The 72,089-nt window shown below is 39.8% G+C and overlaps 1 protein-coding gene across 1 annotated transcript; it reads right to left on the bottom strand.

Moving 5' to 3' along the window:
* Positions 1-13,378: 13,378 nt before the first annotated feature.
* On the bottom strand, positions 13,379-22,515 carry LOC147642493 (pleiotropic drug resistance protein TUR2-like). The gene is made up of 24 exons (XM_086807020.1): positions 21,524-22,515; positions 21,281-21,401; positions 21,048-21,136; positions 20,685-20,769; positions 20,294-20,453; positions 20,122-20,198; positions 19,898-19,951; positions 19,712-19,802; positions 19,320-19,621; positions 18,652-18,933; positions 18,246-18,562; positions 17,924-18,084; positions 17,725-17,828; positions 17,434-17,599; positions 17,153-17,284; positions 16,877-17,046; positions 16,459-16,791; positions 16,087-16,377; positions 15,677-15,760; positions 15,459-15,592; positions 15,141-15,368; positions 14,726-14,897; positions 14,229-14,483; positions 13,379-14,035 (listed from the first exon to the last, which is right to left on the bottom strand). The coding sequence occupies exons 1-24, from the start codon at positions 21,931-21,933 to the stop codon at positions 13,772-13,774; spliced, it is 4,482 nt and encodes a 1,493-aa protein (XP_086663146.1). The 5' UTR covers positions 21,934-22,515; the 3' UTR covers positions 13,379-13,771.
* Positions 22,516-72,089: the final 49,574 nt, after the last annotated feature.

The raw sequence follows: 72,089 nt of genomic DNA, 5'->3' as shown, positions 1-72,089 counted from the left end.
ATATTCTAAGGAATATTCCCTATACCTTTTCGGGCCGGCTAATGCTTGTACCAACTACGACTCCTTCTACCATCTAAGCTAGGGTTTCGACTAAAAATATGTGCACCAATGGCTTCTTCTCATAATGGGGGCTGTACAAATATGTACCATACATCAATGTGAGATACATGCTGAGAGAGGGCATTGAACATATATTAATAGCTTGGTGTGGGTAGATTTTTCTATAAATCTTGCTCTCTCCAAGTCGGAGCATGTCCATTCAATGGGTATTTAAAAACTCCATTGCCTATAGATTTTTGAGTTTTAAAAACACCCCTTTTATAACACTTTTTACAATAAAAGTATCTCTTATGTACAAAATTTTGTACCATTTTAATTAAAAATCCCCTTATGGATGTAAATTTTTTGTAACTCCATAGGAGAAAAAAATCCCTTCTATTGAACTCACGTGCTATCTTACATATTTTTGGGTGACCCCCCCAAGTTGTGGAGTTAGCCTTTGTACTTATAGTAGAGTTTCTACATGTCGATGATGACACTATGGTTTGTACTCTACATATAGAGCACTTGTGGATTGCAATGCAAGAGAGAAATTTGTAGTTTAACATTTCGTAGGACTTTGTTCATGTGCCTACTATGCAATACATGTATCTCATGTTAGAAGATGGACGAGAAGAGGTGAGTGAAAGAGTGGATTGTGCTCATTTTATATTTTAAGTGAACCACCATGAATTCCCTAATGTAGTTACATGTGTGTGCATGTAGGTGTCTGTTTTGGTCATCAACATCTTTACACACCCCCATCACACTACTTCTAGTCAACCGAAGTATGACAGACGAGGTGGTGGTGAGCTAGTTGTTGATCAAGTAAGTTTCGAGGTGGTTAATGATGTCTTCATATAGAACCTAAACCATGACGAGAGGGAACCCACCCATACATGTTGGATGCAGACGGGAATCCCATTCAATATATTGGAATCCCATTCAATATATTGCTGAGCGTAGTGAGGCTTTTGCAAGGTAAGACTAGAGCTTTGTTCATGGCATTCACTTCATTGAAATTCATTTCAAGCAGTGTAATCATTATATATTCATTGAATTTTATATTGTTGTTTGTTTATATGTATAGAGATATATTAATGAAAGAACCATGTGTGACAAGTGGTTATACTCAGGACGTTTAGGGGATACATTTCTAGATTGCTTTGCCGAAATAGTGATTATTGCTAGAGCATGCAAGGGACTACATTGCGTTGCATTGTTGAGATAATGATGTTAACATGACTAGGATGAGCAAATGTGCACTAGAGCATAAGTAAAAAGAATGGAAAGTGAATGGTTGTAAAGGGGTCCAATAGCATTCTTTGAGAATAGAAGAGTCCAATAGGAGGAAGCTAATGTCCAAGTGGCACCAATGATTATAAAGGGGATTGATGTATGAAGCCTATATTAAGAGGCTTGTGCTAATGGAAGTTATAACATTTTCCTTTTCTTTTTCTTTGGTCCACATCTAGTTGACTAGTGGGTGGTCCTTTTCCTATCTTCAATCTAACTTATCAACAATGAATGGCACACATCCCTTTCCACCATAGCCATAGAGCTTGCACTTTTCTTTACATGGTATCAGAGCCCAATCCATTGCACTTTTCACATCAATTCCATCGCATCTCTCTCAGCTGAGCGACCTTAATTCTTGCTATTGCGTGTCGAGCTGCTCTGCATAGCTAAGGCAAACCCTATCTCTTCCTCAACTTCCAGCTGTGCTGCTACCATGTGTCGAGTTCTTCAACTTCTGTTGCTATTGGCCGTGTGTCGAATGTTGCTGCTGGTGGCTCTCGAATGTTGTTGTTGCCGCTAGTCGTGTGTCGAGTTCTTGCTACTGCTGCAACACTCGACTCTACTAACATTTGACTCTACCTACAGCAGCTACCGTGCATGGTGATAGGCTTAATCAAGAGCCTCCCAAGGGCCAAGTTAGTGGTGCGTGAGATCAATTAGTTGTTATCTTCAAAAAGTTCTTTTCTTCTCTTATTTTAGTAACTTCTGCCTTACATTACCTCGTTAATCATTACCTCGTTAATCCCTCCTTTAAATTCAAGAGTTGAGTTAATTTTAAAAAAAACTACCTTTGCTAAACTCCTTTCTCATCGTGAGCTATGGCACCTACTATTGAGGTCGATAAGTTCAACGGCTTCGGATTCCACACTTGGTAATCCTAGCTTATGTATTTACTTATGAGAAAAAATCTATGGGGTATAGTCAAAGGGTGACAAACCGAGGAAAATCTGGGAGAACTCTGGGTTGAGAGAAATGAGAAAGCCTCAGGCACCATAGCTTCGGCATTAGGGGATGAAGTAATACATAACATTATGGGTATTACTAATGCTAAGGAGGCATGGGAGGAACTAGAGATGATTTTTGGCACTAAATCTAAGCACTCTAAGGTTAAGTTGCTTATATAATTATATAATCTCAAGCTTAAAATATGATAAGTCACATAAATAAGTACAAGAGTATTAATCAGCAACTTACTTCCATAGATAAAAAGCTTGAAGAAGATGAATCCAAAGCCATTCTCCTAGCCAGTTGTGACATTGAAGGGTATAGTTACCTTGTGGAATATCTATTAAACATGGACAACCTATTAATGCATGACATAGAGGCTTCTCTTCTTGACAAAGAAGCCAAACTAAAGAATGTAGGTGAAGCTTCTACATCAATATTGAGCAGGCCTTCTATTTAAGAGGAGGTAGAACATTGACATCACAAGGGCAAGGAAGAGGACAAGCACCATCCAGAAGCACTTGTGACTTTTGTGGCATGCAAGGCCACACAGAGAAGTTTTGTCGCAACAAGGAAAAGCCCAAATGGTCATGATTGATGAATCCAATTGTTGGTGTGCAAATTATTTGAAAGTTTAATCCAATGGTGTAATTGATGTACGGCACGGCATGTTATTTTATAGCCTATGATCTATAAGACTTATGAGTCTATCTTGTAATCCTTTTCTTTGTAAGAATCCTACACTCAAAAGTGACACCACAGTGCGAAAGGCCTAAGTGGGCACTAAGGGGGGGATTTTCACCTCTCAGGTATGGTAATGACCATGCACGCATCAAGGGGGGGTGTTGAGATAATGATGTTAGCATGCCTAGGATGAGAAAATGTGCACTAGAGCATAAGTAAAAAGAATGGAAATTGAATGGTTGTAAAGGGGGTCCAATAGCATTCTTTGAGAATAGAAGAGTCTAATAGGAGGAAGCTAATGTCCAAGTGGCACCAATGATTTGTAAAGGGGATTGATATATTAAGAGGCTTGTGTTAATGGAAGTTATATTATTTTCCTTTTCTTTTTCTTTGGTCCACATCTTGTTGACTAGTGCGTGGTCCTTTTTCTATCTTCAATCTAGCTTATTAACAATGAATGGCACATATCCCTTTTCACCATAGCTATAGAGCTTGCATTTTTCTTTACATGCATCAGTGTGGAGTGGGACGAAGTGTGCTTTAGTTCTTATATACAACCTCTTTTGCATATTCCCAATGATTTAGGGAAACATTATTTCAAGGGAGACATCAGTGATTATGTCAACAAGAGTAGCAGAGGGATGTGGGGACCTCATCTCCACACGCTCACCACCACATTCCTCCACCCATACCATTACCCCCATGAGCCCAGCAAGGTTGAGTGCTTTGTCATGGACATTCGGGGTTCCATTAGAGGCCCATTTTGACTTGTTATGCCTCATATGTCCCCCAAGGTTCCTCATATGATGCCCTCATCACATGGGCACAACGTCCTGAACAAGCGAGGTCGCTATTCCCACCTGCACCATTTGGTAGAGCTCCCCATATGCAACCACCTTGCTTCCATTATCAGAGCTGGCACCCTCTTTAATGTAATCCATCTCTTGTAATGACAAAAAATGTTGATTTTCACATTATTTTGATGCAATTTTGTACACTTATCTTAGTGCTATAACATTGTAGTTGTAGTTGCTATGGCATTTTAGATAATAGAGAGAGATGAAGCAAGATGGAGAGAGATGGAGAGGGGGAGAGAGAGAGAGAGAAAGTTTGAGTGAGAGGGAGATTGTGTTGTCTTTGTATGTCGTAAGTCATCCGCATAGACATTCAATATTTTTATATGCTTTCAAAAGTTATTTTTATATTATATATTTGAAACCTAAAAATAGAATAGAGTTTGTCATTAACCACCACTCTTATTCAAGGGATACATCCCACCCCACCCACCCCTTATTTCTTTATATTGTCATAGGTTGGGCATACACTCTATTTTCATGGATTCATCCACCAATCCCTCTAATAATACGACGTTTACAAAAACAAGTATCTCAATTAAAGCTCTTGCATCTTTCATATACACCTCAAAGAGAAAAAGAACCAAGATTGGATTCCCTTTTGGAGGCATGGAAAACAATTTCATAAGTGTGGGAGCTCTACAAGAAGCTCACAATAGAGAAGGTGGTAGAACTTACAGGTAAGAGCATGTTAGAGGTGAAAGCAGCAACAACCATTGGGGTGTGGAGAGCCTTTGGCATCATTGAAGAGGCAAAAGAGGCTCCTCTTTGAGGAGAATTTTCCACCTTCATTGCAAATTTGGGATAGTCAGAGTAGTCAAAGATGATAGTTGAGACCCAATAGTATTATAAGGTCCTACATGCTTTCATGTATTACTGCTTGTGTTCAACATCTCGTAGGTGTTTATCATAATATGCTAGAGTCTTGTAATTTTGGTTTAGAATATAATGGAAGTTTCATCTTTCTATGGTGTGTTTGTAAAAAAGTAGTAATGAAATTATAGTAAATTGAGTGGAGAGAGAGAGAGAAAGATGATAGTAGCTGAGTCCCCAATAGTATTAGAAGGTCTCAAATGCTTTCTCGTATTATTGCTTGAGCTCAACATCTCGTAGGTGTTGGTCATAATATGTAAAAGTCTTATAATTTTCTTTGGAATATATAGGAAGTTTCATCTTTGTATGATGTCTTTTCAAAAAAGCATGCTATGAAATTGTAGTAAATTGAGAGAAGAGAGGAAGAGAGAGAGAAACCGCTCGCCTTAAAACCAAAAAGTGCTTGCTAAAAAATGCTTGCCAAAAAAATACACCCATCGTCCGGTAGATGAGTTTTTTATAGACCACCTCTTGAACCTCCCCGTCCTCCCTATTCCCATTGTCCCCATTGTTACAGAATCCACCTCTATTAAAATCACCATAGTTGAGAACCCCCCCATCCCTAACCCTATCATTCCCCCTCATCCCAAACCTATCAAGATGGTGGTTGGGTCTAATATGGTGGTTCCCTTGCATCAAGGCTTAGAAATAATTCCCATCATTAAAGCCACACGTGAGGAACCACCTAGAGCAACATGGATTGTACTTCCCATAGTCCCAACAAGCGGAGCTGGTGCACACGGCATCTTTCAAGGCTTGGCTCCCATTCATAACCTAGGGAATATCGAGGAGACAAGCTAGCACTAGCTCAAGATGTAGGTCAAAGAGTGAATATGAAAGTGGGCAAACACAAAGTACCTGGAATGTTCGAGGAAGAGCACGAAGCTCAGAGCAAGGAAGAGGGCAAGGAAAGAACGTAAGAGATTACAAGCGGGAACACACCAAGTAGAGCAAGAAGCGGTCTGCCAAGAAGAGTAGCAAGAAGAAGAAGGTCCCCCAATGGAGGAAGAGGGTAAACGGAAGGAGGAGGAGGATGCCAGGGAAACCCTACACCAAAGAAGAATGAAGTTTCCGAATGATCGTACCCCATGGGCTAATCAGCTAAGGCCACCTCCACCACTAATCATTCCACCAAGGCGGAGAAGGTGAAGCTAGCCTGGGGTTAAAGAACTCTAGGAGATACAAAAAAATAAAAAAAGGTATAGATTTATTAATGTTGAAGGCATCCTTCACAAGAGTAGTAAAAGAGGTCATAGACAAGGTAGGCTTGGAAGACCACAAAGTTTAAACAAATTCTATAATGGCTCTTCAGGAGGCCTCTTAAGAGATTTTGGTAGGGCTATTTGAGGACTCTATCTTGTGCCACATCCATGCCAAGTGGGTCACTCTAATGCCCAACGATCTATAGTTAGCTAAGCGGCTTTGCGCGCCAATAGGTCTTTGAATCCTAGTACCACCAAGTCTTTCTAGTTGTAATGTAGACATGGCCTGCTTTGTAATCACTTTTTTTAATAGAAGAATGAATATTCTAGTTTTAATATCTTTTTGAATCCTATCTTGTACTTATCATTTTCTTGAATGTCCATCAGGCTTGTGTGTTTCATAAAATACCATCACATAAAGCATTCATTTTTTAATATTAAGGTATTTAAGACATATACAGGTTGTAGACAATCATCATGGAATGCCAGATGCACTCACTAGGCTCGAGAGAACCACACAATATTTTTTGATGAAAAAAAGGCCAACTTAGTCCATTTTGAGCCCAATAAGCACCAGGGAGGGTTGCAGGGGCCATATTATACAGCTAGGAGTCGCATCATACTGGCCTAGCTCTTGGTTGCATAATCTGGCCCCGGAAACCCTCCCTAGTGCTCCAAGTCAAACAATCAGAAGTTGTGCCATACTGGCCTGGCTCATGGTTGCATAATCTAGCCCTTGTAACCCTCCATGGTGCTTATTGGGCTCAGAATGAACCAAACTAGCCTTTGTTTCATAAGAAATTATTGGGTACATCATGTGCTGTGTCGTCTAGTACTCCATGGGCCTGAAAATGTGCAGACGTTAGGGATGTATACATGGCATGACATACGTAAGGGATATGTTTTGATATTGGGCTTGGAAATGTGCAAAAATTAGGGATGTATACACGGCATACGTAAGGGATATGTTGTGACATTGTAAGGGATGTGTGCATGGCACAATATATGTAATGATTACCTTCTGACATATGTAAGAGATGTGTTCTCACATACGTAAGGGATATGTTCTAACATTGTAAGGGATTTGTACATGGCACGACATACGTAATGATTACTTTCAAACATATATAAGAGATGTGTTCTCACATTACGTAAGGGATATGTTCTGACATTGTAAGGGATGTGTACATGTAGTAACGATTACCTTTTGACATATGTAAGGATGTGTTTTGATGTAGTTTACCACATCATTTAAAGTTCACACATTCAAAATTACTCAATTTTCACACAAAAATACAGATTTGAGAAAGAAACTCATATTAAAATAAGATATCAAAGTTGTACATGCCTAGTGGTCAACTTGATTTACAAAATTTTTTGGCCTTCCAACAATAAGGCTTTAATCCTACTTGTGTGGCTAGGCCCCTGCAATGTGTTCCAAGGGAGAATGTTTGCTATTACATGTGGGTCTCAGTTCCTAACAAACAAAGTGAAAGCACACAACAGAAGGCTCCTTGGGTAGCTACAAAAACAAAACAGAGCCATGCTCCTAAGTGCTAACAATGCCTTGTCAACATTCTTGGTGATGCCTTCTTCGCATAGACTTTTGTGCTGAGCAATTTGCACTCCAAAATCTCTTTTGTTACATGGCTTTTGTAGTGGAAGTGGACCACTCGTAGCACCAAAGGTGAGAGGTTGCCTAGGTAGTGTCCAATCACAAAATCTCTTCCAAACTTTCCTTGGGCTCCTCTTTCCTCCATGCAAAGGAGTCGATAGGCAATGACACCTACAACAATGAGTTTGTGAGTTTGTGTTCCCACATCTAACATTGTAGTAGAAGAAAAGCTACGTAAAGAAATTTACCACTAAGTCGTCATCTTTTTCAATGACTTGCATCTTGCTGATGTCGATGCTTTCCAAGACATATTGGGGCCTAGAGGAGAAGCAGGCACCTATTTGCTGGTCATCACTAGTTAGTCTTATATTCTTGTCAAGCTCTTATGTAGACACCTGATTGTAAAAAGGCTATGATTCTTTGATCGTGACCAAAGTCGAAGCAACTATCTCCTCAATAGAATGACTGGCACCATATGATAGGCTTTGTGAAGTCACTATCACTATAGCAATGTTGAATTGACCTGCTCTGTTGGCAAGGATTGAAATAGCTTCATCCTACTTGAGGCCCATGGCCTTTTGAATATCATCCAAAAATAAAAACGTCTACCCATCCACAATGATAGGGCTCAAGAGTCTGACATTAAGCTTAGGGAGGAGATCAATAATCTTCTCCTCCTCTAGCACACAATTCTCCTCAATTGGTTTGTCAACGTTTCCCTCACGTGCTTGGGCCCTCTCAGCTCTGCAAGATCCAAGGGATCTTGGATTTCTGGTATCTTAGCATCTTGAACTAGCTGTGTTGTCGGCGATCACTTGTTTTCTACTTTCCCTTTGAGAATGCTGACCCTCCCTTTGCTTCAGATTCATGCAAGAATAAAAGATAATTTTCATGTACCCATGAAAAAACGCTTGTTCCCACATTTCCAATCCTAAGGTTCACCACTTCATCTATGGTGGAGTGTTCGATATTCTACAGCAGAAAATTGCTCACAAAATTATTTTGCAGGCGCTTGCGAATGCCTTGTCATCCATGAAAAGAAAGTTTATGTAGTTTACAGGAACCCACTGCCTATTAGTATCCTTCAGTGTTATCTATAGGCTTTGGCCTCCATGTACTCTATGATCTTGTGGAATGAATTAGTGTGCAACATTAGAGTTTTTTATATGTCAATTTTTCCACAAAAGATTGGTAGGAGCTCATCAAGCCCTACCTTTTCAAGGAACTCTAATAAGCTAGGGTTAATAGCTTCCATTGCCAAAGAATCTTGCATGCTAGAGAGTGGGCTAGGAGAAGAGTTTCCAAAACTTGAAAGACTTATAATGAAACTACTATAAAGGCTTATAATGAAACTACTATAAAGATGATGCCTTATATAGGCATTTAATGTGGTCAACTTTATGAAAGTGATAACTTTGACTTATTGTTTACAACTTTAATTTAACAAAAAAGTTTACATACGTTAAACTCATGTATTTTTAAGTGTACCGTACATAGAACCTAGTTAATCGAAAAACTTTAAGCCCACATAATTGAACAAAACTTTACGCTCACAAATAAACCAATTTTACATGGACAAACATAAGAATCTTATAATTTTATGCGAATAAATTTAAAATGCGCACAAAAGAGGCACATAATTTTATGTAAAGAAAAATGATATAAATTCATTGCAGGAGATCTTGTACGTCCTTATGCATTCTTGATTGAGATAACACGGGGAGGATGTAAGTCAATGCAAGCTACCAATTTCTTTACCTTGCACTGTATCTCCCTGCCATCCACCACAAAAGTGAAGATACCATCTAGCCCAAAATGCAAAACCAGGTACTCTCTCATGTTTCACAAGTTTCAATCATCATTTACTATAATGTGGTGCATGTCATTTTCATGCACCATTATTGGAAGCTTAACTTCTTGCCTAGCAGAATCTTAGAGATCCCACTCATTCTTAATACTCTTCCACCGTCTGTATGGGAACACCATTGTGAGATTTTGCTTGTCTATGGGAAAACTCACAATGGTCTTCTCCTTGACCACTAAACGTCCCCTTGATGTTTAACCACCTTTGTGTCCCCACCTTTGAAAGCAACATGTCAAGTGCCTCGGTGGCACTCTCCTTGCAAACATACATAGTGGGTGTTCTATGCACTCCACACTTAAGGAAAACGAGATAAAAACATGAACTGGCATGAACCAAGCCAAGTTGGATCTATGTGAGCCATATGTGCACTTTTTGGAGGCATGGATGTTGACATGCAACCTTCATCAAAAGCTTTCAATGGTATTCTTGGCTAGTTAGGGATGGAACAGAGAGAGGTTCAAGTCTCCCATAGCCATGTTCAGATGATGGGACAATGTAGGAGGCATTGTAGAAGAAAACCCCATCACCCAACAAGTGTAGATATCTGCATTCTCTCATGTATATAAGATCTCCCATAGCCATGTCAAAAGCTTTCAATGGTGAGGTTGTTAGGGAGAGGCCATTCTTGGCTATTTAGGAATGGAAGAGAGAGAGGTTCAAGTCTTCCATAGCCATGTTGAGATAATGTGAAAATGTAGGAGGCATTGTAGAAGAAAACCCCATCACAAGTGTATATGCTTTCTCTTCTACATATAAGATCTCTCCAAGGTCTGCTTGAAGTGCTTTGAAAGACCCTATCAAGCATTCTAGGGGCTGCCACTCAACACAGTTTGAGGGAAAAATATATGCAGCATACATACAAAAGCCAACACAAAAAACATCAAAACAACCAATAATAACTCAAGGAAGCATGCAATCAACCAACAAGTTTGTACTTACAATTTTCTCCAAATTTTATACATTGTATTGGCTCCAACTTTAGTGTAGTGATGGTGGATAGACAAGTTGAACTTTCACCAGATGTTTGCCATCCTTATTGATTTGAAAATCAAGGATTCTACCTTTTTAATTGTGGTGGGTAGGGATGAGATAAATCTTCTTGGAATCTTATGAAGCCCTTTCATAGAGACAGTTGGATGGTAACCCACATAAGCATGCTGTTTAGATTACAAATCCGTTGTCCATCTTTGTCATGCACATTGCTTGAGCTCATGGACTCAATGATGGCTTTTAGCCTTCTTCTACTGGGAGGAACCATTATACAAGCTCCTATGACAATGTATGGGTGCTGCAAATCTAGAAGGGGTAGATAAAGGGTGCTATAGAGCCTAGGATGTGATACAAAAGATTGAACTAGAATTTAGATGCGGTGGAAGGTGAGAAAGAGAGGTGGAAGATGGTAGGTTAGCAGAGGAAGAGCTTAGATAGGCGAGAAATGGAGAAAAGGAGAGAGTGGGCATGGGCTATCACAAGCAGGCACTTGTGGGAAAGGGAGGAGTTGGAGAGAATAGAGGTGTGTTGTTGTGAGATGATCACTTGAGAATGGGAGGAGCTTGAGAATGTGAGATGATCACTTGAGAATGGGAGGAGCTTGAGAGAAAAGTGGTCATGTTATGACAAAAACATATGTGAGTTGGGGAGGAGCTGGATAGTGGAGCCTAGGAGAGGTGGAGAGGAGCTTGGGAGGCTGAGGGGGAGGGAGAGAAGGAGAGGTAGGGAGGATAGCTGTGGGAGGATGTATAAGGAAAGAGGGAGGGAGGTGCTGAAAGGGAGGGAACATGGAGGGAGGAGAGAGGGAGGTGTTGAAAGGGAGGGAGGAGGGAGGAGGGAGGGATGGAGGGAGGAGGTTCTCAAAGGAGGAAAAGTGAGCTATGCATATGCAAAAAAGGAAAAGTGAGATATACAAGAAAGGAGAATTTTCAAATTTGGAAAGTGATATGTGTAATAATGACACTTTAAAATTCATATTTAGTTGCTTTCAAAAGTGACATCCTAGTGTTAAAAAGTGACAATAGTAGCTTTCAAAAGTGACATTTTAGCTTTTAAAAGTGACATTTTATAGGAACCAAATCTTCTACCACATCTTTTTAAGGTAAGGGACCACCCAACATTTTTCCCAAGTTAGCATCCTCCCATTGAACCCTTTACTAATCCTTTTTTTAATCATGTGTGCTCTTAAAGGGCCCCTAGAATATCTCAACCTTCTCCTAATGAGGATCTTGAAACCTAGAATAAATCTATAAACAATGCTTAAGAAGAATGTTTAAGAAGTATGTCGAGCAAATATATGAATAACAAGGAAAAGAAAATCATTTCAAAGTTGTATGTTGAGCCTGTTCCATTGAGCATGCCACCTCTCTTGGCCTAGATGTGGGAGATGTATGAACTAGAGATGGCCTAGATATGTAAAGGGGAAATAGGAATACTACTGTAAACATAGGAAGTACACCCATGTAACTATAATGTGGATGTCTCCTCGGCTATAGCAAGCAATATCGCCCCTACTTCTTAAAGTGGAGGTAGCGGGTTTCGAATTTACTCTAGTGGAATTTAGTACCAGCTCTTGCAAGGGCATGGATTATGAAAAAGAAGAAACCCATCGGGCAAAGATAAAGTCCATCAATATCAGGAGTGTTTGATAATCAAAGAACGCCAAAGCGACATTAGCTCCTTTTTCTTGATAGAGAGAAAGGAAGCATATGAGATAGTTAAGAAAAGCCAAAGGGGCATTGGCTTCTGGTCCTTGATAGAGAAAAAGAAACCATATAAGTTACCATTAAGTGCTAGCCCACAGTTGGTAAGGGTTTTTTGGATATGCAAAGGGGAATTAGGAATACTACTATAAGCATAGTAAGTACACCCATGTAAACTATAATGTGGATGTCTCCTCGGCTATAGCCAGCAATATCGCCCTACTTCTTAAAGTTGAGGTAGTGGGTTCGAATTTACTCTAGTGGCATGTAATTTTAGTAGCAACGCTTGCAAGGGCATGGATTATGAAAAAGAAGAAACCCATTGCGCAAAGATAAAGCCCATCAATATCAGGAGTGTTTGATAATCAAAGAACGCCAAAGCGACATTAGCTCCTTTTTCTTGATAGAGAGAAAGGAAGCATATAAGATAGTTAAGAAAAGCCAAAGGGACATTGGCTTCTGCTCCTTGATATAGAAAAAGAAACCATATAAGTTACCATTGAGTGCTAGCCCATAGTTGGTAAGGGTTTTTGGTATATTAGCATAACAAAGAGGTTGCATGTTTAAACCTTGTTGGTAGCATTGTGTAGAAGCAAATATATACATGGTGGTGTGTGTATCTTGTAAATGACATATAAATGGCAGTTGTGTGTGTTTCATTGAGTATTTTGACTTCCCAAGAAAGAAAAAGTTGCAAAAATGTACATATAGACAGGATTTACACAAAGAACTTAAATTGTTATTTTATATGGTTATTGATACATGCATGCATTTAGAAAACCATGAGGACATTTGATGACTCATCATAACTCTTTGGATGCTTTTTTTTTTCCCTTAGAAAAAAAATCAAAATTAGTATAGCAAGTGTCTTCCACATGTTATTTTTTCAATGCTTTTTAATTCTAGAATTTTTAAGTGCAACTTTTTAACAAAGGGCACGCTTGAGGGAGTCAGAAGTTCTGTCGGATAAGGTTCATTTCAGGAAAGCAGAAGAAGTGCACAAGAATGAATGGTAATGTTGAACCCTTATAGCATACATAGGTCACGGTTTTATGAAATCGATTAGGAAGTAAGTAAGTAGTAACATGTGAGCCTGCTGCATTTGAATATGGCTTGCTTTTCTGATTGTGTTTTTCTCATTGAAACTTCGGTGCTTGCATTGATTTGCATATGAAAAGCCTTATGCATGAAGCTTTATGGAACCCCTGTTTTCAAGAAATCGGTTTCTGAGTGTGTACACGTGTGTGTGCACGCATGCCCGTACATATATGTGTAGGGTTTTTTTTTTCTTTTTTGCTTCTTGGAGTATATTTGAACAACACAGAGTCATGTATAGGTTTGGTGTTGCCTTAGCCACACAGCTTGTATACAGAAAAATATCAATATATTATGCCATACACCATGAGTTCACCTCTAAGCAGCTTAAGATGCATAAAAGGACTTCATGGGTGTGGATCTAAGTTTATGTGAAATGAATGGTTTTTGATAGAGGCATACTCTAGGCCTCTTGTATTTGGAAGTCTATGAGTTTCTTCACCAAAGATTGGCAAAAAAATTTGTCGGTTCATCAACCACTGGAAGCACAGGACAAATAGAAATGGAGGGGTATATTTCCACTAAGCCATCACACGTCTTTGAGCAATTGTAGCTCAAAAATCACTCTCTAAGTTGCCGTTTTTCTGCTGGCTTGATGTGTGTCCACCTCATCGCCTTTGGAAGTTTAAATACTTGATGCAGAAGGCAAACACAAACGCGAAGAGGATCACGAATGCCACATTCATTCCTGCTACTAGACCCAAATAGTCGTGGCGGAATCCATAGTGATCACTAATGTATTGGCTTACCACCTGTGTAGTATCCTGGATCGGGGTGGTGTCATCGTCTCCCAGTTGGGAGGTGATGAGTCCATAAAGTGTCCATGCAACGGGCGTGGCCCAGTAGTACCATTTCCACCAGATTGGGATAGCCTGCAAGAGCAAAGCGACTCTTAAAAGTCAGGAATGCAACAAAGTCGTCAACAAAGTCAATAGGGTGCCCTGCCGCGACAGTGTGCACGCATGCACACACACACATGCAAGCCACAGCACTCTTTCACTCAATAAATAATGTTGCATATTAAGGCTACCAAATAAAGAGCAATTACAGATCTCCAAGCCTTACCGTGTGAGTGATAATAAATCCTGAGAAGAGGTTCCAAAGTGCATAGAAAGCTGATGAAATGATGGCAGCAACATGATGGCTTGGAGTCACCGCAACACACATCATGCCATAGTATGTGAAGTAGAGAAAGCAGCAGAACATGAAGTATGTGAACCATAAGAACTTGGATGCCGTCCAGGTGAAGTCCATCATGGAATATACCATCGCGGCATACAAGATGGTCTGAATTATGGTGTAAGGTATCTCGATGACGGCCTGTTCAAAAAAGGAGTATACCGACCTCATTTTAGGTTTTGTGGAGGCAAATGCATGCTGCATATATCGATGGGAATTGAAAAGGGTCTTTACAGACATAATGTCCACCCATGAAAAGGGAGAGATCTCACCCAGCCGCCCCTCGTGGGTGGGGGATTTCCCCTTCCAACCCCTGCCCACCAACAGATGGGAAGGGATCTGTCTGTAAAGACTAGGTAAGTCATGTTAGGTGTGCTTTATACCTGGGCTAGAGCATAAGGTAGTGGTGAGTACATCCCTGCTGCCTTTTCACGGTAGAATACGGTCCGCTCAATTCCGACAACCGGTTGGACTGAAGATGAGTTGCTCACTCCGAGGAATAACGTGGCGGCATACATACCTCCCATTATGTTGGTAAGATCCTGGACCGTTCCCCTACATGATATTGAACAGTAAGTTTCATGTTGACAGTTAGGTTTGCTTCACAACAACCGGACGTCAGCACATCTATGTCATCTATGATGAATTCGGACAAAAACAATGGGCTGAGCCCTTGTCTAGCTCTAGGGCAGGGAGTTGAGGCCTCCCAATCATGGTAGGCTCGGACAGTGAAACCTTTTGTGAAAGGTGTTGTGATTACTGCTGACTATCAACCAAATCAGAGATAAATCATCTTACTTTTTTGGTCCAACCTTCCAGTAGATGGTCCCAAACATGATCGCCGTGATTGCGGTGAAGAAGATCCTTACAACATTGTATAGGGGATTGCGCCAGTACGATCTGTGTTGCTTCCATAGACAAGCTAAGCATTGCATTGCAAAGTTCTGGGCGTACAGGGTTGGGAAGTGAAGCTCTTGAGAGCCTGGGGCGGGCGTGCTCAACTCCTTGATGAGTATTTTGTTCCGCCTGAGGAAGAGCATCACATACATACAAACATTGCTTAGAATGTGATTAGCAGACTCTTTTGGTAGCAGAGGTAAGAGTTGTGAAACTTACTGATAAACAGCGGAGTTGCGGAAAATCTCTGCAAAGTCAACACTAAGTCGTGTCTCGGCAGCATGGGAGCTGACCTCCAACATCCATGTGGCCGGATTATAGCCTTCTTTAATTGGTGGTACACCTGGAATACTCTGGACATACGCAAGCACGGTAGACAGTCTCAGATATTAGCAGATACATGAAATCAGAACTTTTGGTTGCAGGTTGAACTCTACCTCAAAGTACTCTACAAGCTTGCGAGATTCGCGTCCGAGAGGGCCGCAATAGATGACTTGGCCACCCCGTTTCATGAGAAGTAACTGGAGAGAACAAGCACAGTATTATATGTTGAAAAACATGCTGGGGGTCAACTTTGCTCTGAGTAATGATGAGTGATGAATGCGGCATTAAGGGGCTTTACAGACATAACCCCTGCCTGTGAAAAGCGAGACATCTCACCCACTTCATTGAGTGGGGGTGGAACATCTCCTGGATATGATGGATGGTGTTTTTCTTTTTGTTTTCTTTCTTTGAGAGAGGGGAAGGGGGTGGGGGGTGCGTGGATTGGGTAGGTGTTGGGTATAGATGTCTGTAAAGAGCCTAAGTTGCATAAAAGGCCAAGGCTTTTCCTTGTGCAGATGCTTACCTCATCAAAAGCTTCAAATATATCAATGCTAGGCTGATGAATGGTACAGACAACTGTTCTCCCCGTGTCCACAGTGTTTCGAACCGTTCGCATCACGATGGCCGCAGCACGGGCATCTAATCCAGAAGTGGGTTCGTCCATGAATATGATGGATGGATTGGCAACTAGCTCAACTGCAATTGTCAACCTCTTTCGTTGTTCTGTCGATAGGCCACTCACACCAGGAAGACCAACCAGGGCACCCTTTATGGACGAGAGCTCGACAAGATCCATCACCTGATCCACGAATTGCTGAAGCAGAAAGGCACAAGTCTTAAAACTGCATGCGTTGTGTTAGGTATCTCAAATTGAGCATCCAAGGTGACCCCTTACCATCCTGGTCTGTGAGTCCACCTCCTTGGGCAATCGAAGCCAAGCCGAGTAGATCAATGACTCATGAATGGTGACGTTAGGTGAGTGGATATCGTTTTGCTCGCAGTACCCTGAAATCCGAGTGAAGGTTTCCTGATTTTTGGGGTAGCCAGATACACTTATGTTGCCCTCGATGTAGCCACCGGTTTTTCTCCCAGCCAATACATCCATGAGGGTAGTCTTTCCGGCACCACTCACACCCACTAAAGCCGTAAGCACACCGGGCTTAAATGCCCCACTTACATCCTGCAACAGCCTCAGTCTATCTTCTACAACTCCACGTTGCTTCATTTCCTGTAGCACATGAGAAACTTTCCTCAAAAACATGCCGTGAATCAGATGTGCAATAAGTACGATTGCACACGGTATCACAACTTACAGCTGGCATGTCAACATAGTAGCTGATGGTGTCAAAAGTAAGTGCTAGTGGTTGGAACGGTAGGATCATCCCTCTCTTCAGAGCTGCTCCATCAGCAGCACCAAGTCGATCAGAGCCTGCATCTGATGACATGCTTGAGCGCCTTGACCGCCTAACTTGAAGGTCTATGCCTGTGACACATTATTGCATGTGGAGAGCAGAGTCATAAGTTTACCCCACTAGCAAGGTAAGACATCATGTGGAAATGTGGCTCTTGCCAAGCATTGTAGACCATACCTTCCCTTCTGGATGCTCTTCTGGATGCAGTTGAAAGCATTATGGAAGATGGCCTTGTACTTTCACCAGTTTGACCAGCATTCTTTTCTTCAAGCGCTTCCTGAGAGAGATTTGCTTGTGGCTTGCCAAGAGCTACATAACATGCACGTCAAAGCTTAGTCTACATCATCAACTAAACCACCAAGTCTCTATACATTGCAGGCCCAAAATCTGGTCAGATAAGAGGCAACATCTAATGCAATCTCTCTCTCTCTCTCTGCCTCTCAGGGTAGTAAACTTACGACGTAGGTAGGTCAATGCAACAGTGTATAAGAAATTGAAGAGCAAGATATATCCACAGAGTGCTCCAACGCCAATCCAATACCAATTGGAGGTAGTAAACAGTCCTCGTGAGGCCAAGACAGCTTTTCCAAGGGTGTTCGCATCAACGCCAGGATCATTGTAAGGCTGAAGGCATTATCCCCCAACAAACACACACGCACACAGAGTCTTATTAGAAGGAAATCAAATAATAGACTTGGTAATCTTAACTGTACACATCTGTGGTTGTCTTGAAACATTGATTTGCATACCTTATCCCAGCGGTGTCCTAGGAACTCATTGACAGATAAAGCATTTTGTCCGTACATCAGAGGTGATATCCAAAATCCCCAAATCCACCAGGACGGTATGCTTTCTGAAAAATGTTACCAAATCATATCAATCCTCTGGCAGCAGCTATGTATCTGGAGGGGTATGTAACGTGATGCATGTATTGGTGGGATGACTTACGTCTAGAGATAATAAAACCACTGCACACAAAGACAGCCACTAGCGCAAAAGTACCGAAAGTGTTAGACACCACCATGTTCCTGCCCACTGAAGCAATGAAACGGAAAAGCCCCATTGCCATTTGATGAACGAGTAGGAGTACCAAAAAGTGCTTGAAAAACCTGCAATGCCATGCATGATTCATTGAAGGCATTAGAACATCAAATAATGGATAAGGCAAGAAGTAACGACAAAGGTATCAAAGGCTAATGTCACAAACTGCATGTGTGCATGCGTGTATGTAAGTGCGCGTAAGTGTAACGACCAGAACAAGCAAATGCACCTTTCAGCTTCAGGTGAAAAGCCAATCACATAGTATGTGAGGGCTGTCCATATGAATGACTGCAAAATAGATATTGGTATGGTCATCAACCAAGTTGGCAGAGCGTATGCCCAAGCTGGGTATAAAAGCATGTCTCTTTGTTTGTAGAAGATGGGCAGCCGGGAGATTGTCATGGAGATTTCAGGCATTCCATTGAACATAGAGCTCACAAGGGCAAAAAATAGTGCACCCAAATACAAGTTGCCATCTGAGACAGTCTTGTGATGCAACGTCGTTCGGAAAAACAAAGTCATGGTAATAATGGCCATGATAGAAATCTGCATTTTAACAATCACTATATGTTAGGGCGTGTAACTTGTTTACAGGTTACAAGGCATGTAAACAGAATTTGGAGTTGAGCTGTGACCTGCACAGTGCCGAAGATGTATACAAAGGCATTGCGTTTCATTAGAAGCCATTCCCTTGAAAAGCAGGCCACTAATAGTTCACGTTGAGTCAGGCCATGCTTTTGAGTTACTAGCGATGCAGGATGGCTCTTTGACTTGTCGTATGGGACGGCAAGGTCTTCTGCAACTCTCTGGCCTACGTGATAGGAATTAAATGCTTCTGCAAACTCATTCACTGGTACATAGTGGTACGGTTCACTCTTGATTGCCCAGTATTGCTCCTGATCTTTTCTAGAAGTAACCTGTTCCAAAAGGAGACCAGGGGTTTCACTATTAAAACACCACCCTATATATCACCTGCACTGAAAGGCTCCTCCTGGGGTGCTCAATAGCACCACTTGCAGTGCTAAGTGGTGCAAACTAGCACTGTAGTCAGTGCTTATTAGTGCTGGTAAGCCCTTACAGTGCTAGTTATTGCTACTTAGCATTGCAAACGGTGCTAACTACCACTGCTAGCGGTAGTGAATTGCAGTGTCGTATAAATATTTGACCCCTTACCTGGGAAACTTGGTGCACTAAATTGATCCTTTTTTCTTTATAAACTTACAAATTCTTTCTAAAAACACTTTTGAAAAGCCATTATGTATATCTGGATCTTGTTGGTCAAAAAGCTCTGAAAAAGCTGTACCTCCTGAAGAAAGTCGGCCACGCTTTTCCTCTCCGGACACTTGAATCCCATCTGCTCGAAGAAATCCATAACCAATTCTCGTGGTCCTTGATAGACAATCTGTCCTTCAGATAGCAGGATGAGATCATCAAAGAGCTCAAATGTTTCAGGTGCAGGCTGGAGGAGAGCAACCACCATAGTCCCATCCATCACTTGTACACTCTGCCTTAAGCACTTCACAATCTGGTACGTGGTCGAACTATCGAGACCAGTCGAGATTTCATCCATGAAAAGGGCTTGACAAGGACCCACTAGCATCTCTCCTGTAAATGTATCAATCTCTAGCCATTCAGGAAACAGTTGAGATTACCAAAAGGAGTTTCACCAAAAAGATGATTTGCCTACTGTCATACCAGTTGTGACACGCTTTCTTTGCCCCCCAGAAACGCCTCTCCGCATCTCATCACCAACTAAGGTGTCAGCACAAACATCAAGACCTAAAATCTGCATGAAATGTTGTGATGAGTACACTCAAGAGGCTACTAGCCATAAACGAAGCTTGAATAAATTCACATCAAAAACATATCGCCAAAGCCTACCTTCAGTACATAGTCTGTCACAAGGCTTGTCTCTCCACCTTCTACTGATGTTGCCTGGTATCAAGACAAGACATGGAATGCGTGGGTGCCTTATACTACTGCAATAGGTATATGCACTGTACAATCTCTAGCTTGAATGACAAGTACGACTGAAAACATAATAGTGAGCAGTGATGGCAAACTAGATGGAGGATGACAAAGAGCACATTACTATCATAGAGTACCTTCATAAAGGCATCGATGTCGGGATCCGGTTTTATACCAGCTGCCTTTTCCCTTCTCGACAACTCGGTGAGCATGTCTACGAAAAGCATAACCATTAGGATAGGCAAATTGCAATCTCGAATTTTCCAGCACAATGCTGGTGTATGATTTAAAGGGCCAAGCTGCACGAACCATATCTTGTTCCCACACCCTGGCATCTGCCGGAGAAGTCCAAAGTTTCGCGAACAGTCATCGAACCGATTTGCAAATCATGTTGACTGATGTAAGCTGATGTTCTTTGTGGGACAAATTCATTGAGCTCATGGCCATTGTAGGTAACACGACCTGAAACCTGGATCAAAAGGGCAAGTCAAGGATTGATAAAGCATATAAATTTAATGCTCAGCTACAAACATCACACATACAAACATTCATATATACATATATCCATGCATGCATGTGCGAGTACATTCTTATGTACATATTGTTGTACACACACGACACACACAAAAAAAGTGTAGCCTATAAAATGCATAGGATGTCAAAGTTATGAAGTGATTTGAGCTTGTATGTGTTCTCTCACCCTCAGAGCAGAATCAAGTTTTCCAGCCAAGGCCAAGAGCAAAGTCGTTCTTCCAGATGATGGGGGTCCCAGTAGAAGTGTCATCCTGTGCAGAGTATAGTCCACAATTTGAGCACAGAATTGTGGCAAGCATTGAGGAAAAGAAAGCTCAATGAATTCATACAATCATGTGTTAGGAGGCCCGGAAAGAAACCCTGAGCATTTCTTCCACTCAATCCTAGTATGAGAAAGGATGCACTGGCATTCAATGTGGCTCAATTTCTTCAGTCAATCACATTGAAGATGTTGAAGAATGTGTTGGCAATATATGCTTAGGAAATTTGGCAAGACATAAGTGTGTGTGTGTGTGTGAAGAGTACAAACCTTGATGGCTTGACGATACCACTGACGTCATGGAGGATGGTGAGGTTGCGTTTCTTTGAGGGCACAAGATGGAGACGGCTGAATATATCCTGTCAAAGGACAATCAATCAAATAAAAATTTGACTTAGCGCATTATAAAAATGGTAGGTTTCTGTAGGTAAATTCGAGTAGTTCTAAGCATGTGATGATCTTTTGTAAAAGAGAGGCTTCGGTACTTGTAGAAAGATACCAACCTGGACAGCGTTGAAGGTGAAGTTGTAGAGCGTGGGCAGCGCCCTGCTCCCCACATACACATCCGCGTTCACGTCGAGGTGCTCGAATCTCAATTCGATCTTGGGCAGGTCGATGCCCACCCTGCATGCATTATTATTATCATGATCAGAGGCTGTCTGTCTGTCTGTCTGTCTGTCTCTCTCTCTCACGCACACACACCCCCATGCATCGTATTCTTACAGCTGATATTGCGTATCACTTACTTGTCGATGCGATCGCGGAGCTTGCGAAGGAGACGCTCGTTGTCTTCGGCGGCGACCTGGAGGATTTTTTCCATTAGCTGCTGGCGGTCGTGGAGGCCGAGGCGCGTGACGTCCACCTCCTCCTGGATGATCCCGCCGTCCTCCGCCACGCTGCGCAGGATGGCCTTGCGCACCCGGTCGTATGTGGGCAGCTTCTCGATGGCCGCCCAATGCAGCGCCTCCTCGTCGTCCGCCCGTCCGCCATCGCCCACCGAAGACCCCCGTGAGAACACGTCCTCCCGCGTGCTCGCCGATCCCGCAAACATCCCGTCGCCCCCTCTCCCAGAAACCAGCCCGTTGCTCACACTCCTCAGTCCATTGCTCAAACTCCTCCTCAAACTATATTCCCCCTTCGACGAAGATGAAGCCATTGATGATTAACCCTCCACCCCCTGATCACCAATTAACTATTTCTTCCACCGATTAATGTTGGCAAGGTGAAGTGTCAGTATTGAACCACTGTTTGCAGCACTATAATCTCCAGTGGTCGATTGCCAATGAAGTAATTCCTTGTGTGATCAGTAATTAGTACCGCAATTAAATTCGATCTACGTCTAATTAGGTACCGTGGACCAACAGTGAGAAAGCGGAAATGCCAATAAAAAGTCCTCGAATCGCTGTTGCAAAAGAATTGAATGGATGATCTAAGGCTGTTGCAAAAGAATTGATGATCTAAAGCTGTTGCAAATTAAGAATTGATCTCAACACATTAAAGATGAAGGCAACAAACAATATGGCGCAGTTCACATGAACCCCAGCAATAATTTGTACTGGCTTATATCATGGAGTCGATGGGCGTAGCTTCATCTTTGCAGCAGCAGCAGCAGTTAACGAATGGCTATGAACTTTTCTTTGGCGTAATATATAGAAGAGAAGAGAAGGCATTTCATAAGGATGAAGGCGCCAGGAAAGTCGTCCGGCTTTGCCAACTAATTAACACCCATGATGAAAGTGTGTAAGCGCCGCCGGGGCTTTTGAATTCAGCCCAAATAAGAGAATGTGATAAGAAGACGACGACCACGGCTCACAGAGTACCCACCGCACAAAAAGTCTCCAAGGGTGTGGATTATAATTACACATCCGTCGCTCTCGTCGCAGTCTGATGGTCATTTGATCCCTAACTACCGTCAGCTTCCGGCAACGTACGTCATACTGCACCACCGGCTTTTTGAGGTCCTAGTATTACAGAAGCTTCCGGAATCCTACGTCCAATAATTTCTAGAATGCACTACTGCTGCTTGGACTTCAACGAACGACATTTTTTTCCACCTTTCTTTTCAAGCCGTCTCGAAAATGTGAGTGACTTGTACACCACTACTACTACTACTCCTCACCCACACTACACAAGGCTTTTTTTTTTTTTAAAAGTTTGGCATTAGAGAAGAGACGGGCTTAGTACCCATGGACCCCCTTATCCCACAAATCAGGGGCAAGGCACATCAATGGGGGTATCCAGCAGGGCAAGGCTTTTGATTTCTTAGTTTTTTTTTTTTCAATTGAAAAAAATCCTCCTTTTCTATGTCTAAACTTGTGTTCTAAACACATATGTAATATGTATAAGTTGGGCTTACACCCAACGGCCCGGGTTGAATACCCTCGGGCCCCTTTTCTCGCATGGCATGCGGTCCGTCAATTCTCTCTCTAAAATAACCCTCGCAATACACCAAAAAAAAAAGTTAGGTTTTCCTCAATTAGATGTGTATATTATCATCACGAGTATTTCTTCCGTACTGTTATTCTTGAACCATTTTTAGAAAAATCACTTCTTTTTTTAAAAACATGTAGTAGAGTTTTTTAAATTTTCTTTCTTGAATATGTGCATTATGTGTATACATATATGCCCACATAAACCATAATAAAGCCACATTATTCAAGCAAGATGCTTTAACCCCCACCAAAAAAAAGAGAGTTTAATGGGTCATGCTTTTGAACCACCAACATAGGCTTGTATATACTAATATGATTTTGACTCCAAGAAAATCTATTAGAAGCTTCTAAGGTTCTATTCAACCTTTGACGCCAAGGAAATCTTGAAAGCACTTCAAAGGCATTTTAAACTTGTCCTCTATTTATTTGAGTACTTAAAGTGTACAACCTTTCACCCATGGGGCCACCATCTCTATGTAGTTCTAGTAGGTGTACTCTTGTTTAAAAACTTCAAGTGCCTAAACTATATAAGGCTCTATAAATTAAACTTTTCTCCAACCACTTCAAATAAGAGAAACCCATTAAATCAATTGGTTTTTACATTCATAATGCATATTAGATGTCGGTTTTTCATACAAATTTATTCTTTAAAAAAGAAGGGCTAGGAAATTTGGTAACAGTATTAAGTGTTAATATAAATTGTACACATAGATAAATCTTTAGTCTAAGCTAATGTACAAATCATAGATAGCACTTTTCATTAGAGGCAATCCTTCAGTCATCTTCTCTCTGTTTTTTTCACTCTCTTTTTTCTTTTCACGCTAACAAAGGAAGTACTAAGACTTATTTCTTCTTTTTCTAACTACACCTTTATCTAGTTGTTTCACTTTTAGAGGTGTTTTTTGTAGTGCTTACATGTATATCTCTAAACTTATCTTTTGAACAAATGTGTCATTAGTTTATGACTTTCACCAACTCAACAATAAATCATCATGAGCATTTCTTCCTCAGCATTATTCCCAATTAATTTTTAGATTTAAACCACTTGTAGCAAGCATGCCCTTAATTAAGTGAATTATGCAATCATGTTCTTAATTAAGTGAATTCAAACCATATGCAGCAATCATGCTCTTAATTAAATAAGTGAATCATGCATACATAAAGAGACCTCCAATACCTAGAATACACATTGTTTCCCAAGAAAAATGTAAATACATGTGAAGCTAGTAGTTCTTTCAACATCACAAGAGCACTCTCAACATGTTAAAGCATTGCTTAATCCACGTACATGCCTCCTTAAGAAATAGCGGCCTTGTATATGCTTCAATTTGGAGTTTCTATACCCTCTTAAAGGTAGAAGCCCAGAAATACCATTATTTACCACATATTGAAGGATTTTCCATTGAAAAACCATCTTTCCCAATGTGTATATGACATTTGTTGAAGCCCATCCTTAGATATCTTAAATATGATAGTTGTATGTGTGTGTGTGTGTGTGTGTTTTATCTACTAGAAAACATATTATTAGCTTTTTAATTATTATTTGTTCTTTAAATTCAAAAAGGATTACTTGCCTATGATTAATTTAATCACATATTTTATATACACATGCACGTCCACATGCATGCTCATAGATTTATTTTAGGTAACTAGTTCTAGTTTATTTTTTAGATGCACTTTTATTTAATATATGATAATGCTCTTCTTGTTACTCAACGTATTTTTATCTCTTATTAGGCAAATCCTCTCTTTATGTCCATGCCTAATTTGCTAGCAATGTCTATCAAAAACCAATTGAAAAATAGACATCAAATGTCATTTTACATCGAATGTGCACACACACACACACATATGTGATCACATATACATCAAATGTGCACACACGCATACATATGTGATCACATATACATCAAATGTGCACACAAATCACACACATATACTCAAACAATTAAATTAAGAAATTTTAAATATAAATTTCTTGTTAATTTACATTATTACATGTGTATTATAAAAGATAAATATGTAATATATGACTCAATAAATAAATCAACAAGTAAAAATATAAATTGACGGTTTAAAAATCAAATTACTTTTAGATATGTATCAAAATTAATAAATTTTCAAATAAAAGGAAAATAAATCCATTATTCTAATTAAGAGAGGATATATTTTGACATATCAATTCGATGAATAGTACAAAGATGACATCAAAGATCACCAACATGGAAGAAATATATTTGTTTACAATGTGAGGTGGAGAAAAGGCTACACACAAGTGATAAAAGCAAGGTGGGCAAAAACACACACACCATTGACCGCTATGAACTCACATATAGTGATTGGTTGGAGGACAGGTAAACTTGGCTTGATAGTTAACTTCATTGATAACATTTTGGCAACGTATACTGAGACATAGCTGGCATGAAGACTGTTTCAAAGATGCAAAAAATGTGATTGGTTTGATAACTTCACCCTTGTTTCCAAGATGTAAGCTCGGATTGGGACTTGGACTACAGTGTCGGAGGACATGACAAGCAAGTTGTGATCCATACATATAGTTTGCTAAAGTAAACTGAAATAGACTATGTGAGTGTGTCTCACAAGCAGACCATTAAATGCAACATGTGGAGACATAGACTTAATGCATGTAATTTAACTATAATGGTAGTTAAGATGCCATCCAATTGGGGGGGGGGGAGGATGTTAATCCTAGTTATAGGATTAACAATTATGCTCCTCCATTTGAGGACATTAATAAGTGTCATGCAAAGGCACTATAAAAGTTGTAACATTATGAGATATTGGTCACCCAAGGCCTTAGTTAGTGAGTTTTAGGTGCCCAAGTGTGAATAAGGGCCAATTGTATATAAGGTATTTTTTCATAATGAATGGACACAATCCCCCTTTGTGCTATGAGAGTTCTTGCCTTATTTGGAGAGAGAGAGTGTGAGAGTGTAATCTAGTACATGTGCCTTCTCTATGCTTGCATGCTTGTGTAGAGAAGTGAGGGGGAGAGAGAGAGAGATTGCCTTGTGTGGTGGTGTGATTAACTCTACGGTGAATAGTGTGGAGGTAAAGCTTGGAGGATTGGAGCTTCTCGAAGTGAGCTTGGAGACCTCAAGGGACATGAGCTCGAAGCATTGGTAAGTTCCCTACGACGGTTGTGATCTATTGCTTCTTACTAAGGTGAATGCTTAGAGTTCTTTCTTGGGAGGTGTGGTAGCCCATAACATTTTTGGCATCGTTGCCGGTGAAACACCCTTGTTTCTTTCGTCCTCCTTGAGTTTCAGCTCCCACTATACAAGTTTCATCATTGCCTTTGCATTCTGGTAGTACATTGTGTAGAATGGATAATGTTTGAGTGGAAGTGAAGGATTGTGAGAAATTGGTTGTTTTTGTTTTGTGGGTGAGTATTGGGGTGACCCTAGAGGAAAGCTACACCATTTTTTTCTTTCAATTTTGATGTTTGTATCACCAAATTCGTGAACATGAACGAGCAAGGTGATACTTTATTTTTGTTTTTTTGAAAAATCCACAAAAATTTATAAAAATAAGGAGCCATTAGTTGTGTTTTGAACTTGGATTACACTCCTTATGAGACTGGCACAACTATTTTGGAGCATCTGGATAGATAATTTGCACCCATACTCCTCTCTGTCGACGCGGGAACTTAACATGTGAAAGTGCAAGAAAACGGTTCATGACGTGAATGATTTCTTGCTATCTCACGACGTGAACCACTTTCGCAATCAGCGAGATGAAAATCATGGGATTACCTTGCTAAAAATAGGTCGCCTTATCCTAACATTTTTGACTAAATGGGTCCTACATAATTTTTGTCTGTGAACTAGCACAGAATACTTCACGACGTGAAACATTGTTTCACGACGTGAACCAATTAGATCTCACAACGTGAACCGCACAGAGCCCTACCAAAATTCGTTTGGGGTAGCAAATTAGCTTATTAAATCATATTCACATGCACTTGAGGTCTAGCAAACTCATTGAAGATGACCTTACTTCTGACAATAGTGCATCGAACCACCCAAGATCTTCCTATTAAAAGAGTGTTGGTTCAGGCCACTCAGCAAGCACTCAATTGAGTGTTTTGAGGAATCTGACCACCATTGATACAATTAGTGAAGAATCCATGGAAGAAGGGCTACGATTCTCTGGGTTTGGAGAAGAGGAAAAACCACCTTCCCCTATAAGATCCAGTGGTATCATTGATAGAGCCCGGGGATTTTTTGGTCTCCAAACCACCAACGATGAGGAAGCAAAATCTGCGTATATAGGCCCGTCAACCAGCGCTAGACTAGGTCCAAGGCAAGAATTAGCAACCCAACCTTCAAGTTCTAGGCTGTTTAACATGGGAACTCCCAAGATGAGAAGAGAATTGAAAGCGCGACGAGGATAAGTCAAGTATTCTTCCCAACGTCAGAGGAAGTAGAATTAGATTTGAAAAGGGCTAAAGTAGAGCGACAACTGTGAGAACTGATCTTAAGGAAACAAGAGCTCGATACTCGAAGAGCTAGCCGAACAAAAGGAAATGGAAAATGTGAATCCATTTCAATCACGTGGCAAGGAACCAGAAAGGTCATGGGCAAGACTGAGGGAGACATCCCAAATTTAGAGCCCATTAATGAAAGGCCAAGAGCAGAGGAGGGTTTGATACCTAGAACAAAGGGAATAACCTTTCTAGGAAAACTATGGAAGTAGAGGACCGCTTGTACACTAAGAAAGACTTAGAGAAAATGATCAATCATCCCACATTCTTATAGGACATGGAGCTCTTGATTCTACAAAGACGAACAACGGAGGCTTGAACCAGGCAGGGGGGGAGTAGCTTCTCAAAGACCAATGGTGGAATCAAATGTAGATCTTAATGTGGCCAGAAGGACAGATTTGTTGAATATGGCTGCGAAAATGGGCCGAGGAATGGTTAGGGAACTAGGCACTACTCTAGAAACCAGACCATCCAAAATGAAGCCACACATCATTTTAAAGCTCATACAAAAGTTCTTAGGGGGATGGGGACCCGATCCAACATGTTGAGATGTTTGAGTCCACATGCGAAACCTGCAGGCCAATAAGTGATGTAACCATGGTTCATGCCTTCTCACACTGACCCTAGAAGGAAAGGCTTATCAATGGTTTTGAACCCTCAAGCCAGAAGATAAGATCAATTTCACTCGTCGCTCAAGAATGTGTTCGTGCATGCCAAGCTTTGCCCGAAGTGGTGACATATGGAGCCCTGTGGCACAACTGCATAATATTAAACAGAAAGAAAATGAGTCTATGTGAGACTATGCATCCTGGCGGCTAAAGCACTTGAATTCAAGATGCAAACTATGGGAGAGGCTAACTGATATCAGTTGTTGCCTTGCTTTTGGAGAGGAGTCCAAGATCACAAAATGCATGATTATCTACCGACTGGCTACTCTAGATGCATGCTGTAAGTTGGCAATCAAATATGAAGATAATATGCTTGAATCGCCACAGCTTGAAGGTGTCAAGGCAGCTTTAGCAGACAGCAATGACTTCACAAGTTTTGAGTCACCAAAACACATGAACTCGAACTAAGCAAGTTGGGAACATGACTGTGGATGAACTCAGTAATGTCATACTGGACAAATTGAAGGTGAAGGATGGAACAAAAGCATTAGGACATGGGCATGCTCATCTCTACCCTCGTAGAGATCTGGTATGGTGTTCAATGTGACTTGAATGAATCACACCACCACTGAATGCCCTCAATTAAGAGTAAGGCCATTACTCTATTGTGCTCATTGTGTAAAATTAGAAAACCATGACACTTCCATGTGCAGGTGTCTGAAATTCCAAACCGTAGGGCACCACTAGCCTTACCAAAACCACCAGTGCAAATCACTACAGTTGCAGGACAATCAAACCCATCCTATTTACCTAGGGGGATGTTTCAAATGTAGGACACGTCACCTCTGCCACATGTTTTATCGCCACAACCACCACAAGCTAAAATCAACAAAGTGTTGATTGAGGAGACATCCAGATGAGGGTGAAATGGTGCGTGAGGTAGAAATCAATAGTGTGAGTACTATGAGGAAGCTGCGGAGATTGCACCTGAATTTTATGTCTTACAAAATAACACGCCAGTACCAATGTTCCAAACCATGGTACAATGGAAAGGTAAGGACATAAACACAAATATGAGAAGGGGGCCACTACAATGTTTTGGTTATGGTGGACATCATCGAATAGCATAATGTCCTAACAAGAATGTGGTTCATGCGCATCAAACTCAGCAAATGGCTGCACCACCTAACGACATGCCAATGCTTACTTGTACTAAATGTGGGGTTGATCATTTGATTAAAGACTGCCCATATTGCGTAAGTGGTTCTGCTTCCACTTCTAACCAGGCCACTATCAGGACCATAAGTGTGCAGCCTGGAAATATCATGCACTGAATGTACTGTGATAGGAGCGTAAGCCCAACTAGGGGAGGGGACACAGGGAAGAACCTAGCGGATGCCACCACTTCTAGAATTGCCAGGAGAAGGAGAGTGAAAAGTGGGTAAGGGTGACATGAGGGTCACGATTCAGGATGGATTTGAAGAAGATACTATTGACATCGGATCCACCAAATCAAGGGAAGAGAGTGATCAAGCGCCAAAATCAGACGAGCTTGCCCAGGAGGCGCAAAGAGAAAAACTAGCAAACCCTAAGGGGATTGGTGAATACCCAAATGCTGAAGAAGAGATAAGAAATCTTGAAGAAGCTAGGGCCCTAGTAGAAGAGTGCCACCGACTTTATGAAGCCAAATTAAGGGCTAATCAGGCCAGGGATAAAATGTATCCAAGAAACAAGCTGATAAGGGTTAAAGAATTGGATATACCTACTTCAATTCTAGAAGAGTTTGAAGAAGGATCTCAAGGAAACCTTATGGCAAGAATGTTTGAGGAGGTTGAGCAGGATGTGTCCATTCATTTATTCCCTAGGGGTGGATATAGACACACACGTGGAAGGAACCCTCACTTGTCAGAGAGCCTAGAGACATAGGCAGTCTCGTAGTAGCTGTGCTGTCCACTTCCTTTCAAATGCCATTGGGACAACTGCTACTACGTAGTTCACCAATATTATGGGCAGACATAAAAGAATGGGTAGAGGGAGGACTAAAGCCAACAACCATTGGAGAGGAGATCCAGTCATCTCTAGCAAAAAGAAACTTAAAACACGCAGGGGAAAGAACACCTAGATTTGTCAAGATACCGATCAATCGATTGGGGGCGGTATTATGAAAGTGACGACACTAATGCTACAATCCCAATTCATCATAATGGATACCAAGCATTGGCTATCTTGGATGGTGGAGCGGGAGTTAGCATCATCACAAAAGAATGTTGGGAGGATTGGGAAAAACTTGATCTGAAAAGAGTGGATCTTATCATTAAAATGGTAGACGGAACATCTTCAAGACCCATGGGGCTTTTGGAGAATGTGCGACTTAAACTCTTTACATTCTGCTATTGTCATACATTTCTTGTAATGGACTTTTTGCGCCAACCAGAGTCATATGACATAATCTTGGGAAGACCCTTCACGAGGGAATCCAAATTGGTGCATGATTGGACATTAGACCATGTGTATGTTTGAAGGGACTCACAAATCCTAAAGATAGATCTGCGAACATGGAAAGCACACCCAATGGAAGGGAAATTGTTTGGTAATGATTCGGTCACAATCGAGTGAACTACATCCGTGCAAGTATGTCAGCCCACGGTGGAATTTTCAAAGGAGGAAGAAGAAGATGAAATGTATGCGTCGCTACCTCCTCTAGATTTCGATAAAATATGGATGCATATGCTGGCCACAATAGATGTTATGCAGCCCCAAGGGACCCGATATGTTGAATCTGGGAATGTTCCCACTACCTCTGTCTATATGGTCAATGTGCAATTGAAGAGGAATCAGAGGAGGAATCTTCCAGCTTATAAGGGACTGGATCACAAGGCCATACTAGTGCCCAACGCCTTAGAAGATGGCGAAAGCAGAAACAGTATATCGCTCTTGATGAAATACCCTTCGAAAGGAAACCCATGGATGCCGAGTGGCTGAGGTACATGCTACTAAGGTACATGATGAATTTTCTAAGAATTGGGATGAGGAGTTGAGCAAGATATCCCTTGAAGGAAAACACAAGGAGGAACTCACCCTTTAAGAACCAGAAATGCCTAAGCTTACAAAAGCTAGGTGCCGAAAATGAAACAAAGCTTTGGCAGAAGCTGAGCACGAGGCTAAGAAGGTGATGGCTCAAACAAAAAGAGAGGATGAGAATAAACCATACCTACTCTAAATGCCGGACCATTTCAAGACATACACAATTGACGAATGAAAAGTGGTCCAATTGACAGCCAAAAGAGTTAAAGAAGATGGTTTATCCACATCATACGATGGCCCAATTGAGGTCAAGGAAATTGATATTGTAGAGCCACGGGAGGAAACCAAACCTGTTTATATCACTATAAGGACTTGACTCCAGCTGAGGAAAAGGAACTTGTTGCTCTTCTCTAAGAGTTTAAGGATTGTTTTGCCTGGAACTACAAAGAGATGAAGAGCATACTGCCTGAAGTGATATAACACATGATCCCAATCATGGAAGGATCAAGGCTAAGTAGGCAAAAACCATATTACCAGATGAATCCAAAATATGCAGCAATTGTAAAGGAGAAAATTGATAAAATCATTGTTGCTACGGATTTCATCTACGAGATATAACACACCGATTGGCTATCACCAATCGTGATAGTGTCGAAGGAGAATGGGAAACTTCAGGTCTATGTCGATCTCAAAAAGGTCAATGTAGCTACTAGGAAGGACCATTACCCACTGCCTTATACACTGAACACATTTTGGAAAGAGTAGCTGGTGGTGAAGAAGCTTACAGCTTCTTAGACGGATTTTCAAGTTACAATCAGGTGTCTATAGCACCCGAAGACCAGCATAAAATGGACTTCAATACAATGTGGGGGAAAGTTTGCTTACAAAGTTATGTCTTTTGGTCGCACCAATGCCCCAACAACGTTTCAATGATTGATGTGCACAACCTTCAAAGACTACTTTTTGCAAAAGTGGTTGGAGGTATTCATTGATGATTTGTGTGCACAACGGTCGGACTATTTGGCTTTCTTGAGAAAGGTGTTTGGCGATGTCGATTGTATCGTATATCCTTAATACTTTGAAATGCCAATTTTGGGTCAAACACAGTGTGATCTTGGGACACATTATCTCTAAGAATGGTATCTCCACAGATGAAAGCAAAGTTAAATTGATCTTGGAACTGCCCCTGTCCACTAATTACAAAGGTGTATAGATGTTTATGGGCCACGTTGGGTATTATCATAGCTTCATAGTATTTTATGCTGAAATTACCAGACCATTATATAGACTACTCATTGTCTTTGAATGGATTGAAGAATGCCAAGAAGCATATGATAAATTGAAGCAAGCACTGGCCCGTGCACCAATTCTGAGACCACCCAACTAGGATCTTATATTCCATGTACACATCGATGCATCAAACTTTGCAATAGGATGTGTATTGGCACAACCTGGTGAGTTCAAATTAGACTACCTAGTCTGCTTTGCTAGTCGCCAATTGAATGATGCAGAGGTAAATTATACCACCATAGAACGAGAGGGTTTGGCCATGGTTTATGCTCTCAAGAAGTATTGACATTACCTATTGGCCAACAAATTTGTATTCTTTGTGGACCATCAGGCTTTATTATACTTGGTGAATAAGCCTTGAACCATAGGAAGAATCACACACAGGTTGTTATTACTATTGGAATTAGACTTCATGGTGGTTAGGGTGAGAAAGGGAACATAGCATGTGTTGGTTGATCATATGTCGAGAATTCCAAATGGGGAACCAGAAACTGGTGTTGATGATGACCTCCCAGATGCTTGTTTGTTCAAACTAGACATGGTTTCTGAATGGAGTGAAGAAATATCAAACTATCTAGCTTATGTTTTTTTGCAAAGAATGACCTTTGAACAAAGATAAAATGCATTAGCTTATTAATCTAGCTGCACCTTATCCATTGATTGCTAATACAAACTAGGTAAGGACAATGTCTTAAGGAGATGTGTGCGAGAAGACGATTTTGTCACAATATTAGATGAAGCAGAATTAGGAATAGCTGGAGGTTCACTAGGGAAATTATAGCTCGCAAGGTGATTCAAGCGGGACTATGGTGGCCCATGTTATTCGGGGATGCCATGGAGTTTGTAAAAAGATACAAAGAGTGTCTTTGCTATTCCGCAACAAAGAGACAGGATGCCACTTACCCCTGTGATTGTGAGACAGCCCTTTGAGAAATGGGGAATTGATTTTATTGGACCCATTAGTCCAATTGCGCATACATCACAAGACCGATATGTGATCGTGGCCACAAACTATTTCACGAAATGGGCAGAGGCAAGAGCCTCTAAGTGAGATGATGCACGAACAATGGCTAAGTTCTGATATGAACAAATCATTTCGAGATTCGGCTACCCATTGGAATTAGTTAGTAATCTCACGGTTCACATTTCATTAATGAGGTGATTGATCACTTACTTGCTGGATTCCTTATAGTCCACCGAAAGTTGTCCCCTTATTATCCACAGGGAAATGGTCAAGCAAAGAGTACAAATAAGATTTTGTGTACTATCTTGACAAAAACATTAGAAGCAAGTCGCACGGATTGGGAACATAAGCTAACCACAGCTTTATGGGCATATCGAACATCATATACGGTAGCAATGGGATATACTCCCTTCCTTCTAGCTTATGGTGTTGAGGCGGTAATGCCTATGGAGTACTTAGCTCCAAGATTGCGAATTGCAGTAGTGTAAGAACGATTAACTGAGAATACATTAGCCGAAAGGTTGGTTGACTTAGAGAAACTTGATGAAACCTGGCTAATTACATCACATGGAATTATGGTCAGGAAATTGTGAAGGAAGCATTGGTTTGATCATAACCTGAAACGAAAAGAACTGAAAACGGGAGACCTTGTCCTCATGTATGGTGTCGGAAGCACCAGAAAAAAGAAACTCAAGTACAAAGGATTAGGACCTTTCCGAGTGTCCGAAATCACACCTCAAGGGTCAGTCAAAATTGAAACTATTAAGGGTGTGCAAATGGAGGGTTACGTCAAAGGAAGCAAGCTTAAAAAGTATTATGAACCACTGACCCAAGAGATGCTCATGCAAGAGCATCTATTAAAACAACATAAAAAGCTAGCTACGGAAAAAATTAAGCGAGCTCAAGAAGAAGCCAAGGCAAGAGAGTCCAAGGCCAAATAGAGACTCCAGGAGAGAGTATTATATGTGAACATGGCTTCACTAACCCTCCTTAATGAGGATGACCTGGACATTAAGCCAGCATGGATCAGGGGTGAAAGTCTCCACGACTAAAAGTCATGCAATGAGCATTGCATTAATAGATATGGGATCAAGTCATAATCAGATCTCTTATGAGACATGGGAAGCTCTAGACAAGCCCCACCTTGAGGTCACCATGCACAAGTAGGAAGTGTGTACTTGTCAACTACCATAGCTGTGGGATTTCTAAGTTTTAATATTTCCATGGTTGCAAATCTTTGATTGGTGTGCCTTCAAGTAGTTTTCCATCTCCATATAAATATATCAAGCCCAATCATCTTCCTTTTCTTCATGCACCTTGGCAATTCTGTTAATTAAGAGGAACCCTATTGTAAACGGTCAATGGGTTTAACCTGCGTAATGAGAGACATGGATCTGCAAGCTTTCTCTATCACCTCATCCCTAATATTTTCATATTCAGCCCCGTTGGAATTGTAAGAGCTTCTCTTCAGCATTGCATCCAAAAGCATCTTTTCAAAGTTGTGAGAGTGGATCTTTATTAGCGGTGGTAACTTCAAGGCTTCTCGGATCAAGTCCTCTGAGAGTAAGACCTATTATGTGGTTCCATCAGTTTTGGTAACTGTCCCTCTCTTAGTGGCCTTGTCATAGGACTTTAGATACTCTGCACACAATTTTATGTTGATAGTGGGGGGAAGACACGTTGCCATGCATCCCAAGCCTACCTTCTTTAGCTTATCCTTGACTTTTGAGTCTTCCAAGATCTGCAAATAATCCGAGCGCTGTCGTACTATAAAGCTATCTTCCCATGGGTAGTTTGGACGTCCTTGCTAATGATTGAGCCATGGAACGTCTGTGCATATTGCTCCAAATAGCATAGTTTTGGACCACATGATGATGGTCTCTTCTTCCTGTCTATAGGTGATCCTATAGCTCTAGCTTGTGTGTGACAGCCGAAGTCTCCTTGACTTCCAGTTTAGAGGTAGTGGAGGCTGACATCTGTAACAATGATAAGAGAGATAGTCCTACTGACTAGTGAGAACATGTGGTTGTTGCCTTTGTTTCTTCTTCTTCTTTTTGAGTATGTGTGTGTGTTATATTTGATGAGGAGGGTGTTAGTGGGGTGAGCAATAACAAGGTGTGAGTCTACAAGCGGGAAGGTGTAAAGCGTGAGAGTGCAGGAATTTGCCCGTGAGATATCAGGGTTCGATTTCCGTGAGATGGTGAACACCATGAGAAGGTTCAACTGGTGAGACAATTAGTCAGTGAGATGGCTAAAACCGTGAGAAGGTCAAAACCGTGAGAGAAGGTTCAGCTGTGAGGTAGTTAGTCCGTAAGATGGTTAAAACCGTGAGATAGTCAAAACCATGATGAGAAGGTAAAAACCATGAGATAGCAGGGTTTGAACCCCTTGACATTGTAGGTTTTTTGACCCATGAAAGTGCAGGTTTTTGCACCAAGTCTCTTGTGTAAACTTGTGATTTTTCAACATATTGAGAGTTACGTTGTTGTGAGTGATTATTTTATGTCTTGTGTGTAAAATACAAGATCATATGCATGCAAGCAGAGCAACCACAGCTTGGATCGTTTGCAAGAATTAATCATGACATGCGATTTGCAATACTTAAAAGAAAGCAAGAAACGAAAAGACGAACACAAATGTAAGGCACAAGCTCCCACCTCAACCACCCGAAGTGACTGAATACGTGGGCAGACGAGCACTTTAGAATCAACAGAGTGATGATGAGCGGCAATGCACGGTGATGCACACATTGAAGAATTCACAAAAGCAGAATGCACAAAAAAGAAAAAGAAAAAATTCAATTTTATGTAGCGGCCGTCGGCCTAGGCGGCTATCTTAATGAAGTATGCCACATGGCATTCTATGATTGGCCGAGGGAAGGTGACCATTTCACGCTATGAAGTAGTAAGGCGGTTCACAACGTGAACCAATTAGAGCCAGTTCACGCTGTGAACTGTTTTAAACTATTTCACGATGTGAACCATTTAGGACCAGTTCACGGCATGAACTGTTTTAGACTGTTTCATGGCATGAACTGATTTCTATTGGGTGCATGCAAGGTTGATACCCTATGTTCCTTTCATGCTCAAACACTCAATCATGTAGTCAAACATTGGTTGAATACAAATGAAAGGAATGATCATGTTTCATGGCATGAAGATTAAACATTTTTACCTTGTATCCATTTTTGAGTAATGGATACTGAAAGTATTTGCAGTACTGAACTTTGGGTAGGACTTGGGTACCCATATTGTCATATTGTCCTGGTAATAGCCTTGTGCAGCTTATCAAATCCCTTCGAATCCATTGCTTTTAAGTGCCTTGTGGATGGTGGCTACGTTTGGAATACTGCTGACTAACATTGGAAGGCCATCTCTATCCCTTGTCTATAGCTCAAACTTTTTGCCCCAATTCCCTAATTACGCCTTTTGCATTCATAATATTTCTGGGCTCATAGTTGGTTCTTAGACACCCACTGTTGAATCATTGGTGACTTTGGCTATTTTTTGCATAGGGACTGTAATGTTGACGCTTTCTCTGGTACGTGAGCTACTTTCTTTGGCATTGGTGTTTCCATACCATCAATCATAGCCTGCTTTCCCTTGTTTATTGGGCTCCATAAGGGCACGGTAATGATATCATTTCCCTCATTGAGTTGTGCAACCCTCTTTTCCCACTAGATATTACAATTATTGGTGCAAATCCAAGATCATCCAAGGATCATTTCTTCCTCCATAGATCCTGCAAGCATAACAAACACCTTTCCAACCTAGGGATAGTACAAAGAATTAAAGAAAATATAGAACTAAAGGCGCAAGTGGAGCAAGCCAAAGAACATATTCAAAAAGAAGTTACACACACTAAGGAACAGGCCAACATCCATACTCAAAAGAAGTTACACACACTAAGGGACAGGCCAACATCCATACTCAAAAGCTTCAGGAGGTACAAAGTACATTCCAAGTCAAGGAAGAGGAACTAAAAACAAACATGACATCTATATCTGTAACCCTCAAAGGTGCTGATCACACACTCCTCCAGCTTCAGGGAGAATGAGAAGAACAAACAAACAAAGCAAATGTAGAGAAATTAAGGGCCTTGAATGAGACAATCAATGCCAAATCTTTGGAGATGGAGAAGCTGATCAATACCCACAAATAGGAAATGCTACAAATTACTTAGCAACTCCAAACCAGCCAAGGATTGGCTACTAAAAGGCTTTAAAAGATTGAAGAATCTCATGAGTTGGAAGCATCATCCCAGAAGGGCACAAGAAGATGCCACACAAAGATTTGAGGAATTAGATGTAGCCAGAATGGTTAGAGAGACAACAATTTCCAATATTCTAACAACGAAATACTCAAGGATACATGAACTAGAGTCCCAGCTAGTTGTCCGGGAATGAAGTGAAAGACAGGAGCCTACAGACAAGTTGCGCCTGCTTCTTGAGTCTCAAAGATGTTGATCACACAGTGCTCCAGCTTCAGACAGAATGGGAACAAACAAACAAAGCAAATGCAGAGAAAGTAAGCGCCTTGAATGAGACAATCGATGCCAAATCTTTAGAGATGGAGAAGCTGATCATACCCACAAATAGGAAATGCTACAGATTACTTAGCAACTCCAAACCAGCCAAGCATTGGCTATTGAAAGGCTTTAAAAGATTGAAGAATCTCATAAGTTGGAAGCATCAGCCAAAAGGGCACAAGAAGATGCCACACGAAGATTTGAGGAATTAGATGCAGCCAGAATGGTTAGAGAAACACCAATTTCCAATCTTCTAACAACCAAAGACTCAAGGATATAGGAACTGGAGTGCTAGCTAGTTGTCCGGGAGAACGAAGTGAAAGACAAGAGTCTATAGACGAGTTGCGCTTGCTTCTTTTGAGTCTCAAAGATGCTGATCACACAGTGCTCCAGCTTCAGATAGAACGGGAACAAACAAACAAAGCAAATGCAGAGAAAGTAAGGGCCTTGAATGAGACAATCAATGCCAAATATTTGGAGATGGAGAAGCTGATCAATACCCACAAATAGGAAATGCTATAGATTACTTAGTAACTCCAAACCAGCCAAGCATTGGCTACTGAAAGGCTTTAAAAGATTGAAGAATCTCATGAGTTGGAAGCATCAGGCCAGAAGGGCACAAGAAGATGCCACACTAAGATTTGAGGAATTAGACGCAACCAGAATGGTTAGAGAAACACCAATTTCCAATCTTCTAATAACCAAAGACTCAAGGATATAGGAACTGGAGTGCCAGTTAGTTGTTCGAGAATGAAGTGAAAGACATGAGCCTATAGACGGGTTGCGCTTGCTTCTTGAGCGAGCCTCGGAGATAGGTTCGTTGTGTCAGTGACTCCTCGGGCCCCTCCTCAAACTCTTACTCTCTTTTTGTCTACACTAACACTCTCTTTACTTCAATATGAAATAAATCTATCTAAAACCATAAGCCTAGGAGATTTAACACTAATTAGAAAAAATACAGAATGCGATGTCGACCCTACCATTATTATGGGTATCTTCCAGGGGGACCTAGTACTAACTGATCCCAAAGATGTATTCTTCTATCCATTACACCCTATTGTGCTCAACCTACGTCGTTGGTGTCGAGTGTTGCAAAATTTAGACATCTTGGACAGCAATGTGGATAAACTTGACCTGTCTGTACTAGATGATATTCCTGTTACACCGGCCCATTATGAGGTTGTAGCTCGAAGTTATGAATGGATAATCATTCATGGGTGGGTAGAGGTGTATAATACGCATCAACACCTAAACCTCTATGAATCTATCGTCTACCATCCTTATATACATAAACATCTAGAAGCCATGCTGACAACAATTGTCTATAACTTTGATAAAATACACATTGAATATCTTGACATAAACTTTATCATTATATACATAAACATCTAGAAGCCATGCTGACAACAATTGTCTATAACTTTGATAAAATACACATTGAATATCTTGACATATCTCTTGCGGAAGTCATAGAACTCTAGTTTATGAAGCTCAACAAACGTACCCACACACCCCCTAGTTCCGAAGAGGCTCCAGAGGAAACCCCAAGTTCATCTCATCTCCTAACTTATCCCATGTTCTCCTCTGTATCTAGTAAATTACTAAATCCATACCCTACTGTTTCTCCTAGTGAAAAATATCAGGAAGATTGTATATTCTCCTGTCTTCTTTCTCTTCCATTAGAATTTCCCACTAACACTCTCACCTTCGAGGAGTTTTTGGCACCTCAACCATCTCCACCATGGCCAACTCAAGAGGTATGTCACACTCTACCACAACCTTTAGCCTTTTATTGATGATACTGTTCTTAAGTCTTTGTCTACTACAAAATATGAAAGATTTATCATGCAGGAAATCCATTATTGAAGCCAAAGTTAATGTTTAAGGTGTTAATGCAAATAACACCATTTGAACCTACCAGGCGGATCCTGCCAAAACCTTACTCTAACATTACATCTACAAAACAGCCTTATGTACCATATCCTCTCCGAGCACCAAATACGGAGTTAGGAGAATTATTGCCCCTAGCTAGAGAAGGCGCCTTATGGGTAAATGTGGCAAGACATACAAAGCTGGCTAACCCTCATTTGGTAGATTTACTTGAAATCCGGATTGTGACATTCATGATCAGCTCTGCTTCCGCTAGGTGGAGAAAGGCACATCCAATTCATACACAAGGGGACTATACACCAATTGTCACGGAGGATGCAAACCCCAAAATTGAAGATTTTGGTATACAGCCAACATGGTAGCAGTAGTACTTGACAATCCCAGCATATATTCACCAGTACATGTATATCCCATAATTTTCTTCGCCCACACAGAGAGTGGATCCATTATATATGCCATTGAAATGAAGATGGATGCCACTGGAAATCCATGATACAAAGCAGCGAGATTGACATATATGCTACAAATTTCCTCTATTTTTGCTAGCAACATTTTTCGATATAGGACAGCAAAGACAACAATTGCGGACATGGATACGTGCATGGCGTCGCATCCCAGATCTCGACATTGTGGCCAGTGTTTGATATTAGAAGTTGATCGTGGTCCTTATTGACCAGCCCACAGAGAGATATCATGGATATGATGTAGATCAACTACTATTCAACATGAACCAAGGCCCCATTGAGAGAGGCCTGATGTTATACTATCATCGCCTTAGGTGTCTACTAGTTTACATGCATGTAATATTTGAAGATATGGTAGACACCAGGTTCTGGAGATCACACTTTGCATTCAGAAGAACCCTAAAAAAGATTTAGTCAGGCCGTAACTTCTATCATCTCATGATTTCGGCGACCAAGTCTTTAGGCCTCGATGACAGGTTCTGAGGATAGAACCTACATCAAGTAGGGGGGGATGATAATCCTAGTTAGGATTAATTGATCCTCCATTTGAGGACATTAATAAGTGTCATGCAAAGGCACTATAAAATTTATAACATTATGAGTTATTGGCCACCCAAGGCTTTAATTAGTAAGTTTTGGGCGCCCAAGTGTGAATAAGGGCCAATTGCATATAAGGTATTTTCTCATAATGAATGGACACAATCCCCCTTTGTGCTATGAGAGTTCTTGCCTTATTTGAAGAGAGAGTGTGAGAGTGTACTCTAGTGCATGTGCCTTCTCTATGCTTACGTGCTTGTGTAGAGAAGTGAGAGAGATAGATTGCCTTGTGTGGTGGTGTGAGCAACTCTACGGTGACAGTGTGGAGGTGAAGCTTGGAGGATTGGAGCTTCTCGAAGTGAGCTTGGAGACCTCAAGGGACATGAACTTGAAGAATTGGTAAGTTCCCTACGACAATTGTGATCTATTGCTCCTTCCTAAGGTGAATGCTTAGAGTTCCTTCTTGGGAGATGTGGTAGGCCATAACAGAGAAGCTCTAGCAAGAGCATCTGGAGTGGTTTACAACTTGAGATTTCAAAAGTCATTGTTGGCTTCAAAGAATTGGGTTGGCATACTAGCAAACACTTTAAGGGAAATGTCCTTGAACAACAAACCAAGTAGATTCATGAGGTAAGGGTGTAAATTAGGCAAGAACTTTTCATAGTCATTGCAATGATACTTGAGAAGACAACATAGATAGTCTTGCCATTTTTCACTCTATGAAATCTCATGGCTATACTAAAGAAACTTCCTTTGTAACTTGTTATATACTAAAAATTTTACATTTCCATTTAGCAATAAGCAAGACTAAGAAGGATGTGTCTAGCTTAAATTATCGACATATAGATATAATTCTTATCTACCTCAAGCAAGGAGATTTGGGAAGAATTGTGCCAAACAAATACAGACGTGGTCAGGAATCTTGAAACCCTTAGAAACAAGTGGTGCCATGGTACCGCTTTGCTAAATAGGCTCAATGAATAGCACTATAAATTTCATGAAAAGAGCATTGAACTATCCCATTTTTGGGCAAAGCTCCAATGAGGGAGAGAAAGAGTAGAAGGACTAAGCCATGACCATCAAGATTTTTCTCCAGACGAGGACAATTACATCTGTCTCAACCCGTCTATAGCCTTAGAGCCAGGCAAGCGTAGTACCAGTAGAATTGGAAATTACACATCCCAACCCCATGGGGCATTAAACTCTAACCATGTGAGACAACATAGGGTTCTGTGCCTCTTACATTCCCCCACTATGTGAATATGCAGAATACACATGCTATAGATGGTGTTTGAAATAGGAAATGAGGGTACCACTAACACCTATGTCTTTCATGGTTCGTGATTCTTGGAAGGGAGAGGGTGTGGAATTGCAATTAGGAGTGTAATTGGGTAATGTCATTGTAAATTTTTTCATTGTAATCCAATTTTTCCCTTTTTGGTCGATATATATGGAATGACACGGACTATTTGGATCAAGCTTGAATGATCGAAATAAGTTCAATTTGGATAAGTTTGTACAAAATTATTATTTGGATATGTGTGATTAAAAATATTACTTGGATTAAGTATTTTAATTAAAATAACTACATTTAATAAAGTATTTTGGGTAGTCGACCCTTTTTTGTTAAGTGTGAAATTGTTAATTTCAAACCTTGATTTTTTCTATAAATAGGGAACCTCCCTCATTTTTGTCATTTGTATCACTAGCACTTGCGCGCACTGTGCTAGCATACATTCCTTACACTGTTGTCTTGCACTCTCATCGTAATCCTAATGGATCATTCCATGGCGTATGAGAACTTTCTTGCATTTCTAGAGAGGGCTGAGTGGACTGGCCAGCAAAAGCTATTTCACATTTTCTCTCACACCATTAACTTCGAAGCAACTATCCTCCTCACTAAATAGGACTACAAGGAGACCTTGTAGTACATGGAAACATACATAAATCCTTTTCTATGATCATCCCTAGTAGTAACACTCTCTGGGTCCCTTGCGAGCTTCTATGCTACATCAACAAACCGATGCAAACTATCTTAAGAGATTACGTAGGTACCAACAAGTCGTGCAAGAAGATGCACACTTCAAAAGGTGCTCTCCACTTAAAAAATGGCTTCCCTTGGTAAGGGAAACATCAATACAACTTTTTGTCATGGATGTCAACATTTATTCTCATGTTGAATGAACAAGAGTCCCGATGATGAGGTTGAGGTCGGTGACGTTGCTCTGATTTAGTTAAGGGCAAGGAGGTAGATCCAAAGCCCGAGCTCCTTGATCAAGTGGTGGCGGAGAAAGTTTTGGACTTGGTTCTTCGAGAGAAGGAGCAATGGCGGTTGTGGATGCACCCGTGGGATGAGGCCGATGAGATAGGGGCAACACCAAATATGCCCTCATGAGCACTAAGTACACTTAGCTCTGTAGTGATAGATGGAGAGGAGTTTCTTTTCTTGCAGGACTTAGAAAAAATGATAGTGATAGATGGAGAGGAGTTTCTTTTCTTGCAATACTTAGAAAAAATGTTTAAAGTAAAGCAAGATGAGTGTTTGTCTCTCCTTGCCATCGGCCTAGATTGTCCACTTGATATCAGATCCTCTCAATAGATGACGGAGCAACTTGTACCAATTGATGGTACGGTATTAGAGAGTGCCCAATTTGTTCAAGGGCAAATACTAGAGGCTGAGCAGGGTCAAGTGCCCAAGGAGGAATTTAAAGAAGTACAAGCTAGCTTTCCCCAAGTCAGTTTGGTGCATTTGCCTCCTTAACAATTGGAGGATCGCAAGTCCTCAATTAACATTGAGCAGCCAGAATGTGATAGACATTGTCCACAATGCTTTTAGCCCTATGGGAGGATTCCAACTTTTTTCTCTCAAGGCCTTATCTAAAGTGTTGTGCTTGTCTAGCATCTCCAAGAATGTGGAGAAAATTATCCTTATCTCAGCAAGTCGATCAATTTTGCAACCTTTCAAGGAGGCTGCCACCTAAGGTCCTTGTCAATACAATCATCGTCTTCACGAAAGTGTAAGAGAGAGAGATGCCGAGTGTATTGTAGATTCCATCATGTTGGGCACTCTTCCTCTCAAAAACAAGAGAAGGCGCAAGGTCTCAAAAGAAGAAATCAAAAGATCGAAAAATCTGGGATGTAAATTGTAATGCTTCTCATGTAATCCCCCCTTTTTTGGTAAAAAAATACACTTTTTTAAAGTCATCTACTCTGGGGCCAGTTTTAATTTTTATAGTTGAATTTTATATGAAGTGATTTTTTAACTATGCAATTGAATATGAATTTACAATTGAATGGAGTGAGTTCAATTTTGTAGTTGAGTTTGTACTAATTTACTAAATTTTTGTAATTATTTTTGAAATCAACTCCAAAAAAATTAAACAGTCCAAAATAGTTTTTTCAACCCTATCTAGGCCTTCCCCTTCCAAGACCTCCCCCAAGCCTTGAGGGGGCTGCATGGGCCTAGAAGGCCCCAGGCCAGCATGGGACGACCTGGGGCCAAACAGGCTTAGGCTTGGAAAGAGTTTAAAAAAAATGTTTTGGATTCTTTGAAAAAAAAATCTCATTTTTCTGAAAAGTTTTGTTACAAATTCAAAATTCAATTTTGCAATTCAATTGAACAATTTTTTTTTTGTAAATCTCTAGAAGAATTTACAAAAAAATTACACTTGCTGTGAGAAAATTGGTGCAATCTAGTTCAAATTTGCACATGGTACATTAATAAAATATATTTCAAATGTACATATTTCAAAATCTGTCCCAAAATAGGAATCCATGAGTATACAAGCTTAAAATGAGACAAGACAAAAAAATTTGAGCTTTCTATTGATAAAGATAAATTCTTATATAGCACCACTCCTGATTACAAGTCTTAACGACACAAAAGTTTAGCTAATTTAAGATCATTCGTCATTATAGTAACCCACTTGGCATCGATAGCACAGAGGTTTGCATCCTCAAAACAGGTCACCAAAAAAGCTTCTGTAGCTTCATGTAAAGCTTCCAAGGCAGGGCTTTGCACACAATAGCCTTGAGAGTAACTATATAGGATTTCTCTTACAAGAAGTGTGAAAGGTGCCTTAGGAATAAGGAGATCCATATATTTTTGAAATCTATGTATCTCTTGGAGTGCCTTGACTCCATATTTCCTCCTCCTCCTTGGTGCACGTGGAGGCACATTCGGGTTTTGAGGCGCCGGAGCTTTCTTCCAGTCAGGTCCTTTGGCGGCCATGGCAAGGTTGTGGTGGAGGTTCTATTGCCTGCTCTGCTGCTATGGAGGTGCTTGTAAATATAAACACCAAGAGAGCTCCCCTCACTTGTAGAGCCTCCTTGTCCTTCGACTGCTCTTCCTCTCATGTTGGAAGGGGACCCATATTGGTAGGGAGGATCTTCCCAGCATGCTGCCTTCGTGGAGGTGGAATATTTTGTCCTTCCCACGGTGGAGGACCCTGACCCTGACCCTGCTCATGCTCATGCTCGCTGTCAGTTGATGATTTCGTGCTATCAGGATCACGAAGATGCTTTCTAATACCAATAGTAGCAGCATTGGTAGGATGAGGAGGCACTCTACATCAATGTAGTATTCTTAGTTTGAGCCATGGGTGAGAAAGTGAGGAGAATGAAAGTGAAATGATAAAATGAGGCCATAGAGTCATGACGAGTGTTCTTGAAATAGATTCCCTTTGCCCTATAATGTGACTTCTCCAGCCCCCTTGGGTGCTCCACATGTCGAGGGAACCATACTTTTCCAAGTAATTTGATCCATGAGCGTAAACCATATGCTTGAAACAAGCAATTGCGTGAGTTATGAATACATATAGATTGTAACAACTTGATAATAACAAAAATGTACCATGTAATGGGTGATTGATGTTTCCCCCCAATTGTCAATGATGACCGATTGAGTAAATTCAATGACTGTTGTCTTGAATATGCTTTGTTGTTTAGCATTGGTAGTACTTAACATCATGATCGAGAACATCTTGTCAAAACAAGTCCAAACCTTTGCACGCTTATTAACGAAGAGTTGCATCCTTGTCTTAGTTAGTAGTACACTTGCATAACTATTTCCACAACTCCCGTCTTGCTTTGGAGTTTTTCCCTAACACGTTGTGTAAAAAAACGTCTAGCCTTTGCTCCACTCATTGATACTTGTTGTGCCACAATGTGATTATCTCCAAACATCTTTGCATCTTTCACTATTTTGATGTTGCCTCAATGCACCCCCTAGAGAGTTGAGTAGATCCTCCACTTTGGAAGTGGCTTCCATGGATCGAGCGGCGGGCTTCATAGTGAATGCAAAGTCAATGTGCAATTTGAGCAACTTATCAAATATTCTCATCATGGCGTATAACGTGCAGAAGTGAATTTTTTCACATGGGAATGAAATAACGGGATTCCATGTAGGATCCTTGATGGCATCCCTATTAAGTGGTGCTTTCAAGTTGCATGACATGACTCCATCAACCCATCGCAATTTATCTTCCTTCTTGCACTTTTTCTTTGATTTCTTCATGCAAAGAGGGCAAGGAAGTAAAGAGGTAGCACTTGTGTCACAACCAAGCATACATTTGATTGTTTTCAAATCTCCTCCTAAATGCCAATCCACTACAAAGGTACTCACACCTGGAACTTCAAGTTGTTCACCATTTGTTTGTTGCTTGACGACCTCAACAATCCAAGGACATCTTTGAAGCATCCAATCTAGCATTTCATGGTTCTCCTTTGGCACCTTGAAATCTCCTAACCACCAATTATCTTTTTCAGATTATTGAACACTGAAAGAAGGCACCTTTTCCTTGTCCTTTGCATGTGCCATTGTCTCATTCATGAGTGTAAGTCCCATTCTTTCCAATCTACGCCCTTTGACAATTTGACACTCATCTAGCTTCAATACGAAAGAGACCACTCCCATAGACTCTACAATCATGAAGCCACACATGATTACATATACGTGTTATTTGATTTTTCACCATGAATAAGAAAGTTTAAATCATACTAACCTTCATGAGAGACTTTATAAAATTTGATCATTGCTTGTTGAAGTCTCTTCAAATCCACAAAAAATGTTGTTGAAGGCATCGTAATCTAGTCTAATATCACCCTTTGATTTATCCTTCATCAATACTTTTGTTCTCTCTACATGGAAATACTCACCGACAAGTGATCTTACATGTGCATTCTTTGTCTTCTTTGCCAATGCAACTTTGTACGGAGGTGGAAGAAAGTGGCTTTTGATCCCTCACTTGTGAAGAGCCTCCTTTGTGATGGCATGGATGGACTCATAGCCCTTGCGGCTTATATTTGCTTCATCGCAAGCACTTTGAATATCATTTGCACTTAAAATCCCCTGAATGTCCTTCATAATTTCTTTCATCAAAACATCACAAAATCCCTTGTAATTGGAGTCACGAACAATAGCCAACATGTCTTGCTTCCTAATACAAGCTTTCAAAAGACTCTGGGTATAAGTTTGTGAATTCCCCATCATCAATCAAAAAGTTCCTGAAATGTAAACGTTGAAAAAAATTGTAAGTTGTAGAACTCTTATTTAAATTATTCGACACTCAGTTATTCGTATTCACCTTGTTGCCATGATTCACCTTTTCCTAGCACCACCGCCTATTGCAAGTCTATCAATTTCTGATAGCTCTCTTCGGTGTTCCCTTACACCAACTAGGGTTTTCTTCAAATAATCTAATTTGACTCTAAGCTTATTTAATTATTTCTTTTGTTCCTTGATTTGTATCTTCTTTTCTTTATTCTTATTCTCTAAATTCTGCAGTTGTTTTGTTAAATCTTCAATATTTGATTGAAGATGCAAATTTGATGTGTATATATGTTGCATGTAAGCCCTGCCACCACAGACTGTTAGACGTTTACAATATCCAAGAAGCCCATTTTTCCCATCACCAATGTGATGTACTAAACTAGTCAGATCAGTGAATGGTGGGTTATCTAAGGTTAATGGGTCACGTGGATAGAGCACACCATCAACCCATAAGTCTACATGTTTCTTTCCCTTAGCCCTAAGTAAGAAGTGGATGCATTATCCAATAGTTGTCTTACGTAAGGACGTTTGATTGATGCATATTCCTCTTCTACACGAATATGAAGATCTATCTTATGTTTTCTTGTGTTAGTAATATCTTCTAAAGGAGACATGGTTTAGACTAAGGTCAGCAATGAAAGAAGGATTAGAGTAAGATGAAAGGATGATTAAAGGAAGATGAGGTAGTTATTGTTGAAAATGACCTTGAAAAGGTACTTATGAGGGTTACATATGATTGAGGGACCCTTTTTTGATTAAAAAATGTTAAAATTTAAAAATTTCAAAAAAACCCTAATTTTAGGGTCCCTTATACTTGCGTTTTTTAAATTTGGGGAAGAGAGAGGTATGGGACCACATATATATATATATGCATGAGATATAATGGAAAAGGTATGGAGCTTGAAGAGGTAGTTATTGACTGAAAATGACCTTGAAAAGGTACTTTTCGAGGTTACATATGATTGAGGGATCCTTTTTTGATTAAAAAATGTTAAAATTTAAAAATTTAAAAAAACCCCTAATTTTAGGGTCCCTTATACCTGCGTTTTTCAAATTTGGAGAAGAGAGAGGTGTGGGACCACATAAAAAAGGCAAGTGGTCCAAGGAATCTCACACATAACAAAATTCAAAAATGAGAATAGGCTCTAGAAATAGTGGTAACTTTTTCAAAAAGTGAGTGGAACCTAGAGTAACAATAGGAGAGGATCTAGGAGTTACTAGTCTAAAAAGGGACCCAAAAGTAGGGTATTCATTAGCTTGTTCCCTCTACTATGGAGCCAAGTTTAGTATTCTAAACCAAAAAATTAGCAACTTAAGCTAATCCTTACAGGGCTCTTTTTGCACTCCATATTTTCGCTAATGAAGAGTCCTAGTCTAGGACATGAGCATGGACAAGTTGGTAGCAGGCAATTTGCTTAATCGATTAGGTTAGCATTGGCAAGGCCATATCAGAGGGCAACATCTCAAATATCGTTTGTTGGTGTATAATTTGCTGCTAAAACCATACAAGCACGGAATGTTTTGCTCTACCAGCCGCACTAGTTGCTCCTCAACTAGCACAAGCTCTACTACATGTCTCAACCAAAACCCCTTACTGAGAGGTATGTATAGATCACCATAGTTACCATACCCACCTCCGGTATTACTGCCACAACCAACTCCTCCACAAATTGCACCAATATCATAGTATACTCGATGACTCTACGTCCACAGCAAGAATAGGAGAACTATGAGTCTTATGAGCAATAAAAATACTATAAACATGAGAACTATGAGTCTTATGAGCAACAAGACCTATAGGAGAAATACTATCTCTATGGGCATTTAGACAAGTATTTAATCATTTTTATGCACTTAAGACTTTCTCTAAGATATAGCTTTGCACTTGATTAAGGTACTCTCAATATCCATGCTTTAAGGATGAATCAAGATTTTCACTCTCTAAAAATAAGTTGTGTCTTCTTTGGAGAAATGATCTTATCCACATCTACACAATTTGAGTTTCTAAGGTTAAATCTAGGGTCTTGGACTAGTCTTAACTTTAATCTTACCTATGTATATAAAATAATTTATCTTTCTCTCTCTAGAATCCTTGGCCATCCTTTCACTAATAATCTTCTCAAAAATTCTAACTTGAATCGTGACAATTTCTAATTTTCTTTCATTAAACTAGGGTATTCTTTCATGTTGCTCTTATCTTTCATTAAACTATGGTAATTCTCTCATGTTGCTCTTATCTTTCATTAAACTATGGTAATTCTCTCCTGTTGCTCTTATCTTTCATTAAACTAGGGTAATTCTCTCATCTTGCTATTATCTTTCTCTTATTTTTAATCCTACTTTCTCTCTCTAGGCATAGGGGAAACACTAAATTCACAATTTAAATGTAATTTATCCTAGCCAAACCCCATCATCCATATTTTAATCCAAAATCTTATCTAGACTTAGGGTAATTCTCTCATCTTTTGCTATTATCTTTCTCTCTTTATATTTTAAACCCCACTTTCTCTCTCTAGGCATGGGGATAACCCTAAATTCACAATTTAAATCTATTTTTTTCTATTCAAGTCCCAACATCCATAACTTAATCCAAAATCTTGTCTAGACTTCGGTTCACCTCAATTTACTAGAGCATCTAGACTTAGGTTCACCTCAATTTACTAGAGCATCTAGACTTAGGTTCACCTCAATTTAGAGCATCTAGACTACTTTTCTCTCTCTAAATATTAATTTAACCTAACGCTTAGACAATATTAAAATTTTCCCTAGGTTTAAGAGTAATTTATCCCAATCCTTTATTTTCCCTAGGTTTAAGAGGGTTTTCCTAGAGAGACCCATGTTTCCTATGTGGCAAAATATTATGGCTAGCTACTATGGGAGACAGCAAGGCATGTTTTCTTTGCATGCTTCTACCAAAGGGGAAATCTATCCAGACCCGAAGGGTGGTTGTTTCAAGTTGTGGACATATAATTACACTCAGGGTGTTAAGCGAGGCAATGGCCTGGCCGTTTGGCAGCACAAATTGTGTGCCAAGTTTGCGACCTGGGAGGGTGTCAAGTGTAGCAAGGAGTTTAAGCCAATCATGGTCGACTTTGTCACTATTGACAGAAGCGACCATGGATGGCACCCGTGCATCATCAAGGGCACGATGACAAACCTCACAAAACAAGAGATCATTGGTCTTGGCGGGCGGTGGGGTGGTCATAGAGTCTTTAGCAACAAAGGGAGATTCGGCCATGGGATGTGAGTGCCAGTTATATAAATTAACCTTAAAAGTCAATATTAGATAAAATGGGAAAAATCCCTCAAAATGGGAATGTATTTAAAAAATTTATTTTGGCCATAACTTGAACATGCAAACTCCAAATTTGTCGGACAAAGTAGATCTAGATTCTACTTTTCAAGCTCTTTCCAATGATATGTCACATGAAAATGTTTTGACAAACTTTTGGATGAGTTTACCATACCCCCACTTTTTTCATTTCCCACTTTATCTAATATTGACTTTTAAGCATTTGAGACTGTTTACGGAGGTAGACATGATGCAAGTCCCAGTCATGGATTAGTCAGGTTTGTCTCATGAAGGTTCGGCCCAAGATGGCATCATAGGCGGCATTACGAAAGTCCATGACCACAAATGTGAGGTGGAATGTTATGTTAAGTATCCAGCTAATTGTATGGGCTCTTATGAGTTTGTTTTTTTGTATGTGCCCGGTAGTACTCTTTATCTTATTTTTGGTGTTTTTTTTTGATCGCCTTCTTTGAGGCGGGACATCCTCATTAGAGGAATCAAAGTACTTGATGAGTAGACTAGCGCTGAACACTTAATGACCAATATCCAGGTGGTAGGTGGTGTAAGATTCCTCCCCAGCCTCTCAAAATGTCCAGCATGTTTCCCTGTAATCAATTTCCTTTTCTGAAATATAAGAGATCTTGTCTCTGCCTGTTTTGGCATAGAGAGAGAAAATATTCTAGAGAGAGAATACTCAGATTATGAATATTTTTGGATAGAAAAATAACTCATCTTATTAAAATAAGTTCCCCTGAAACAGAAATTCAAAAAGAACTTTCCAATGTACAATTAGAATTAATTGAAAATGGATATGAAGGACCTTAGCCTAAGGGTCTAGATTTTCAGAAATTTTTGGATTATGGTCCAATTAAGGTTCCTATGGGCCAATAGCATCAATCCATGTGTAGGGAGGAGATAAATCCTATTTGTAAAAGAAGATACCCAAAAATGAGTAAATGCTCACATAAGATGAAGAGTTGAATATGTACAAGGTTTATTAGTAAAAAACTATGAGTAATATCAAAAAAATAAGATAAATTGAGTATCCAAAAATGAGTAAATGCTCACATAAGATAAATTGAGTATCCAAAAATGAGTAAATGCTCACATAAGATGAAGAGTTGAATATGTACAAGGTTTATTAGTAAAAAACTATGAGTAATATCAAAAAAATGAGATAAATTGAGTATCCAAAAATGAGTAAATGCTCACATAAGATGAAGAGTTGAAAATGTACAAGGTTTATTAGTAAAAAACTATGAGCAATATTAAAAATATGAGATATTTTTGGGTATAATCATTCCATTTTGACACATATGTAAGGAAGGGGAGTCCATTAAAGGAGGTGCATATTTCACATGCTTGAATGAGTTTTAAACTCAAAAATAATGTGATATTTTTATCTCTCCTCTCTCTTGAACCAAACCAAATCAAAAGGGAACCAAACCGAATCAAAAAAGGAACCAAACTAGGTCCAAATCTAGTCCAAATTCAACCAAACTGAAATTGAAAAATTCTAGACATCAATTAGCTTTGGTTAGAGCCTCCCTCTCCTATAAATAGAACATGAATCCTTTGAAAAAAAGGAGGAGAATTTTAATATTCTAGAACTATGCTGAAATAATGCTAATATTTACTATTCTCTAAAATTCTCTCCAATTTGTAAGAAATTGGAGCTTCCCTCTTTCTTCAATCTCCATTGGTGGCTCCTTCAACATACTAAACCAATTGATTGATTGGGGGCCTCTACCGTGAATAAAGAATCAAGCAATTTGTAAAGTAAGTGGTGAATTTTGATCTTTTCTATAATTTCTCAATGTTTCTCTCTTCTCAACCCCTCTCAAGCTTAAGAAGCTTAATTGGAATGGTTTTTGAATGCTATTGAAGTTAATTGATGAATGGTAGTGAAGAGTTACATAATTTGATGAATGCTATTGAAGTTAATTGATTAATGATAGTTAAGAGTTACATAAATTTCCATTTATGTTTAATTTAAATGGTTTTTATGTAATTTCTCTCTCTCACTCAAGAAATGGTCATACTTATGACCCATTATCAATCCAAATGAAGCTTTTTATAAAGTTTTTTCTTAATCCAAGATTAATCTATACTTGAGGTCAAATTAATGCCTTTTTTCTATGCTTTTAGTTTATGTATTTCATGAATATTGATGATTCAATCCATTATGGATTAATGATCCAACTAGGGATCATTCTAATCATTTCCTTAATGATAAGCTTTATCCCTTAGAAAAATTGAGATTTATCAGTCATAGCAGCGGAGCTATGGCAAAATTTTTATAAAAATTACGCATAAAATAATTTCATTCAAATCATGAAAAGAGGACTTCCTACCATATTCTAGGAATTATCATCCTAGATTAATTGAAAGATATTCATTGTAAGCCTAGAGAAATTGATTTTTATATTATGCATAATTGATTTTCATGCATAGAGGTATGCATAAAAGATTATTATTTTAACATAAAAGTGTTACTTTTATCATAATTAGATTTCATGCATAGAGGTATGCATAAAAGATTATTATTTTAATATAAAAGTGTTACTTTTATCATATTTGAAATTCATGCATAGAGGTATGCATAAAAGATGAATATTTTATTATAAAAGAGTTACTTTTAGCATAATTGAATTTCATGCATAGAGGTATGCATAAGAGATGAATATTTTATTATAAAAGAGTTACTTTTAGCATATTTGAATTTCATGCATAGAGGTATGCATAAGAGATGAATATTTTATTATAAAAGTGTTACTTTTAGCATAATTGAATTTCATGCATAGAGGTATGCATAAAAGATATGGGAAGTGATAAGATGTGATAAGATGCATATGAGATGAGTTAGGATGTGATAAGATGAGTTAAGAAGTGATAGGATGTGTATGGGATGAGATAAGAAATGTATGTGATGGGATAAGATGTATATGGGTTGTGATAGGGTGAGATTATGGATGTGAATGTGGAGGTGGATGTATGCATGTAGATGTGAATGTGAATGTGGATGTATGGATGTGAATGAGGATGTGGATGTAGATGCATGGATGTAGATGTGGATATATGCATGTAGATGTAGATGTATGAATGTGAATGTGAATGTGGATGTGGATGTATGCATGGAGATGTGGATGTATGCATGTAGATGTAGATGTATAGATGTGGATGTGAATGTGGAGGTGGATGTATGCATGTAGATGTAGATGTATGGATGTGAATGTGAATGTGGATGTGGATGTATACATGGAGATGTGGATGTATACATGTAGATGTAGATGTATGAATGTGGATGTGGATGTATGCATGTAGATGTATGAATGTGGATGTGGATGTATGCACGTAGATGTGAATGTACGCATATAGATGTGGATGTATGGATGTGAATGTGCATGTGGATGTGGATGTGAAAATAGATGCATGAATGTAGATGTGGATGTATGGATGTGAATGTGGATGTGGATGTGGATATATGTATGGATGTGAATATATGATATGTGATGTGAAGGAATTTGAAGTGATGAGATGGAAAATGATGTGATGGGATGAGTACACATATAAATGGAATGTGGAATAAGTAATGTGGATTGATGAGGGATAATGTGGAAAAATGAGAGTTTATATAGAAACTGTATTTGTAAACTGTTTGTAAATACTGTTTGTAAATGGCTGTTTTATGTCAAGAATGCTGGGGAAGCATTTTGACCATCTTGTGATTAAGGTCGTACTGATAAAGTTGCAACTGCTGACGGAGAGTCAATGGTGGACGTCTCACATAGCAAGGTCGGTCGAGGTCTTTACCAGCCTCGGTTCGATTAAAATGGTGAGCTTCCGGTACGGTGGATGAGGGACCAAGGAAGCAGCCTATGAGTGAAGTGCTAGGTCACCTGCGAAGGATCCTAGAGGGTGCTGACCATATGGTGCTCAGGCTCTGGGTCGCCTAGGATACCCACGCGTGCGTCGAGGAAGATATTGGAACAAGGAGTAAGAGTTGTTTTGTGAAACCGGGCATGGATCTGGTTGATTGACCTTGCTGGTCTTCAATGGATGAGTCCATGGCTCTTTATATGGATCTGTTGGTTGATCTTGCTGATCTTCAACGAGAGTTCATCTGGATTTTTATAAGTGATTATATTGCTGAGTATTATGGGCTAGGAACTATTGAAAAGGCCCCTGAGCGTTCTAGTTGCCAATGATGCCATAGATACTCTGATGAAGGAATGATGGGAAATTAAGAATCAACCGGATAATTTGGAAGATTGTGATCAGTGATACTATGGTTTTATTAAAGGATTGTTTTAAAACTGATTGAATTTGTGAAAAAGGCAATTTCATATTGGGTGTGTAAGTGGTGTGACTAGTTTTATTTTTGCATGAATATCCGGCTAGGGGGCCTGGGACTCTTTTCCTTGGTACCCGGGACAAAACCTAACCAAATTCCTAATTGGATCCCATCACTACAGTGGTTGGACGGTTGGCTAACCCATGGGACTGGATGGGGTTAGGCTGGACTGATGGATCCGTAAATCGAGACTCAATTTCTGTTATTACGATAGATAAAGTAAATCCCGGATATTGTTCTATGGGTAGGAATCAACGGCTGTGCCTCTTTGATGGGGAAAAAAGCGTTGATCCCAATGATCCAAGTGCAAGTTTCTTCCTTGATCTGACCGAGTATCTTTATAGGTAAAATCAGATCAGCTTGATCAGTAATGGTCTTGACTACGTTAGAGAAAAAAGTTATCTTGGTGGAATCGCCCGTGCTTTCCAGGTAAGAGAAGTTTTTCCGAGTCCGGTTTTTGGAAAAATCGACGGATTAGTCTCTTGTCCGGATATCCGTGGACGAGGCCCCGAATGTGGGACCCCTATCCCGCGCGAGAAGTGCTACTTCTGCTGCTAGTACCCCGAATCTGTTGCTCGGTGGGACAGGGATCTCACAGGTGGCATTATTAAGGAGGGGTTAGTAAAACAATGGTGTTAGTAAGCAAGTGGCGAGGGGGGAATTCTGGAGGGATAAAGAGGCAACACGCATGGAGACTGCTTACGCTCCGAGATGTTTATATCGATGGTGATGTACATGAAGCTACATGAAGCTTGCTTGAGCATCTTTGTCAAGACACTGTGATGGGTATCTTGGCTCTCGTGGATGTTGAGTCAACAGGTTGCGTTGTTCTCTCTTTTTCTTTTGGTGCTTTGTCTTCTTCTGTCATGGTAGCTCATGGAGCTGGGATCTTATTTTAATAAAAGTGCTAGTTGATGGGCAAGGATCCATAGGTGTTGAGCCGAAGAAGAATGGGTAGGATTGATTAGACATGAAGCGTAGTTATTCAGGTGCAATAGGGGTGATTAAGAAGATCCAAGTGATGGGTCATACCATGGACTAGGCTTGCACCCACCCTGGTCCCCCCATCCAGAGATGTACCTGGAAAATTGTCGATGATGAAGCTTTATGCGGTGTGTGCACATAGGATAGAGCCTAGTGAGATTTACAGGTGTTGTGCATGGGCTAGGGCAAAAGGTGTGCCTGTGGTCCTAATCACCTAGATAATCCTTTTTTTATTTTTATTTTTTATTTTTAAATTTTCATTGCTATGTGTTTATTGGTCAGTACCCCTAAAGAGGGTTGTACTGAGTGGCTCATGTGGCTAGATATGTGAGCTTATCTTTGAGTGGTTTGAGAAGCTCAGCCATTTGGAGCACTGCCCCTTGGTTTGGTGACGAAGTAGAGGGGCGAGGTGGAGCTTCATCGTTAATGAGGGTCCATTGGTTGAAAGGGTTGGGTGAATTGAGCTTTGGAGTGCCCATGGGTTGGTGGGGTGTGGGCAAGTCTGGAGGATTTTGTAGAGGAGGAGGGGACATGCCTGCCTGTTGGTCGCCAAACCATCTTTGTTGATTGGACCGGTACTGGCGTGGTGGGTGCGGTTTGGGAAAACTTCTGAGGGGTATGCCTTGGGAGCCAAATGATGGAATTCCCATCATGGAAGCCTTGGGCTTCTATAAGACATTTGGGCACCCAACGTTGCTACCAAAAGTGATGAAGGTCCATGGTTGGCATGGCTTCCGACTTTTTTGTCGATGAGGCTTTGAGCTATGAGGTGGTTGTTAACGCGGAGGAGAGGCTTTTGATTGTCACTTGGGGAGCCACAAGTGTGTTGCCTTCATGGAAGCCTTGTGCTTGGAGCACATTTGTAGGCACCCAGCATTGTTGGCTTCGCTATGCTTGGGGTTGCCGAACCCGTGGTTGTGGGACCTTTTGCCGCGGCTTCTTGGGGAGTTGTTGTGGTGGATGAGCACAAGCAGCATGCTTGGGTAGCCAAAGGCAAGTGATGCCTTCATAGTAGCTTTGTGCTCATAAACAGGTGGTTGAGGACTAGCCCACGTTGAAGCTTTATCTTAGGGTTGGTGTTTGTTGGCTTAGTTGTCTTTTTGTGCTTGGGTTTTAGAGATGGCCATCTGGGGATCCATGGTTCTATGCAGCCATTGTAGAATCCCTAAGCGGCTAAAAGATTCTTGGGCACCCACCATTGATTGTCATGATAAAGATATGAGGTCAGGGTGCTTGTAGTGTGGGTGGTCAAGGATGTAGAGTTGAGGGGCATTGTCGATGATGAGGCTTGTTTGTCATTGGTTGGTGGTGTTCACAGTGGTCAATCGACCAGCTTAGGAGAGGCATGGGGTGGGGGAATAGGGAAGACTGCCAGTGATGAGGAGGGGGCATGAGGGGGAAGGGTAGTCGAGGGTGAGGATGTGTGGATGATTTCCTCTTGGGGACACAAGAGGACAATGGACTTTTTGATGTTGATTTCCATGGTGGCCGTTTCTTCATGCCAATTGATTTGGTAGTGAGTGGCATTAATCCACTCTTTTCCAATGATAATCCGGTCTTGGAGTGCTCCTGCATCTACAACATGAAATCTACAATCCAACTGGTTATTTCTAATAGATATTTTAGGAATGACAGACCCAACACTCATTAAACGCATTTCATGTGAAATTTGAATATAAGTGTTTTCTTTTGTTAGTGTGGGTTTTCCGAGAGCTTTCCACACCTCCTCTCTCTTGCAACTCTAATCTAGCATGTGTAGTGTGCTTAGGGTTAGGTTTGGAAGTGATTAGTGCTAATCACTTGTTCCCTCTTGCTTCCTCTCTCTCTCTCTCTCTCTCTCTCTCTCTCTCTCTCTCTCTCTCTCTCTCTCTCTCTCTCTCTCTCTCTCTCTCTCTCGTGATTAGGCTAACCAATGTGATCCTCTTCCATGGAGGTCCCACACGATCTTCACGAGAGAGCTTGCATCACCCGTTGGATTAGAGCAACCGCCTCGGTGTGACAACGAGTGCAGGAGGATGGTGATGACGAGCGGCTACGGTGGAGCTCTTGAGCCATGCTGCTCGAGCTCGACAAACGGATAGGTAACTTCCCACAACACCTTAGGATAGGGTTTCCTTAACACCTTTGGCACCGCTGTCGGGGAGCGTCATCCACTACTTGTGTCTACGCTATCTTTGATTCGAATCCGACGGAGTCTCCATAGCCCCCGATGCCAGTAGTCTCTTTGGCATGCGGTTTTTTTATTTTTTGTTGTATTTTAATGTTTTATTTAGTTATTTTTTATTTTTTTGTTAAGATTCATGTACAGCTTGGTGTTTAGAGTAGGATTACTACTTGTTTGAGTTAAAAAAATTTGTGATTTGGGTGATTAGAGAGTCTAATCAAGAGGATTTTTGCTTAAACCTAAATCATTTTTCTTAATTTTTAGCTTAATCCTTTTTCTTTTACTTAATCCCTTTGCATAGATACATTATCATTACTAGATAGAACATTAAACAAATAGAAAAACCAAAAAACCATAAACTATCTCTTAATTTTTACTAATTATTACTAATCTACTGGTTAGTGTGATTAGTGGACTTAAAGAGAGCAAAAAACAAAAAACTTGAGCCTAATTTCTTGCAATTAGACTAATTGGAGTGGCATTAGTGTTCTGAACACTTTTCTTAACTCAAATCTATGTTTAGTTCACTCCAATTAGGCCTTAATTAGCAAGAATTAGCACTAATTTGGTCTCTTTTGTCTAATTTTCCCTCTTTTGAGTGGATTAATTAGTGACCTAATTAGTGAAATTATTTTAGAGTAATCACATCTCTGGATTAGCATAAACATTGCTAATCCACCTATCAAATCCCCATGCTTAAACTCCTCACCAATTAGGAGTAATTTGAGGGGCAAAGAAGAGGGTTAAGGAGTAATTAACTATGGGATTAAGGAGATTAATCTTTAGTTGACTTAGAGTGCCTCTAAATTAGTAGAAATCCACTATTTTAGAGGTAGCCTTTAACTTTAGCCCTTTCCCACCTACATGCATTAATGAGGGAGTCTTAGTTGTCCCCCACTCACTTTCCTCCAATTTGAAATTCAAATTTCAAAAGTTGTTGTGGCTGTTCCTTCCCAAGTGCAAGTGCCGTGGTCGTTCCTTCCTAGTTGCCGTGAGTGCTCCTTCCCAAGTGCCATGGCCGTTCCTTCCCAAGTGTCGTGGTCGTTCCTTCCCAAGTGCAAGTGATGTGATCGTTCCTTCCCAGTTGCCCCGTAGACGTTCCTTCCCAAGTGTTGTGGCCATTCCTTCCCAAGTGCAAGTGCCATGGCCGTTCCTTCCCAAATGCCGTGGCCATTCCTTCCCAAGTGCAAGTGCCGTAGTCATTCCTTCCCAAGTGCAAGTGCCGTGGCCATTCCTTCCCAAGTGCAAGTGCCATAGTCATTTCTTCCCCAAAAAAAATTTCAAAAAATAAAAAAAATCAAAGTTTCCAAATCTTTAGTGGTGCTTATGGTCTACCTCCCCGACTCACTAGGGTTGTTTTTACATGCATAAAATGCCTCAAAAGACCAATTTTAACCTTCAGGGTCCGTTCAAGCACCTAAGATAAAAGTGAGATAAAACTCCAATTTGGGGCCCGCGTGCGCATTATAAAAGCTTTTTTAAGCTTCCCCGCACACTATGGACACCTTTAGGTCATGGTTGCATGCCCCCAATGCCCCCATTCCATTTGGCTGCACCCTAGCCCCCATTGCAGATTCACATGTGGTTGCCACACCACACCTCTTTGGCCGTGAGAGAAAAATGATTTTTGAAATGCCCTCATCTAGTGGGGTCCCTCCATACATGCATCTCGACATGGATAGATGCCCCGAGCACACTCCTGTACCTTCTTCTCTATCCACCACGGATCTATTCCCAAACCCCACCCTTGCACCACCTCTCTTTGCGACACAACTTAACATTCTGAGCTTAGCACAAGCTCTAGGAAAGGGGAGTGTCACATCACTTGCACCCCCAACCATCACATACAAAACCTATGTGGGTGAAAATTTTCAAACTTCTTCCAAAATTCCACGGAGTTGGAGACCCTGTATTCCACATAAAGGTCGTTAACCAAATCTGTCAAGCATTTGAAATTTTTGACGATGCAACCAAAGTCATCCTTTGATAGAAAACATAGCGGATAAGAATTAGAATGAAAGCAAATGGATAACAAATGTAATCTCTAATTAAAAAATGCAAGTTATTGGAGAAATCACCTTAAAAACAAGCTGTGCAAGTATTTGAATTGGAATCTTGTACTAACCCTTTTTCCCTCTTGAATATCCAAAAAGCTAATGGTTAACAATTCTCTTCTTAACCCTTTATTCATTGAATTATCTCTTAAAGCAATTGCAGATTTAGAAACTAGGAACATAGACCCTCATAGTTGGCCCAAGTTTGCTTAGGAGATTTAAGGAGCAACTAAGAATGTAGGGAAGTTTAGGGCTGTTGAGAAAAGGTATCATCAAAAAAATGTAGAGGACCTCTGGGACATGCTTGTAAAGAAGAAACACATAGTGTCATTTAGATGATTGGTAACTTTCCAATTGGACCTTTTTTAAATTGAGAGGAGGGCCGAGTCTAGCAACATAAGCTATTTAAATCCACCAAGTCTACTTCAAAGTAATTTTCAAGTCTCTTAAGAACAAATAAATCAAGTGCTTCATTGGGCAAGTTAAGGATGAGAATGGTGTGCTCATTAAAGATCCTCATTGTATGGTTGTTGGGTAGATTTCATGGGTAAAACTTTGAGTTTGAAAGAGGATCACTGAGGTTCCTTGTTGAGGATTGGCTTCTTAGTTTTGTGCAAAGGAATATTTAAACAAATTGATCTACTTGGGTGGAAATACCCATTAAACAAGACGAGTGCCTTGTGGCCTTGAAGAAGTTGGGGGAAAATAAGTCCCCTCATGGAATGGTCTCTCTATGGAGTTTTGCATTAAGTACTTGTGTTATCTCCAGAAGCATGTCACATTGATAGGTCACATTGATGCCAAACAAGACTTTCAAGTTGGGATTCCTGTAAAGTATAATCAAAGAAAGCATTATTAAACTCCTTCCTTAAAGCAAATTTCCTGTGAGCAGTTTTCTCTCACTGAGATCTAGACTCTACAGTTCTTTTGCAATCTAACATGAAGTTTTAATATTGCTAAATCCAAGATAATAAGCCTAACAAAGGATGAAACTTTTGACTTGCAAAGGTGGTGTTGCCAAGTATTCAACAAAGGTAACATCTTCAGGCATTTAGGGTGCCCCATTGGGGTGGTAGTCTTTAATAATGTTACAGGTATATGTTTTGTCATATTTTTTATGCTTAATAATCGTAGAAAAATATGGTTGATTTAATGTGTGCAGAAATCGGCTTAATGGAATGTGCGAATGTGCACAAGGTTTTTAAATGTGTAAATATGCACAAGGTTATTATATGTGCAAATGTGCACAAGGTTTATTTTTGTTGGCCACGTATCAAATGTTTATACAAATTATTTATGCACGCTTGTACATGGCGTTGCTATATTCCTAGCACATATACTAGAAGAGTTTTGATTATTTACACAAGCAGTGTGTGAAAAAGCTCTAGTACTTAAGTTATTTTTGTAAAAAGTGAAAAAGCAAAGCTCAATTTTGTATGCACAACTTTTAATAGCTCCTTGGACTATTTATTGAATAGAAATTCTTAAAATACTCATGTCGTGGAAGTGGAGCTACACACATGAGGGGGGAGATTGCACCCAATCTCGTGTTCTTTGATTTTATGCTCTTGAGTTGTGTTATGGTATCTATGGTTTATTTTTGTTATTTATAAATTTGTGGATTAATCAATTCTCCACGTCAACTTCGCGTATTAAATTTGGATCATGGAGATTTGAAGAAGAAAAATCAAGAAATTAATTTTTTTACCAAAGGTTATTGGCTTGGAGCAAATTTTTGAAGGCCTTTTATAACAAATTCAAAATACTTGCACTGGAAGAGGAAATCTGGGAAATCTGCAAAAGGCCTGTAGAGCAGCAAGGATACAAAGACTTTGGATAAAGATAGAGTTTATTCAAAAAAATCCAAGAGATAAAAGAAAGAGAAAGTGTGGAAGACCTTTGGGAAAAGAAGACATGGTTATGTGAATTTTGTACACCCTTGGATGTGATTGAAGATCAAAGGCAAGGAAAGAAGGTGGAAAACCACAAGTGGACTTACAGGAAACCACCCTCTTCAAGAAAAAGTGGTTTTTTCATGGATTCTTAACCTCTTCCTCCTTTCCTTTGAAGAGCAAAGAAAATCTTATATATATATATATATATATATATATATATATATATATATATATATATATATATATACCAATTAAATTCTCTTCTTCCCATCGTTGGGAGACCACTGGCTGTGGAAAATTTCCCTCTATCTCTTCTCTCCAATCGGCTGCATGCACCATCTGCTGGATTTTTCTCCCTTGTGATGTGAGCCGTTTACAACCGTGAGCATTGAAGCTTTTTACAAAGCTTATAGTTTTGGTTCAAAGCTTAGTAAAGCTTTGATTAAAGCTTATTATTATGTAAGCTTTGATTAAAGCTTTTAAAATAAAAGCTTTAATTTTTGGGCAAACCCCCTTATGCGCCGGTAGCCAACCATGAAGAAGCTTTAAATCTTGAAAGCTTACTATTAGAAAATCCATTTTTCAAAAAAGATCTTATAAGCTTTAAAAAGCTTATACATTTTCCAAGCTTAAATCCTTCATAGCGTACAAATCAAACAGCTTAAAGCCTTCATAGCGTACAAATCAGACAGCTTTCGGACAACTGGAAAAATTCTTAAGGATTCTTCTTGGAAACTGGAAGTATTTTTCAAGGTCTATGGACCATGAGGTAACAACAGAAACTTTGCCAAATTAATTTCCTATTTTGATAATTATACCTTGCTAATCATTTTTGTACTTCAACTAGATACTTTACAAGCTAAGTATTAACACACGTGCAAATTATTGTATGGATTTTTTTTGTCGTGTCTAACCATTTATTTTATAGCTCAAGTCAACAAGCTTCGCATAAGATAAGTATTTCAAATATCTATATATATAATTTCAATTATAATGCTTAATACATGTATTTTGTCACAAGTGTATATTTTTATAGTTCAAGCTAAGTAATAACTACACTTTCTAAATTTTATAAATTAACAAGTTTGATATTATATTGAAACTAACCTAGAGATTAGTATATGCAAAATCTCTGATGATTTACCACTTAAGTATTCACCTTGTGTAATTTGATTACTTGCATAAAATAAAAATTGTTATGTGTCAATTCCTTTTCTTCTATCTAATATTTTGCAGTCCCAACCTAAGTAAGTTCCTCCATTCTCTATAATTTTGACCATTAGCATGTTAAAACGTCACATCTGCTTGCAATATTTGTGTCATTTTAATGATTTGTTTTGTAGCAAAGCTATCCGACACTTTGCAAGTAAGTTGCTACCCTAAGTAACTTAGTAAATAATTCCCCCAATATTTCTATGTAAGCTTTATCTTTCAGACAGTGATTCGAGCACTTTCCAAGTAAGCTTCTCATTATTATCCTTGTAATAGTGAGCATGCTTTAAATATAATCTTGTTGTATATAATAAGAATAATATTTTTAATTCAATTGTTAAAGAAGTTCATAATTATAACGACTAATTTTTAAGGTAAATCGATTTCTTATAATATTGTTGGAAATTCTCTTTTGTTTTTGGCCCTGAATATAGATAACTAGTTTCATACGACAAATTCCTATCCTTTTTCATATCTAACTCTTGAGGTAACATATTTATTTCATTTGATTATTTAACACTTTTTGGTAAATTTCAAGGAGATTTTTATGCATCAAAAGTAGAACTTCTTGAAGGAATTGGCCCCTCCATCTTGAACTATACTTTATGAATTTTTCACTATGTATTAATCTTGTGGTATGGGACACAACATTAATCCTATGTGAAGGATTTTGATACATACTTATCTCTAGATCTGTGTGCGATAATTTTTGGTGGTATGGGACACTAGAATTTATTACACATAGAAGTCCTTGATACAATTTCTTTTGTTATAATTAGGAAAGATACTTGAATTTATGTAGTATACGACAATTGATCTCCTTTGCTCGCAATAAGCAAACACGCATCTGAGGTCAGTAGCTTATCCAAGCAGGAGGGATGCTACATAATGTTCACCCCCTTTCGTTGTATAGGGATGCCCGGATGCTAGTGTGCCATCCTAGTGAGTTGGTACCGTGGGTGACTCCACACTAAATACTGATTACCTTAGCTTGAGACCATTCTTAACGGGTGTATGTTGTTGAGGTGTAACAAGTAGTGCCATGCTTGACAACTGTATTGTGGTCAAAGTGAAATAAGTGGACTATGCTAAACAATTACACACAGTCGTAGTGAAACAAGTGGTTTATGCAACTAATGCGCCATGCTTGACAATTGTATTGTGGTCAAAGTGAAATAAGTGGACTATGCTAAACAACTGCACACGGTCGTAGTGAAACAAGTGGTTTATGCAATTGATGCGCCATGCTCTTGGAGTGTAACAAATGGTAACTCACACCATACTATAAATCTCCACCCTTTAGTTCTACGGGGATGCCCAGATGCTAGTGTGCCATCCTAGTGAATTGGTATCATGGGTGACTCCACATTAAATATTAATTACCCAGTGATATTGGCGTAGCTTGAGACCATGCTTGATGGGTATATGTTGCTGCAAGTACTGCTATGCTTGACAACTATATTGTGGTCAAAGTGAAACGAGTGGACTATGCTAAATAACTACACACGATCATAGTGAAACAAGTGTTTTATGCAACTGATGTGCCATGCTCTTGGACAATATATATCTCCTTCTCGCTCTTGGGAAATTTTCCACAAGTCAAGGAACAATGGGCATCTCTTCTATATCCCTGCATCCCAAAGGTCTCGAAGTTGCTATTGTGTACACATAGTGCTCTCATGTTTTAGATTGCGCCAATCTTTTAAGATTGTAGGCACATCTGCAATATATCTCTCTGCATGATGGCACTTACAAATCCATTTACACATTATTATTTTCATTCAGTTTATGAATATAAGAGTAAAGCTAAGTAGTAAGTAAGGTTTATAGAATGTTACACACCTAAACACCGCACGCTTGTTGGTAGCCTTCACGACACCAAGGTTTGAAGTTACAACACCTTGTTTCTTTAGGGATCCCACCATTTTCTCGAACAGATTTCTTTAGGGATCCCACCATTTCTTTAGGGATCCTACCATTTCCTCGAACAGATTCCCAAAATACAGTCTCTTAATATTGGCAAGGTCCTCCATAAATGTTGCTTTGTACTTTTCTTATATTTCTACAAGGATGGCTACCCCCTATGCTCCAATCTCACGCCATATGACTTCTCTTTGAAGCCAATCCTTGAATAAGATTGCATTTTCTGCGTTGCCATTGAAATTGTTATTCAAACAAAATAGAGTTCTCTGTAAATATCAAGAAGATAGGGAAAGTAATTATAACTTACTATTAGGGATTTGTGAATCCTTTAGTCTCTGCTAATTGTCATTAATCGAAATATCCAAAATCTGTGCTTTGTGGTCATTTGGCAACGAGCTAGTTGTCAAGATGTATAGCCTATCCTTTGTCAAACAATCTAGTTTCTCGTCTCCCAATTAACTTGCACTAGTCGTCTGCAACACAACACCAAAATTAAACTGCAACATTAAAACCATAAAATGTTGTTGCCTACAAAATAGACAGAGGAAAGAGTGTAGGATTTATTACTCAAGGAAACTTCCCCCTTGTGCAAGGTTTGCAATCACCGCCGCCAGCCATCTTGTAGCATGCCTCCACTTTCTTTCTTCTTTATAAAATGCAGTTCTCCATTTGTCTTCAAACTCATATGCAGGCAAACTATCTACTAGGGGGTCAATATCTCAGGTGGCTGTGAGATACTCATCCTATTATTCACAAATTACAACAATAGTGGATAATATAAAAATGTTAATCATATATTGCAAGTGTCAAAATATTAAAGGGTTACCTAGAATACTATTTGGGAAAGTTCTGAAATCTCATAATATACCAGGATGGACAGCCCTTTTTTTTTGTATTGAGGCATACTTGTCCATCCATGCCTTTTTTATCTCTCTAGTGTACTTCATAATTGTTTCTTTGCTTTCTAGCCCAAGCACCCTAATGAGGCACACTTTGTTCACAAGAGATGAAGAAGCATAGCCCACTTCATTCATCCTATGGCAAAAAAATTTAAGGTTATGATGAAAGATTGAAACATAGTACGTCGAACATTCCAAATTCAAAGAGACTTAAGACATATTCTCTTACCTGTTTAAGTGAGCTATCACTATGAGAACCTCCCTCTCGCTATCCTCATATGAATTCAATAAGAATAGCATCAACACAAGGATGTCTTGATACGACATTATTGAATGCTATAGTTAGATAGTGCAAATCTAATTAGCCCCAAGACTATTTTATAAAACAAAAGACCACATTCAAAAAGTAGGCATAAGTAGACTCACATTGCTTGGTAACCAAAAAATACCTTATGTAAGATTTTATAAAAAGTGGTTGACAATTACCTTCACTGTGTTAAGACTATCTTGTAGGAGTTCTAATCGCAAGCGAGTTGCATGAGTCACCCCTATGAAACCCTCTTCATTCTCACCTTCTTTTTCAAATCCCTCGTCCATCTCTCCTACTTCCTTAGTTTCTTTAATGGATTTTCAAGAAGAACCTTTCTTCGAAGACTTGGCAACTCGACTTGGATTCCTTCAAAGAGAAGTTCAATCATCATCTTCTTCTTCTTGCACTTTCTTCCTCTTCTTCATACTTGTCACTTCTTGGCTTGCTTGTCTGGCAGGTGTACTCTTTACGTGTTTTGCACACTTTGGATGTGGGGTTTCCTTTGATGTGTTTGCAACAATCTAAACACATTGACATATACAAGATAGATTGCTCGAAAAAAAACCACTAAAAAAGAGCATAATTAGAAAGGTGGAGAGAGATAAAATAACACTTACACAATCTCTGGCTGACCACACAATGATGTATCCTTTAGTTTGATTTAGCTTGTCGATATCACCATCTTTGAGGGAAAAAGGAAGAGGTACTTCTCCTACTTCAACGTAATCTATCGACACGCCACCATGACCAAGTGGTAAACCAATTCCATGGACAATATCCTCGGTGGGGTCTACATGCAAAACAGTCCTAGTAGCTACCTTGGTGTCATTGAACATCAAGGACACTCCTCTTTGGAATCGGGGAGACACCATGAGGATGAACAAGTAGCACGAGAGGACGGAGATTGAACAAGGAATAAAGAGTCCTAAAATATATAAAAAAGCAAAAGATGAAAATAGAGCAGAAAAGCAATAAATATAAATAGAGGGATAGATATAAATAGAGAGAAAAAAGATTAAGCCAAAAAAATTAGGGTTTTGAAAGAAGGAACAAAGAAGAAGAGAGGAGAGGGAAGAAGCAATGAAGAAAAGAGGAAGGAGAGGAGAGGAAAAGGAATAGAGAGAGAGAGAGAGAGAGAGAGAGAGAGAGAGGGAGAGGGAGAGGGAGTTTTGTGAGAGAGAGGAAGAGAGTTTGTGAGAGAAAGGGAGGGAGAGGGCTGTCGTTTTAGGGTTTACTTTTGGGGCCTGCCCGCGCGTGCGTTTTGCTTTTAGGGGGGCCCGCTTCCGCATTTGCATGTAGGGAGGGGGGAGGGGAGGGGGGAGGGGAGGGGGGAGCTGCGTTCACATGTGGGGAGGGGGGAGTGGTTACCACATTTAGGGGGGAGGGGGGGTAAATCATTTAAAGGGGGGGAAGGCGCGCATGCCCTCCACTCAATGCGAGAGCCCTTAGTTGGTGGGGGGGGAGAGTGTGCTAACTAAGGGAGACCATCGCCCCTAGTTGGTGGGGGGTGTGCCACCCCCACCCTCACTAAGGGTGACCATCGCCCTTAGTTCATAATTGGTGAACTAAGGGCGATGGTCGCCCTTAGTGGGGCGATGGTTAAACTACCCACTCTTTCCAAGCACATGCCTAAACTATCCACTCTTTCTAAGCAATGCCTAAACTACCCACTCTTTCCAAGCACATGTCTGAACTCCATGAGTGACTCACAATGGTAAATATTATTAGTGATTACTATGGGAATAGACAAGTGCTAGGTAGGTTGTGTGAACTAGCACTCTAAGGTGTGTAAGTTTAGGCTTTAAATAAAGCGGTTCCAATGTGTGTGAACACAAGTGCTAGTGTGTGTAAGTTCTTTGTGTGGTGTATGTACTCCTTACTTGGGGTTAAAATCACTGGCTTAAGAACTATGCAAGGATGTACTCTTAACATGAAATAAAAATGGATCATAAAAAGGTACAAGAGCTATTTGATATGCTTTTGCTTTGCAATAGTCCTAGATGATGACTAGCAGTAAGATTATAGCCTAAATTGGGATCACATAGGACATGTAAAGGTTATACAATCATTATATGGGAGTTCGCTATGAAATAATCATTATATGGGAGTTAGTTATGGAATTATCATTAAATGGAGTTAGTTATGGAATAGTCATTAAATGGGAGTTAGTTATGCAAGGAATGTATTATATAGTATAATTATTGAAAATGAATTTTAGATTTTGTATATTAATGACACTATTTATAATGATTAAAGAAAGTTTTTATGTTTTTCAAAATAATGATTTTTTTAATGAGTACAATTTTTAACTTTTTTTCTAATATGTATAGAATTACCATTTAGATTTTAAATTCGTTCATTAGTTTGTTGTGTGTTTGTGAGCTAGTTTTCTGAGAGATTTTCTTGCCATGGAGAACACTTCTTTTGACATTTTTGTAGGAGGTTTGGAGAGTGATCCTATTGTTAGACCTATACAGGGTCGTTTTTATGATGATTTTGATGGAATATTATGTCCTCACTCTGGATTGAAAGTTTTTGCAATCTAACTACACGATGATGGTGTAGATCATCTTATACCTATCCACCCACCAATTAGCTAGACCTGCTGGAGAGGAACCATGTTTGATAAAGATATAACATAATACCTTGTTATTCCAATAAAGAGTCAAAGCAACACTACAACAAGCATCCCAAAAGAAGTCATTATTGACCCAAGATTAGCAATGAAATTTCTATTAATCATTTTTTAATTCGTATATTAATCACTATTTTCAAAACCCTAATCCACTTTACTGTTTGATTTCTTGAACTTCTTGATCTTGATTTTCTTGAAAATTTTCTTGATTTTCAAAATTAAGATTTGCAATGATTTTAGCAACCAATTTTGAATAAATTCTTGCATTATCTTGATTAGAGAGCCTACAGTTTCAAATATCAATCCTTTAAGGTCTTATTTCTTCAAGATCAAACCCTCGATTATCAAATTTGAGTTCTTGGGCGAAACATTGCAAGAAGCAAGTTGCTGTGCAAAAAATCAACATTGCTATGTAGAGTTTTTAGATTGTTGTATAGTATTCAGATTGTTGTGCAGAGTTTTCAGATTATTGTGCAGAGTATTTAGATTGCTGTGCAAAGTTCTTAGATTTCTATTGCAGAGTTGCAGAGTGCTGTGTGTGTTGAGTGCAAATTCATTGCAGTTTTGAACAAATTTCCAAGATTTAGTGTAGATTTTCAAGAAGTGCAAAAACTCAATTTCCTTCAAAATATGGAGCAAGAATGGTGCAATGAGTTTGCCTAAACCCTAAACTTGTTCTAAAGTGAAATTTCTTGAAAACTTATGTAAGATTTCATAGTTTGGTGAAAGATTAAGTGACTCTTGACAACTTGGGACAACGATTGCATAACAATTTTAAAAGCTTCAAGAGCAGTGAATTACAGAGAGAATAGCAATGAAATGATGTAATTCTTGAGCAAGACAGTGTGAAAAAACCGTTAAATCTTTTTTGAATTGTGTAAAAACAAGGTCTTACCATAGATTAGTGTTAATCTTTGAAAGATTAATACTAAACACACTTCTACAACAAATATTGTTGAATGTATGTCCTTTCAAGTGGATTTTTCTACAACTGTTTGTTGTAAATCAAGAAAGCCTCACTAGGAGTTGAACCCACACTATTGGCACTAGTCAATTTGCTCTGTACACCATAAGGCTTAAGTTGTGTTGGTTGTTGGTGTGAGAATGCCAACCATTGATTGGTTAGCAACCTTCAAGGATTTACAACAAGCTCGACAACATAGGAGGGGTCTTCTAACCTACTTCACCAACAGAGTATTAAAAGGTCTTGACAAAATAGTAGGCAAATCCTAACAGCATCACAAATAACCAAGCAGCTCTAGACAATAGCAACAAGCTCACAGAGTTTCTTCATTGAGTTATAGTAGCCCTCAGACATTGGTTTTCCAAGTATGCTTGTAAAAGATCAAGGATAAAAGGCAAACAATTGGTAGCACATGTGCTTTGGATATACCGGTGACTTTGAAGAAAGAGTAGACCCAGCTTACAAAGTGCAGAGAACAATTTACAAATATTTTCATGCAATTTTCAAAGAGGTGTGCAGAGTTGGTCAAGTATGTGATAGAACTTGAGGACGAGAATCGTCAAGAGATCCAAGGAGATCAGGTTTTTTATTGAGTCTTGAAGACATGATCTTTCCCATATTTGGTGGTTGTGAGATTTGTTGTACTTCACTGCACATGATAGGCTGAGAAACACTACCAAAAGGATCGACAGCATGACCATATGGAGATCATTGCTCACAACAAGCCTCTCATCATCAACAAGAAGTCTCAACAATCTCATCCTCTTGCAGTAGTATGCAAGGGAGTGGTCAAGTGCAACACAACCATTGAACAAAAGTAGACTTAATTGGTGTTCATGCAACTCAAAGCAACTTAGTGATGTTAACTCAACTTAGTTCTTTTGGTTAACAGGTTAACACCATTGGTGAATAGGTTGGTAGAGTACAAAATGTGGTGTTGCAGAATTTGTCATAAACATCGGAGGCGTTGTATGAGGTGCAGCATCACAATATTCCGTCTAGACTCAGCATTACTGCTAGTGCTAGCATAGGCGTTGCAAAAGAATCTTCCTTGCTATACGATCAACTTCATCGGCTGTAGTTAGATTTCGGGGTGATTGCCAGCGTGGAGGTTTTTTTCCAGCTTATGTGGCAAAAAGTAATGGCCACGCTGGCGTGGCCACGCTCGCAGCTACTAGTAAAAAAAATGACGGCCAAAATTGCTTTGAATTCGTGGGTCCACCGTCGCATGTCGTTGCCTGCTGCCACCAACCTCATAGTTATTCCCTGTAAACGAAACAGAAAGCCCCGAAAAGAAAACAGCCCATTATCAAACCCCCATTATCAATAACCTGGCAAACTGTGCAGGTTTATTTTAGCTCATTTAGCAACAATCGATGGGCACCCCTGTTCCCACGCATGGTCTTTTTGATGTTTCCGAAATACAATGGAGACTGGTACACAATGAAAGGTCGAAGTACAAAGTGCAAAGGGAAGCTCATATTCCATGGGCTCATGTTGGCGAGTTTGTGAATAGAGAAGCACAAAATCCTGACTTCCCTACAACGTTTACGAGGTACTCCCACCATCATCGCACACCAGGCTCGCTAATACGGCCATTCAAGGATTCATGGCTTGAGAGCACCATGTAAGTGTTTATTTTCCATTACCTTATTTAAATGATTAGAATGCAAGGCTTTAGACTTATACCCCATTATCATTGCCAATAGCTATTGGTGTGCTTTTGGGACACGTTGTGCTTCCAAACGTGTATGCCATGTGCATGAACAATCGGGTGGAAAAGATGTAATGTGCATGAAAATGAGCTTGACGATGGGGAGTTACATGGTTGTC

This window comes from Cibotium barometz, chromosome 1 (assembly GCF_041138505.1).
Source record: "Cibotium barometz isolate CiBa-2024 chromosome 1, ASM4113850v1, whole genome shotgun sequence".
Taxonomy (NCBI): Eukaryota; Viridiplantae; Streptophyta; class Polypodiopsida; order Cyatheales; family Cibotiaceae; genus Cibotium; species Cibotium barometz.
The sequence above is the reverse complement of the archived record's forward strand: the minus strand, read 5'-3'. Positions and strand labels throughout refer to the sequence as shown.

Bases quoted from the DNA above. Each gene is read 5' to 3' on its own strand.
- LOC147642493 (XM_086807020.1), bottom strand. From the start codon at position 21,933: ATGGCTTCATCTTCGTCGAAGGGGGAATATAGTTTGAGGAGGAGTTTG. The intron at 16,378-16,458 runs GTAAGGGGTCAC...TTTCTGCTTCAG, and splicing joins TGGACTCACAGACCAGGATG to CAATTCGTGGATCAGGTGAT. The intron at 14,036-14,228 runs GTAAGGCTTGGA...TTGCTCTTGCAG, and splicing joins GATTTATTATCACTCACACG to GCTATCCCAATCTGGTGGAA.